The sequence below is a fragment of the Peromyscus californicus genome, unplaced genomic scaffold (genome assembly GCF_007827085.1).
Source record: "Peromyscus californicus insignis strain IS unplaced genomic scaffold, ASM782708v3 Scaffold_10__1_contigs__length_136768540, whole genome shotgun sequence".
Classification (NCBI taxonomy): Eukaryota; Metazoa; Chordata; class Mammalia; order Rodentia; family Cricetidae; genus Peromyscus; species Peromyscus californicus.
Window position 1 is genome coordinate 52,564,506 of NW_026294391.1, and position 57,364 is coordinate 52,621,869.

General features: G+C 39.2%; 1 protein-coding gene and 1 long non-coding RNA gene across 2 annotated transcripts; one reads left to right on the forward strand and one right to left on the reverse strand.

Moving 5' to 3' along the window:
* The first annotated feature begins 9,565 nt into the window (after positions 1-9,565).
* On the forward strand, positions 9,566-13,867 carry LOC128114910 (uncharacterized). Its single transcript, XR_008219937.1, has 3 exons — positions 9,566-9,625; positions 10,049-10,149; positions 12,986-13,867. It is a non-coding gene; the product is annotated as an uncharacterized LOC128114910 (long non-coding RNA).
* Positions 13,868-16,139: 2,272 nt separating this feature from the next.
* Positions 16,140-57,037, reverse strand: Vsig4 (V-set and immunoglobulin domain containing 4). Its single transcript, XM_052745359.1, has 9 exons — positions 56,832-57,037; positions 54,053-54,409; positions 45,111-45,173; positions 43,968-44,117; positions 29,470-29,532; positions 28,325-28,474; positions 19,555-19,656; positions 17,189-17,210; positions 16,140-16,867 (listed from the first exon to the last, which is right to left on the reverse strand). The coding sequence occupies exons 1-9, from the start codon at positions 56,917-56,919 to the stop codon at positions 16,633-16,635; spliced, it is 1,230 nt and encodes a 409-aa protein (XP_052601319.1). The 5' UTR covers positions 56,920-57,037; the 3' UTR covers positions 16,140-16,632.
* Between the last annotated feature and the right edge of the window lie 327 nt (positions 57,038-57,364).

Consider the following 57,364-nt stretch of genomic DNA (forward strand, 5'->3'; position numbering starts at 1 on the left):
ATTCATTATCATTTTTTCTTATGATTGTAATTATTCTATATAACATATTTCTTTTATGAGATTATTTGGTATTTGCTTCTTTTCCTCATTTAAATATGAATTCTAGAAGGCAGAATTTTGATTGTGCTTGTTGTCTTTGGTATCTATGTCACTCAGATCAGTTGACGAATCCATGGATTGGAGAGGAAGGCTCTGAAAATGTTTTAGTCAGGTCCATGTATAAGTGGGGATTCTGGTCCCAGAATAAAGAAGGGACTTTTGAAATTTCATGCCATAAGCCATGACATAGGTGAGCCTAGAACTCAGGCCTTCTGATACTCTATACACAGTTGTTCTTAATGAAAAGGCCAAGATGGTATGAAAAGAGCTATCTAATGACTTACTGTTTAGAGGAGGAGCCGTTCAAATTCTTTAGTTCAGCTACTTCCCTGAGCCTTAGAGAAAGGGGGGGGGGGCTCTCCCACTATGTTTCAGGCTCCATGAGTGCAAGAATGGTGTCTGTTAAACTCAGCTTCCATTTGCAGTGTTAATTTCTTTTCCTTAACTGATTTTAGGAGTTCTTTGTTAAAGAGATGTTCTCATTGTATGGAATACACACAAACATTTCCATCACCTTGTCATTTCCCTTTTGCCTTTACCTCTAATTTTATACTTCTGTAAAAAATATAATATCAAGGGTGATGATTTTTAGTCTGTTTTTAAGATTATTTTCTTTTTAATTATGTGTATATATGCATATCTGTGTGTGGGTATGTGCATGTGAGTGGAATTTTCTGAGGCTAGAGGTATAGGGTCCTCTGGAGCTTGAATGACAGGAGCTTGTGAGCCACCTGACATGGGTGCAGAGAATCAGCCTTGGATCCTCTGGAAGAGCAGCAAGAGCAGCAAGAGTTCTTAAGACTGAACCATCTCTGCAACCCCAGTGACTTTTAACTTATTAACAACAGTATGCCTTGTGCCTCCTACTGCTTTCCCTATGTTAGATGCTCAGTTAATATTTATTGGTGAAAAAGATTTTATTCAATTTCTTTGAAATCCCATTATGTTAGTTTGCTTTCTTTTGTTGTGATAAACAACATAACCAAAAGCAACTTGGTGAGGAAAGAGTTTATTTTATCTTACACTTCCACATCACAGTTCATTACTGAGGTAAGTCAGGGTAGGAACTCAAGGTAGGAACCCGGAGACAGGAACTGAAGCAGAGACTGTGGTGGAAAGATGCTTACTGGCTTGCTACCCATGGCTTTCTGAGCCTGTTTTCTTACATGATTCAGGAACACCTACCTAGGGATGGCATTGTCACAGAGAGCTGTCCTCTTCCATATCAATAATTAATCAAGAAAATGCCTCACAGGCTTATTGTTATTATTACAGGAGAATTGCTGTGACAAACCTGACGAGTATTTTGGAAAGGATTATGGAAGGCTTTCAGAGTTTAGATTACAAAAGCTGTTGAGTGATCAGAGTCCAGTGGGCTGCTCTGGGTGAGCTTAGAAGATAAGCATGCTGTGAGCAGTGCAGATGATGGAGACTTTGCTTGTGAAGTTCCAGAGGCAATGTCTGAGAGTCCCTTAAAGACTGTGTTGGGGCTATTGAATTATGAACTAATAAAGTAAAACCTCTGCTTTACTGAGACAATTGACATTGGTCAACTGAGGCTGAAGAATCAAGGAGAGACCAGCATAATTGAGGTAAAGCCTTCTGGGAAGTGTTACCTCAGAGTTAGCACACAGAAACTGTATTCCAGAGGTGGCCAAGGCTGTACATCATTCTGGCAGTTGAACTTGGTAGTGTAAGATTCACCCAGGTTGTACTGTTTTTCTAAGCATGATGAGGTCATGAGGAACAGCTGAAGTTTGGCACTGTGTGTCAGGGTTGGAATCCATGAAGAGAGCCCAAGAGAAACCATTGGTGAAAATGTAGCCTTGGTTGCAGCAAAAGGCCCAGGATGGAAAATGTCATGGAGAGAAGCTGAGGCTTAGCATCATGTGGCAGGATTAGAGTCCATTAAGAAAGCTTAGGAGAGGCTACTGGTGAAGGTATAGCCCCGATGAATTGGAGACCCTAGCATTGTGGAACTAAGAGTACCATAAGATGACCTTCAAAGACAGCAACAGCTGTAGAGTAGAGTTGATCTGAGCCTAGGAGACAAGCTGAGCATACTGTGATGGCTGTCTGTCCAAGCCCCTTGGAGGAGCCCAGAAGATCATAAGTGAATCCCAGACCTTGATCACTGAGTTATTTACACTGGTGGAGTTTGGTTTTCCTTTGTTCAGATTGTGATTGTGTCCTGGTTCTCTTTGGAATAATAAAGTTTTGAAATTATTTTGATTTTACAAGAACCCATAGTTGAGAGATTTTTGAGTTTTCAAGACTTTGGATATTTTAGAAAGGCTTGGAATTAGAAAAAGACTTTGGATGATTAAAGATATAGAACTATTTTCTTTTGGCAGGAAACTAGTTTAATTAATTATGACATATACAGATAAGGAATACAAGACAGCCATTTAAACCATGAGGTAGATTGACATGGATATACTGAAATGAATGGTATTCAACAAAATACATTGATAACCTAGGTGTGAGATGCACATCCATGATCCCAACACTTAAGAGGTAGATGCAAGAGGGTTAGGAACTCAAAGTTATCCTCATCTATACAACAAGTTTGAGGCTAGTCTGGGCCATGGGAGACTATCTAAAAAACAAACCACACCAAAACAAAGAAGAAAAAGCATTAATTGAATTTTTAAAAAAACATCTTGGGCTTGAGATTAAACTTTTAAAGTGTTTGAATTTGTAAAGACTATGGGACTTCAAAATATTAGAATGTTTTAAACTGTGTTATTAATACTAAATATGAAATTTTGGGGATGAGCAAGAATGTAAAGGTTATGGTTCAACAGTAACGTGTTTGTGTGTTATATCAATTGTAGCTAGTTTTTATGGAAATGTAACACAAGCTGAATTTATTTTGTAAGAGGGAACCTCAATAGAGAAAATGCCTTTTTCAGACTGGTCTGTGGGCAAACCTGTGGTACATTTTCTTGACCGTTGGTTGATGTGGGAGGAACCAGATCACTATGGGCAGTGGTACCCCTGGTCTGGTGATCCTGAGTGTAGAAGAAAATAGCCTGAGCAAGCCAGAAGTTAGCCAGCAAGTAGCAGTTCTCCATGACCTCTGCGTCAGCTCTTACCCTGTTTGAGTTCCTGCCCTGACTTCCCTCAGCCATGGAGTGTGACCTCAGGATGTGCAAGCTGAAATAAGCCCACTTTGCAAGTTGTTAATGGTCATGGTGTTTTGTTACAGCAATAGAAACTCTAAGACAGAGGTGTTTTACTCTGTTGAGGTTTTCTCTTTGCGGATGACCCTCGCTTGTATCTAATTGCAAAAAGTAACTGATACACTACTTATTTGGAATGGATTGCTTCCTAAATCAGTGTCAAACTGAGTTCTAGCAAATGGTTAGTTCCAGTCAAAACCCAAGGATGTGTTCTATATTTTCCTTCTGTTTCCTTAAAGGCACTGCTTTTCCCTTCTTTCACCAAGAGGGAACACAAGAGAGATAAGATAGTTTGTATCAACTCAGTGATATGAGGAGCACTAACCCTCATCTGAATTAGTAAATACACATACATCTATGTGAGCTTTTATTGTAAATTCATAATTTTATGGATTTTGAGGATAAAGTAGTGTTATGATTTATGAAAAATCTGTAGAGTAATTGAATCATATTAATTCCCGTGTTTATTACCCCAAATACTTACATTTGACTATGTGATTTGACATTTGATCTTTGTAATTTTGAAATATGCAATATACTACATTTAAGTACATTTACACTCATTCCTTTGAGACTTTGCATATTTTGAATATTTTCTTCTGAACCCACATCCCCAGATTCTGTAAGTATCATTCTACTCTATGCTTCTGAATTCTACAGCTCTAGATTCTACTGGTAAGTAAGAATATAAAGTAGTTATCTTTTTGTGCCTGGCACATTTCACTTGGCATAATTTTTTACATTATGTGTTGGAAATAATGGATTTTTTTTATTTTTAAGGCTGAGTAGTAGCAGTATACATTTTAAAGTAATGCAATTTTCAAAGAGAAGAGAGACCCAAGAATTCTCACTCCTACAGGTGAGAATAGGTAAGGAGCTATTGACTGTTGATGGATGCTGGGAGAGGGAGAGTCAGGTTTTTTTTTTAAGATCTTAGCCCCAGTTAGGTCTACTATGCTGTGGTGGATGCCCCTAGATCTATGAGACTGTGGGCAGCAGAAAATGGAATCTTTGGAGGGGTGACAGAGAGGGAGAGAAAAAGAGAAAGAGAGAGAGGAAGAGAGAGAGAGAGAGAGAGAGAGAGAGAGAGAGAGAGAGAGAGAGAGAGAGAGAGAGTGGGTGGGGTAGAGCTGGGGGGATCTGGGGGAGGAGTGGATAGTAAATATGGTCAAAGTCCATTGTATGCATGCATGAAATTCCCAAAGAATTCACTGAAAACACTATATTAAGAAATAAATGCAATTTCCCCCTTCAAATATTTGTAATAGGTCATTGCATGTTGGTTTCTCCTTCCTTCCCTGATAAAGACCCTTTGGTGGGCCGCTGTAAGACACAGATAAGACTATTTGGCTAGGACTCTGACCAAGAGCACAGTATGGGGCGAGAAGAGTGTAGTTAATTTGGCTTTCTGTTTTTAAACTGCTCTCTGGACCCCTTTTCTTTACCGTGCTGAGCATTGAACTCAGGGTTTTGCACATACTAGGCAAGTGCTCTAACGTTGAATTGTAACTACAGATCTTGAAATCCCATTTGATTTGCTTCATTTGTTTTGTCCTTTTAAGAATTAGGAAAATTAAGCTCTAGCAAAGCTCCTAGACCAACAATCAGAAATTGAAAATTAGTGAGGTTCTCAGTATATGACTGCTCTTGTAAGATAAAAGGATAACTAAAACTTAACGTTTCTCAGCTAGAGTTAATATTTTATATATTATCTATCTATCTATTTTATTTACATTGTTGTAAGATTCAATTCATTCATGGATTTCCACAAGCCACTGAAATCCTGCCTCTTCCATTTTCTAGTTGTGACATTACCTACATCATCTATTAAATAAGAATAGGGAGGTGGAGGTGGATCTGAAAGGAGTTACAGGAAGGGAGTGAATATGATCAAAATACATTGTATGTAATTCTCAACCAAATAATGTATTTTAAAAGGATGATTACCATATCCTTTTCATTAGGCTATGGTAGGGATAGCATTAGACTAATATCTACACACACAGTTGAAACAGTGCCTCACAGTGAGCTCACAGAAATTGTTTGTTATTGTGATTATAGTTCAAAACAATTTTTTTGGCAGATCCAATGACTTACCTCATTATTCTAACACGTTTAGAGGTATCAATAGCTCTATGTCCTTTTTCATCACTGCACCTTTTCCCTTTTGGTGCTTTGGCTGGAACCAAGAGTATTGGGTGTGTTAGATAAGCACTGAACTATGACCTTCAACCCTAACATGTATATTAAAAACAGTGTGTGATGGGGGTGTATGCCCTTACATTGCACAGCCTTAATCCCAGCACTTGGGAGTCAGAAGCAGGCAGATATCTGAGTTCAAGGCCAGCCTGGTCTATAGAGCGAGTTCCAGGGAAGCCAGGGGTACACAGTGAAACCCTGTCCAGAAAGAGAAGTGTGGTTATTAACATGTTGTGGCCACATTATATTTCTAGTAAATTATTGCCTATTTTTTACTGGTATATATTTATTTTTCCCTTGGTACCAAATGCAGAGCTTTGCATGCAGTAAATGTTTGACACAACTTTACTGAATAAATTTCAGCTGTTGATGAGTTAAATGCTGAAATTTATTTTATTGATAACACTGACTGTGTCTGGACCCTCAGTGAAACCTCTGTCCCCAGATTCAGGTGTAAAAGAAGTTCTTGAGTTCCGATCTCAGTGTGCCTTACACATTGCATCAGCCTGTAGGTTTCCTCTCACAGGAAGCCCAGTGCAATCCTGTGCAGAGCAATCATCAAGGTTGGGGTGGAATGTGTGGACATCAGCCATCTCTTGCACAGGAAGTGGCCATAGGTTTGCAATTGTCTTTGTGCTCTTTCTCTTTAAGGTTTCCCGAAAGAGGTGGAGGTGAATGACCAAGGAAATGAACTCAAAGTAAAAAGGTGCTTCCCTGGTTCCCACTTAAAGGTAAATAAGCTAAGGATCTTGGAGAGTAAAGGCCAGGAGGTCTTCTTATCCATTTTGTCATTCATTTACTCACCTGATAGTCCTGGGGAAAACATTTAACCCCTTGCCTCGAGAAGACAGTGAAGGCTTAGAAATAGTCCTGACTTTGGGTTTCTAATAAAAATGGGTACATGAGGACAGTAGGCTAACTACTGATTTTGCTTGAGGTTTTTAAAGAAGACTTTCTAGTAACAGACAGCATCATTTTTATCTCTCCATCTTTTAAGACATACCTAAAGCCTTACTCTTCTGAGAATCTTTCTAACCTGTCAACTCTTCATCCCTCATCCTGGTAAAACTGTATATATTAATCTATACTTCTGATGATACTTTATAGCTTTATCAAATATTTGCCGCATTCTATAGAGTAGCACAGTTTCTTTCATACATTTCTGTTTTCTCCTTTCCTGTAGCCTGAGCATCCTTGAATCAGATATGATGATTGAGGTTCAGCTAGTACACGATTATTTAAGGTCATATAGTTAATGAATCACAGAGCTGAGTCGAAGGACTCTGTCTCAGTGTTCTTTCTCATCTAGTACTGAGTACATGAACATATATACAGAATGGGTCCCCATCGCTGCCTGCAATTTCTCCTTCTTACTCTTTTCTTTTTTTCCGCATCTTCCTTTCTTCCCAAACACTGCTGTGGAAGACAGCGCCTCAAATAGGAAGTCTGTTTGACTTTCTGTTGCTCTGAAAAACAGCGTGGACAACAGGCATAGCAAAAGAGGCCCCCTTTACTGGATGTGGTGACACATAACACGGAATCCTAGCACTTGTATGGCTGAGGCAGGGGGATTGCTTCAGTTTGAGTTTGGGGCTGGTCTGAGAAAGGTCCTGAAAATTTGGGACTTAAAGGGAGACTTTGTCTCAAAAATAAAAATAAAATGAACAGCCCCTTTGTGCTGTTGTTACCAACTTGTTGTGAGCTTGTGGGATAAAGAGGAACTCTCAGGCCTTCAGTACCCTTTGTCCTACTTTATATTCTCTTTACAGATGGTCTTTAAAAAAAACCTAGCTGATCCCTAATAGTCTCTTTCATGGACCTTCTGTGTTGATGAAAATGGACACCATTAATTATTCCTTTAGTAAAGTCATTGTCTCCAGAAGTATCTTGTTTAGAAGCTAGTGGAGATGGCTGGGAATGTAGCTTCAAACCGTTTGAGCACCTGTCTAGCATATGAGAAGCCATGATCTTAATCCCCCAAATCACACACATAAAAGAAAACAAAATAACCAGTAAAATACCTTAACTGAGGGCACACAAAAGGAATGACTTGCTGAACGTAAGTTTTCCAGAGTTAGTTGAGAGAACATAGTCCCTTCCTAGAAAAAGGCTTACTGCCTTGCTTCCCAGAAACTTAAAAGAAACACGAGTCAAATATGTCTAGAAGCCAAATCTGGAGACACTGTTCTCAGGGTCTAAGCTAATAAATTATTCTGGTGGAAGGAAGTTATTTGCAAGCTAGTGTTAATGTGAGTGGATCCCTACTGTAGGCTATCCTCAGAGCCTTAGGCCCTGTAATCACATGAAAACACACAATAAATAAAGAGGATCAGGGATCGAGTCATTCATAAAGGAACATGGAATGTTTGAGTCAGAGAGGCTGAAAACAACAATGATTCCCAACTATGCCGTTTAGAGAAGGAACAGAGTTGAAACTAGGTCCTCACACTCCTAATTCTCAGGATATTTGCTTGAGTTTGAATGTTAAAAAAAACAACTTTATATGGCATGAATAGATTATTTACAGGAGCTTGAATCTTGCCCAGAGCCTTATTTCCACTAGTTGAGGCTGAGGCGCTGTAACCATTGAAGCTTGTTTTAGGTAGATCTTGAAAACATGACAGGCTCTGTCCCCATCCTTTGTCCTCTGTGTCATTAGAATGTAAGGTGGAAGGTCCGAAATGAGTATCCGTCATCTTTCTGGTTGTGAATAATGACTTCCCAGGGCTTGAGCATACAACTCACTGTCTTCCCAAACTCTTTCGTTCCCCCTTTTTATCCTGAAGGTCACGTTGAACTTAAAGATGTAACATTATCTTTTATTTTATTTTAGCTACTTTTTCCTTCTTTGTGGTTAATACAATACATTTTAAAACATCCTAACATCTGGGGCAAATTCTGCCTTCGCCATTATTTCCTAGTGTTGTTTACTTAGACACACTGTTTTTTTTAGTGTGTGGCAGCATATTCACTGCAATAGCTTGGTCAGAATATGGCTTGTCTCACTTGCTGTATCTCTGGTGAGAATGCAGACTCTCTGAGACTCACAGGGAGGGAGCAATATACTAGCCACACTCCTGAACACCTCAAGCCATGCCTGAAGTTCAGATCAAGCTGAACACTGGGAAGGTATTCCAGGTAGTGGTGAGGTTCAGCCCTGATTTGAGCTCACTTACTTTCACAGCAGAGAAATACTGAATTGCATGATTTGCAAGACGGCCCAGTGGGTGCTGCCTTCTCAGGAGAACAGCCCTTTGTGTTGTACTCACAGACCCCCAGGCCCCATGCAGCTGAGGCCTGGTAAAGCAGCCACCTCTACTTCCACAAAAGTGATGCTCTGAAGATGGAGCAAGTAGGTGCTGCTGTTCCTGGAGGCAAGGAGCCAGAAGTTTCTACATTCTCTATTTCTTAATCTTTTTTAAACTGTTCTATAATTTGGGATCTAGACTCATGGGAAGAACAGTCATGTCCAAAAGAGAACTAGCTTGTCTTTAAAAGGGGGTGGGGGTGACTCTGTCACTTATTTTGTGCTAGTCCTTGTAAATTGTGTAGCTGGTTCTGTCTGTTTACTTCAGGAAAGAAGTAAAGTGGTATTCCAGGGCTAGAAGGTCTTCTCACAGAATAAGATTGACATTATTTCAATGGAAGTGGTGTGGTGTCATATTTCAGATTTGACACAAATTTGGTTCAAATTTTAAATTTTGACAATAGATTTCCATTACATAATATCATAGCTCTGATATTTGAGGATTCCCTCAGTTGCTCTGAGGAAACCTCCTAGCCTCATGGGCAGAGCACAAAGGCAGCTTGTTAACTTCCTGCTTTCCCACTCGGTAGCATGGGAAGTCAGCGAGTGTCTTTGGAGGTTGGTTGAGAATGGGTGGAGACAGAGCAGTAGGGCGATTGCTGCTTTAGCAACCCCTTTCACAACAGCTCTCTTTTGTCATTTTGCACCCAGATTTCCGTTGGTTAGCCTCAACTTTATCTTCCTCATTTCTGTTTCCTCTTCATGACACAGAGTCCTTCCGAACATGTGACCTTCCTGCTCACAACATAAAGCGCAGCTTTCCCTGATCTCTATAGTTCGGTTCATCACCTGTATCCCACGCCAATGACCACTTCAGGCACCACTTCAATGACAGGTATAGTATCCATTTTTTCACTTTGATTTCCATGCTGAGACAGTGCCTATAACAACTAACAGTAATTTGGATATGCCTAACTGATTCTCAGATCATAGTTAGGGATGCAGGTCAAAGATGAGACAGGCGAAGTTTTCTATTGGCTGTCTATCCTAGAGCTTATGATTACTGAGAGGAGGAACATGATAATTCCTAACAAATGATGGTGTTTAGAAGACAGTGGTGCAGAAGTTAAATGTTCTTCAGAGTCAGAAGTTAGGAGTTCTGAAGATCATGTTTTGTTTTGTCCTTTGTCTATCACTTTTCTTTCAGTGAGTCGTTTCTGCATTCTAGCACTCAGTGTTGGAGTCTCTTTTTCAAAGAAGAGGAAGACAAAGATGGAGTGCTGTCTATGTCTTAGTCTCCATATCTCTTATTTTGAAGGTTATCAGCCCTCAGCTGGGAGCAGCAATGAGACTGAAGCTCGAATGTGTACCTCTAAGCAGTGCTGAACACATCCTGGAAAGTTGGTGTTGATATGAACGGTATGACTGAGGGATGAAAGTTCCTTTTCTAGTCTTCTACTTCATTACTCAAATTTGAGAATTTAAAAGTCACATAGAAGGAAGTTTGGAGTAGAAAGAGAACAAATGTGTAAGTGAGGAACAGAGGTCTAGAGAGAAAGAAGGTATTGCCCAAGGCCACACAGAACCTACCACAGCTCAGTCTAACCACAGGCCAGTGCTCTTTTGTCCTGCTGTAGGAGACTGAGATACCAAAAAGTAAGAGGTGCCCTGCAACTGAGGCAGGTGGATCTCCTTATATTGGAAGAAATCTGGATATTCGGGCATGTCCTGAGTACTTCTTTTTAACTAATCTATTTCCTGATAGGTGACTTATTCTGCACACTTAGATCTTTTGGTAAGACCTCATACCTCTTTTACCAAGCTTATGCCCTCCAATTTCTTTCATGAAGACTGATCTATTCTTGGTCTCATTGAGAGCAGCCTTCTGGAGCTATCCAGTGGAGGATTTTGCACTCTCATGGGGAAAATGATGCTATTTCGGATAATGACAAACAGAAGAGTTCAAGAATTCTTCAATTAGCACCCCATGTAGTCATCTCTCTCTTCATTCTACGGGTCTGACTAACCTTTTTCAAATGAACTTGCTTTTCTTCTATGTACTCCTTTGAACAGGTGTGAACTAGAACATCAAGAGTGAAAATGAAACTGGCCTACATCCAGCTTAATGACTGACTCCTTCCATCAATACTGGGAAACAGTATTTATAATAATCTTTTAATTCAGTGTACTGACTCTTTAACCCCTCTCATACCTCTTTTTCAGGCTTCCTGGGGTGAATGGGGTCAGATAGGGCATTCAGGAGGCTATGGATACCTCTGGAGTGTCCAACTCTTCTTATAGCAGGTGACAGGCAGTGGAGATGATGACAGGAAATAACACCACCACCACCAGTCCATTACTCTTTTCTCTGCCCTTGTAAACTCAAACTCTCCTTGGATTTTACTAGCTCCAGAGTCCGAAGCAAGGTCTCTTTAAGCACCTTTAGAAGAAGCTATAGAAATCTCATCAGACAATTTTCAACTACCTTGACATGTAAGACTTCTGTCTCCGTCTCTAGAGAAGACAAGTTGAAGCCTAAGAAAGACTTATCCCAGCTATGACTGGCTAGGATCAGTATCTAATTTTGTCTGATTCTTTCCTCTGTACCACATGTGGCATGACAGCTGCTTTGCCAGAAAGCCACACTTCTGGGAGATGTAGGCTGGATTGGGAGACAGTGAGAAAAGTTAAGGCGTAGAAAAGACAGTTTGATCTTTAGCTTTTAAGTCATCAAATTGGAGTGATTGTTAACCTCTTCCATTAAGCTAAGACTAGAAAAAACAGCATATTCTTACTGAAATACCATACAGGGAAGCTCTCCTTTCCTAGTAATCTTGGGATATGTTTGCCACTTTTTGTGCCAGTGCTTAATACAGACCATCCATTTTTTTTTCAAACCTACATTTAGATCTGGACAGGACAAAATTCGACACTGGCAAGCTGGCATTGTGAGTAACAGGATGCATGTGATGCAAAAGACAATCTCAAACAAGTTCCAGGAGAGGCTCTCCTGGCAGCTTCCCTACTGCCCCAGTGGCTGTGAGTTCAAAGAGCCTAACGCTGCCCTGCAAAATCCACCGCCCTCCTTTGCTCTTTGTTGCTCTTTTGCAGGGGGTATAAGAAAAAGACAGGAAAACGTGACAGTGAGGAAACCTGAGGGACACAACTTATTGTATGACCTATAGCAAGTCTTTCCCCAAACTTCATTTTCTCATTGATAATCTTGAGTTGGTAAAACCAGATGACTTATAAGGGAATTTTAATAGGATTTGTTCTTTGCTATTTATGAGAAAGCTGGCTAAGGCCACAAGAAATTACTGTTTCAATTCTGTTAAACAAATTGTCAATCATTTAGTTCATGTTAATATTTATTTCATTTATTTATTTTAATTTTAAAAACCCATTTTAGTCACTTTCTTTCTGTGCAGGGGATCGAATACAGAGTTTTGTACATGTTAGTCAAATGCTCTGCCAATGAGTTTTATCCCTAGGCCTTTTGTTTGTTTGTTTGAGATAGGGTCATATTACATAGTCCAGGTTGGCCTCAAACCTGAAGTTTTCCTACCTCTGTCTATGAATGCTGATATTCAGGCATGTACTATCATAACTGGCTATAACCACAGTTCATGAGCATTTGCTACATAACAAGTACTAAGTTAATGGCTTTCAATGCTTTATCACATATTGTCACAATGACTTTATGCACATTCTTGTGGCTATAAAAAAAGCTAGGTGTCAGGGACATAAAATCATTTCTCTAAGCTGTCCGGCTGGTTAATGGCAGAGCTAGAATTCAAGCCCATTTTTATTTTTATTTTTTTGGTTTTTCGAGACAGGGTTTCTCTGTGTAGCTTTGCGCCTTTCCTGGAACTCACTTGGTAGTCCAGGCTGGCCTCGAACTCACAGTCAAGCCCATTTTTAAAAGTCAAAGTCTAGGTGCATAACTGGGATGCTGAAAACACAGCATGAAGGGAAGTCGATAGAAGGAAGGAATAAGGATATTGTCTTTGAGGCCTTTCAAATCAGGGAGGAAGGATGGTGACCAAACCATCCTGTTTTAGCTGAATAGATGAGTTGACTGTGGCTTGGGCCACTGGAGTCTCCAGACAAACACTCAGGATCCCAGTTTTGGGATGGAGCCTTCAGCCTATTTTGTTCACTTCCCTCTTTTGGTGTTTCAGCTGGACATGTCAGCCTCTGCCATTTGCCTGGGGCTCAGGGGATAACTTAATGACCACATTCCTTCTCCTTCCAGGTGCACATCTTCCAGGATGCCCAGTGGAAGTTCCTGATCTGGCCTTCTGCAGTGTCACGCTCCGTGTATTTGACAAGCTGAGTTGGACACTCTGTGTGGTAGAGTGTCAGTTTGTCAAATACCCCAAGTGTGGCTCATGCCTGTCAGCTCCAGGCCCAGGACAGAAGAATAGCCAGCCTGCTGACTATATATGAATGTTTATGAAACACCAAGCTCTCTCACGTTACTCTATGGTTTTTGAGGGAACTATAACATTTTGTCAGGGGACATAGGGGTAAGAATGATGCAGCTCTGGGGCCCAAAAATCTGGGATATATCTATCTACTTACCTTGTGGGAATGCCATGGAATGCACAATGGTATTGAAAATACATAAGTGATACCAGGAAGAAGTGCTATTTGATTTATTATTAATGTCTTCTTTTACATTGCTCTTCTTGCAGCCTGAACACCAGAATTTTCATACAAGTATCATGACTTTTATAAGAAAGTAGGACATAGAAATCCACGTTCTTGCCCTTGGAGCACATCTTGACCTTACCTACGTTTTATCTTTTTCTCTTTGCTTTTCTCCTTCTTAAACCACTCCTCCTGCTTCTCTTTGCACACCCAATTCTTCCATGTACTTTCAGACCATGCCAAATTCCAATCGCTCTGGGCAGTTTTGAAAGTCCACCTAGACTTTTCCTTTACTCCTTGACTAGATACATTTCCTGCCACCCAACATATTCTCCTAAATTGTCAGTGAATTGTTCCAGGGTATATTCTTGAATTCCCCATTACGTTGTAAGAGTCTAGAGTGTATTATATTTACTTGATTGCTGTCTTTCCTACCATTGTCCAACATTTTAATTTATTTAATAAAAGCTAACCAATTAATTGATGTCCTACTTGTCCATTGCCTTTGGGTATGTGGGTCAAATATCACCCAGGGTTTTGTGAAAAAAAATCAAGCTGTGGGTATTCAAATGCTATAGTGTATACAAGTAGTAACCAAATGGGATTTTTTTCTGAGAAATAGGACTTAGGGCTGGAGAAGTAGGAAAGGGGAAAATAGGCTCAGAGGGCAAATAAATTTTGGACTTATTTGTTTACATGGAACTTTTTAACAGAATTTTCTGAGCCTTTACTAATCTAATGCTGCACTGAGTGAACTTCTGATACAGAACTATAGAAAAGGGTTTCTAACATCTATCTCCAGAGTCTAACATTTCATTATTTTATATACATATACATATATATATATATATTTACATTTCATGATATATTGGCAAGCTTCTCTAGAGAAATCCCATACTTTCCCTCTGTTCTGGAGATACCTACCTTCACTCTAACTTTCCACTCACCATCCAGCCACCTAAATGACAAGACCTGTCTTGTCACCCCATTTTTGCTTAGAAGAGCCTAAAGGCTGCCATTCTATATAGGAATGACTCACTGGTTTATCCCACATGGAAAAACATGTTACTTTAGGGGCAAAGAGCATCTTCAGAAGACATCTGAAACAATGTATGCACACTGGTAAAAAATCTATAGGTCTCAATTTCAGTCTCTGTCCTGCCCTTGGCTTGATGTATGTCACTCTGGACAAGTCATCGTTTCTCACTGGCTCTCATTTCCCAATTTGTGATATGTGAATGCTCAGATCAGTAATCTTTAAGCTTTTTCAGATGAAAGACTAGGAGACATCCCTGGTGGTTCCTGTGTAGGGGCTTCCCTGAATTTGTGATTAATTTTACTAGGGCAATTTCAATAAAAATTCTCTCTTCAAGCCCAGTGGTTTTTTTTTCCATCAGAATAAGATAAATGAGTGTTTTCAAAGGCTTGGGGGTCTGGACTCAGAGCTGTTTCATGAAGGAAGCTGAGGTTTCTACTGGGTGGGGCCCCTGTTGTGGAGGCTTGTAAGTGAAATGGAGAAGAAGAAGTTGTCCTTCTCACCAATTATGTGTAGCTAGCATTCAGCAAAGAGGAAAATGCTGAGGTTTTAATCATTGACTTGGTGGCATCAGTGGGGGTGAAATGGGGAGGGCTCTTACTTGTTCTTTTTGTGTACTATTTTGACTTTTGTAATCATCTTAAAGTGGGAGCAGCTCTTGTTGAAACCTGACCTGATCCCGTGCTTATGCAGAAAACATAGGCAACGTAGTAATTCTCATGAATAGTAAGGAAGTTGACTTGGCATGAAATACATGGTGGGAAGGAAACAGTGCAAACTTGGCCCCAAACAATTTCTTTACAAGAGAGTTTGATTCAAAGGTACATAAATATATAGTACTTCCCTTCCCTCCTCTTTGCCTCCCCTTCCCTTCACCTTCCTCTTCCCTCTCTTCCCCCTCCCCTCCTCTCCCTTCCCTTCTCTTTCCTAAAAAAAAAAAAAAAAGAATCTGTTACTCTTAACCCTTTCCACATTGTAAGAAGAGTTCAGGAGTTAGAGAAGATGACCAATGAATATTGTAACTAACTCAAAGATTTTACTGGTACTACACACATACTTTGAAAAGAAGGGAACTACTTCATATCTACATTCATAGTTCTGCAAGAAAGAAGTAGGGCTTCTGGCCAAACTTCCTGTTGCCCTGAAAAGAGTCACCAAGCAGAGCTGAAAGAAAGATGGAGTTGGGGATGGATGTTATGTAGAATACTATTTAAAAAAAGATTGATTTGCTTTAGATAGGACTATCCATGGTGTGGGAAGGGAAATGGCATGAGTTCAGAGGTGAAAGACCAGGTAACCAAGAAACAACTGACAGCAACAAAAGGTAAAGGTAAAGCTCAGCAGCCCTCTAATCCCAGCTATGTGGAAGGCTAAGGCAACTGGCAAGCTCAAAGCCTAGAGAGGGAAATAAAGGCAACTCTGGGCAAGTTAATGAGAGCTCAGAAAAATAAAAAGTAAAAAGAGTACAAGAATATAGCTCAGTAGTAGAGAACTTGGTTAACTCAGGTTAAATTTCTTGTAAAACACACACACACACACACACACACACACACACACACACACACACACACGCACGCACACACTTTCTTGTAAAACACACACACACACACACAGAGCAGAAAAGTGTGTGATCTATATTTCTAGGGGTGCTTACCATCTTATTTAGTCTCATTTTAGGTAGATTTTATTGTGTCTTGAGAGAAGACAAACACAACTGAAGTTGCTGTCATGATTAAACATTTATTAACACCAAAAAGAATACAAGGGCATTAGATTCTCAGTGTAGGAACAGATCTGTACCTTGGCCTGTGATTTGGCAATATTAATCAAAAGTCCTCTGGCTCTAGAGAAAGGGATTTAATCATGGACACAGATGGTTGCCTGAGTTGGTAGGACTGAACCTCGTCTGATTTTCTGGTGATGCCTTGAGGCATAAAGAAGAACCTCTAGTGCTGTGGGAATTTTTCTGGTGTTTGCAGAGGAGTTGTAGAGGCCCCAGGCAGAACATAGAAGGGTCCAGGGCCAAATCCAGAAGCTAGCTTTCTTGAGGTGCATATGGTAAATTCTTAGCCAAACCAAGATTTCCTTCCCAGTGGCCCCGACATTGGCAGAGTTGATACTTTAGGTTGTGTAGGAAGAAAGGAAGCAAGTAAGAAAGCTATGCTAAGGGCAAGAACTGAGTAAGTCAGTAGACCTTGACTTAGAGGGGCATTTTAGCAGGTGTTGTCTTCAGTAGCAAGAACTTCATAGTTTCTGGGAGCTGTGTGAAACAGGCATGAATAATCATTGTTGATCTGGGTGATTATTTGGTACTCTTGGCCCAGGCAAGGCTCATCAGAATAGTCATTGATCAGAGCATGAGAATCTGGTTCATCACTGAAGTGTCCACTTGAGAAGGTAGTCACCCTTGTGGTTTCTTCAGAGTTGCTTGTCTCCCTGGCACACACCCTATGGACCAAGACCCGATTACTCAAGAGAAAGATTTTGGGCTTAGATCCTGCTTTCTAGCATCCTGCCTCCCAAGTTCTTATCCACTGGCTCCTAGGATCATGTCAGATAGGGATTGTGAGGACAGAAAGTTGGTATACCTAAATCATCTTGTGCATTCATGGATACAGGATACAACATGAGAACATTCATCTGAGGGGATAAAATATTTTCTGAGCCTGAAGAACTCTGTTAGGACTAGACTCCAGGTTTTCTGCCAATGATCAACAGAATTTAGGGCACGGAATGGTTAATAAGTTAGAAAAGGAGAGGGTATCTTACCTGGTCACTTCATAGACGTGCTCTAGAAAGCAAGGAAGAATCAGGTTAGAAATTTATATGTAGAGTAGACAAGGGCCAATGAAACCTCAGTACCAGTCCAAAAACGGGGGAAGGAAACAGAAGAGAATTCAAGGTACCAGCTTTCTAATATTGAGAGATATTGTCACGAGTTGATATCCAGGGATATAGATTTGTCAGAGAAGTGGAAGGTACACATGCTTGATCTCCTTCCCCTTTGCTATTTCTGACTTAGAACATCAGGCTGAAGATATTGCTCAGCGTGGTTAAAGGGAGAACACGCCAGACTGTTCTTCACCCAGGATTCTCATCAAAGAGTCTCAGAAAATTCTGTGGGGAACTTGATTGCCCCGCTAAAGCCCAGGAAAAATGCACTGAATTTGGTTCCATGTCAGAGACCATAACCCAGTCCATTTTCAAGTGTGCTGATGCTGATATTACTCAAGAAAGGGCTCAGTTGTTACATAACCTCTTTTACCATATATGTGTGTGTGTGTGTGTGTGTGTGTGTGTGTGTGTGATTTATATCATATATTGGAAAAGTTGGTATTTTATTTAATTAATGAAATATATAATTACTTAAAACCCTAAAACTAAAAGGGACCCAACTAGATAATCATTGCCTCCTAGTGTCTGTGGAGGAGAACTGTTCTCTATTGCAGAGGATTAAATTGGCACAAAGATGGGTATTTATTTCTTGATACAGCCCTCTTCCCTCTAGGTGCTTATGCTAGTTCAGGGTAGCAACTGGAATTATAAGAAAGATAACAATGCAAATTATGGGAGTTTTATTTTGTAGAGACCCACATTTCCATGCTTTATTTCCCCCGATTGGACTGGGCTGGGAGCTTCTGTACTTCCAAGTCCGTTTTTTTTTTTTTTTTTTTTTTTTGTCTTTATATACTCAGTATCTGGAATACAAACTATGCTCAGTAGCTACAGACTAAATTGAATTACTACTCTGAAGCTGTCTCTCTTAAAGAGAAACAGAAAGCAGGAATTCTGGGAAGGCAAACTAAGAAGGGTAAAAAAATAAAACACAAAGACACATTGTGTAAGCTTTAGTTGCTTGTTTGAATTCAGTGACTAGAAATAAGAATAAGTTAAAGTGACTACTGGATGGGAGGAAAATAGGGCTAGACCCACATCATAGAGGGTCTTATTCCCTTGAGCTACGAGGAACTATGAAATATTTGGGGATATTTTAAGAGGCAAATAATCAGTAGTTACTCTCTTAACCTTAATAAGACTATGGTGAATGGTTTCTTTCAAATGGAGCTAGTATTTGTAGCCATTTGAGGAATTTCCACTCCCAAGATCATCCTGATGGATCACAGTCATGGTAACTGGCCAACATCATAGGTTCTACTTGAGACCCTGGGGAAGGAGATAGACAAGGCTCACTTCTATTTGATTAAAGTGATCTACAGCCAAAAAGGTGTTTATGAGTGGAAGATGCTACAGAAAAGTAGACAAGATAATTCTAGGCAAAATGACTAGTGCAGGGGTACTGAATTATAACTTTTTCTTAGAAACAAACAATTCAATGCCCCTCAACTTTGGGTTTTTCCATACTCATTAAATAGCTCTGACAATGCTGTCTTCATCATACTATTTCCCTGATCAAAACAACTGGGTTAATCTTAGGGCCATGGCAAGGCCTAGTAAAGAAATTCTTTAGGCTGGAATTCAAAACCTGTTATGATTAAAAGGAACCTTCATTCTCCCCTGTATTTCACTATCACTTAACTAAATGAATTTCCCTTTGTGATAATCCACATGCATTTGAAGTTTTGTGATAATCCACATGCATTTGAAGTTTAGGCCTTTATACTTCTGCTCACTTGTTTTCACGTTCCTGGAATACTGTCCCTTCAAATATTGTCTTCATTCAGTATGATCTAGTTCCAGTTATACCTTTTGAAATGCTTTGTTTATTATTCCAGCTCTGACTCTCCTCTCCACTATTTGTTCAATATCATCTTCTCTACATTTTGAATCATTAATCTGTCTGCAATGTATGCTATTGACAAATTCTATGCTTCAACTTTGAAATCCTCACATAAATTGCAAGCAACTTGAGGGCAGCTTCTCTTCCATTCTTATAAGATGATTCATTACAAAGATAGCTGTCCTTGGCGGGGTACCCTAGATTTTTATATTATGTGTCACGAGTCTTACATCATTATTTGCAAAGACAGTGAATATCTGTCTCTTTTCATTTCTACCATTACTCTAAAACTAGTCTTCAAGATCGTTGGAATGTTAGGCCTCATATAGAATGTAGCTAAATATACCATCAGAAAGAATGAATGAACAGAAGTCAACTGTCCCTACTTATCACTCACCTTGTTGGAATTTCCTGTGGTAGAACATGATATAAGCTATGATGATAACCACTACGCAGCCAAGTGAGATGATAAAGATGATGGCAATTGGCAGGCCCCTTCCTAAAAGACAAAATAAGACTAAGTGGTATTTGGTTAAAGATGAGGTCAGTCAAAGGCCTTACCCACTGTTGGACCTTGTGCATAACAAAACATATCAGGCAAGATGTGCCCATGGTGTGATAGCAGCAAGACTAGTGTAGGATAACTAAGAGGTTTCTGATTGGAACTGAGGACTGCTCTACAGGAAGGAATATCATGCCTGGCACTATAATCCTGGTCAAAAGTCCACATCTGGGGTGGGGGGAGGTGTATCATGGGCTCTAGAGTGGAACTTGCTTTTTTAATTTTTGTAAATATTCCATCTGCTACCTGAACATTACACCCATAAACTTAGGCTTCTCTCAGTATTGGACTAAGAAGCTTATTTTGCATTTGATAGCAATCCATGTGGAGATGCATAACTGGTGAAAGTGCCGAGAAGAGACTAAGTGCTCATTTCTAGTTTTATTTTATGTGCATTGGTGTTTTGCCTGCACGCATATCTGTGTGATGGTGTCAGATCCCCTGGAACTGGAGTAACAGACAGTTGTGAGCTGCCATGTGGGTGCTGGGAATTGAATCTGGTTCCTGTGGAAGAGCAGCCAGTGCTCTTTAACACTGAGCCATCATATGGGGGTGTGCTCAAAGAACATCATGAAAGAGATTAAGAGCCAGACAATGAGGAAAAGTGCTGGGAAATGTTGTTTTCTGAGCATGACAGGGTTATTGCATTCATGAAATTATAGTAGTATAGTAGCTAGGGTTTTCTGCTAAGACTGATGTAAGATCAAGCCAAAAGTCCTGCATAGATAGTACACGTGTTCTTCAGGCCCTACTCCTTACTGAAGATAGCTTCTGGAGGAGGAGATTCATTCTTTTTTCAGTATGTTCCCACCGAGGGCTTTCCCATACTCCAGTGGATGGACCCAAACTCATGCACATCTAGGTGGTACTGATCAGATTTAGTGGGTTATCTAAAGTGAAGACATGAAGTTAGCAGGGGTCAGTTTGCAGAGTATATGGTTGGAGCTGGAAGAGAGAAATGAGAGATGGGTATGATCGTATTTCATTTTATACATGTATAAAATTCTCCAGAATCAAGAAGTTATAATAAAAGTATTGAATGTTTATATAACATTCCTTTAAAAAGACAAGATTGGGTGGGAATGGTGGTGTGTACTTTTAATCCTGGCATTTGGGAGGCAGAGGCAGGCAGATCTTTGTGAGTCTGGGGTCGGCCTATTATACATACCTGGTTCCTGGATGGCCAGGGTTACATTTGTCAATAATGCAATATTGCTTATCCAAGAATTATTAGTAATGATCCAAATGGGAAGTTTTTTAGCTAACATTCAAGAATAAAATAAATAATCCCAGCACTCGGGAGGCAGAGCCAGGCGGATCTCTGTGAGTTCAAGGCCAGCCTGGGCTACCAAGTGAGTTCCAGGAAAAGGCGCAAAGCTACACAGAGAAACCCTGTCTCGAAAAACAAAAACAAAAACAAAAACAAAAAAAAAAGAATAAAATAAATAAATTCATTGTTAAACACACACACACATATACACATATATACATACTAACCAATTATCTAGCAATGGAAATATATTTGTATATAGCATACATATATATATTCATATAAAACCACCACTGACTCTGATAAACATACTGAGTAAAAGAAACCAGCAACAAAAATACATTATTTTATTCCTTTATAAGAGTACAAAATAGCTTAAAATAATACATGGCAATAGTGATTAGGAAAATAAATCATTTGGTGGGGATTAGACAACAGGTAATGTGGTTGTGAAGCATGCCCTTTTTTAGATTTTTAAAATATTAATTTACCTATACATTATTCATATACTATGCTTCAGTAAAAAGTTTGCTAAATTTTTAAAAAGCAGGCAAATAAACAAAAATCAGCCTTGGGAAAAAAGATCAAATCAGAAACTCTAAGTATCAGCCTAGAGCATCTTGCCATTCTGATCTAGCCAGAGAGACAAACAAAATCCCACATTCTTCAGAAAATCTTGATAAACGTCAGAGATACAATGTCAAAACCAATTCTCTAAGTCCCACTGGTTGATTGCTTTTTTGGCCACAGCCAGATTTCCATGGGACCAAGACAAGAGGCTTTCATTTTGCCTTAAGAAAAAGAAAGTGGTGTTGTGACTCATCAGCTTTTCAGAAATGCTATATTCATGAGATTCTGGCAAGTTATGTTAATCCATAAAGACTCTCTTCACTGTAGTACTCTTTGCTCAAGTTCCCTGCTTCTTCTTTTCTCAAAAACTATTTCCACTCAGACATCTAGGGTACGTTGAGAGTTAATACTGTCAACCTGAAAAGACCTAGATGTTTCTAGGAGACAAGCCTCTGGGCATTGCCTTAGCTGTGGGCATCATTCATCTATGGGTTGGCATCATGGACAGAATAAACAAGAGCATTCTCTGCTTTCTGGTTGTAGATCTGGTGTGATTATCAGGCATGACTTCCTTGCCATGCTAGACCATCCCCTTGAGCTGTGAGCCTGAATAAAGCCTTCCTTTCTTAAGATGCCTTTGTCAGGTGTTTCACTGCAGAAATGAGGTAAGTAACTAATACAGGCACTAATACGGTTGAAGGAATATACTGTACAAAGTTTCCAGTCTGAAGTCTTATTTACTTATTGTGTGGCCATATAGGCCATAATGGGCCTTCCTCCAAAGATGTTTGCATTCAGATTCCTAGAATTATATGTAATCCAAAGAAGAATAAATGTTAAAGGCATAATTAAGGCTGATAGTTATCTGCGGCTAAAATAGGGAAATTATCATTAATGTTACTGATGGGCTCAATATAATACTAAGTACTGATTTAATGGTGAAGGTAGGAGATATGAGAGAAGGTAAGAGTCAGAGAGAGATCTGAACATATTACATTACCAATTTATAGATGAAATAGATGAAAGAAGTCACGAGCTAAGGATTGTAGTAGCTTCTACAGAGAGGAAAGTATCAGGGAATGGATTCTCTTACAAAGCTTCCAGAAGGACTGTAAGTAACACTACTGGCACCTGATTTTAGTACGCTAACAATTATGTCAGACTTTTGATAAACGTAAGTATGAGGTAACATATTTATGTCATTTTAATATAGAAAATTTGAGGCACATTTTTATATCAGTCACAGAAAAGTTAATATGGTGAAGCTAGTCCAATCATTAACTGTTGCTGGACTTTAGTTTCCTCATAACTTCAATGACACATCTGAGTGATATTCAATGCCCTTCTTTTGTTTACTTTCATTTATGACGATCAGCATTCAGAATAACATATTCATCATACTTTGTTTTGATTGATTTTTCTCTCCACCACTGCATCCTGCCTTCTTGCCACTTGTAGCCTGTCCCAGTGGTTACCATTTCATGTCACATGTGTTGTACTTCCCTCCTCACCTCCTTCCTTAAAACTAGTTCTGTTTGTTTGTTTGTTTGTTTGTTTGTTTTGGAGGGATGGTTAGGCAGATGGGTCAGTGGTTAACATATTTTGTGTGTAAGCAAAACCAGAGTTCACATCCCATTACCCACATAAAAATCAGACATAGTCACGAGAATCTGTGACCACAGTGTTCAGGGACAGAGACAAGTGAATTCTCTGTTCTAGTTGGCCAGCTAGTCTAGACAAGATAGTGAGCTCTAGGCCAGTGAGAGACTCTGTCTCAAAATAAATAAGGGGGTGAGCTAGAGAGATGGCTCAGCAGTTAAGAGCACTGGCTGCTCTTCCAGAGGACCTGGTTCAATTCCCAGCCCCCACATGGCAGCTCACAACTGTCTGTAACTCCTGTTCCAGAGGATCTGACACCTTCACACAGACATACATGTGAGCAAAACATCTAGATACATAAAATACAAATAAATAAATTATAAAAAAATAAGGTAGAGAACAATAGAAGAAGCATCTAAAGAAGAGCTCTGGTCTCCACATGAGCAGACACAGGCAAGCATGTGCACACACATGAACGTTATACCAAACACACACACACACACACACACACACACACACACACACACACACACACACACACGCACACACTACTGCGTTTTCCTTCTCATCAGCTTCTTTTTAGTTTCATGGCTTATACCTCACTCATTCTTATAAAAATACACATGCATAAAAACTAGGAGCTCAAATTGACATATAGGAAAAAACATTTAACATTTATGTTATTGAACCTAGGTTACCCCAGTTAACATATATTCCAGTTCCATACATTTTCTTGACATTTCATGTTTTTCTTTATGATTGAATAAAATTCCTTTGCAATATATAATGTGTTTTCCTTGTCCGTTCATCTGTGGTGGCTATTTAGGCTGATTTTATTTCCTGTTGTGAACAGAACAGCAGTAAACATGGATGTGCAAATATGTCCATGGTAGGATATAAAGTCTTAGTATATGCCCAGAAGTGTGAATGGGATATTTTTTCTCATTTTGTGTTCAGCAAGTTCATTGTGGTATATGTGAAAATATTGATTTTATATGGTCATTATGTATCCTGAAACTTTATTATGAACACTGTATTTAATAAAACTGAAGGTGATACACACCTTTATCTCATTTCATATTTTAGAATGCTCTAAGTTTTTCAACTTAGTATAGTGTTGGCTTCAGACTTTTCATACGTAGCATTTAATTTTGTTGAGGTATGTCCCTTATATTCCTACTTACTTCTGAACTTTTATTAAGAAGCTGTGTTGAACTTTATAAAATGCCTTCTCTGTGTCTATAGAGATAATCAGGTTAAGTTGATAATCATACCTGGCAGGTGCTGCTGTCCACATGGAACTGACTTTGGAGGAATGAAGGATGCAAACGTTAGTGGGTCCTGAATTTTTCCCCCGTGGTTTCATATAGCCACTAAGGTCAGCCAAAGTGTGGCAAGGAAGTTCATCCATGAAGGTTCTGAGAGTTCAAGTGGCCCTGAACGGCCACTGTAGAAAGGAAGTGGAAAGAGCCTGACAGGGAATGGTGTTGTGGGCAGCAAAATCAGAGGGGTAGAGCCATATAAGCCCTATGACATCAGACATGGAGCTATGGAGCTTTAGGATTTTGGAATTTGTCCTTCTGGGCTTCATTCTTCCTTCGGTCTAGTATTTCCTGACTATGCCCAATTTCTTACTTTTATAATGGTAATGCATATAATGTGCTATTGTATGTTAGATATAATTACTTTTTTTTAAAAGTGTATTACAACTAAGAAATTTCCTTGATTGTAATGCTTCTGATGGGCTCAATGTAATCATAAGGATCAATTTAATCTGAGGAGACTTTGGATTTTAAATATTATTCTGACTGTGCAAGACTATGGGGACTCTGGAAGTTGAACTAAATGAATTTTGCTTTATGATGTGGGCATTAAGGCTAGGGAGTAGAATGTGGTAGATTGAGTGAGGTGTTCCCCATGAGTCTTGGGATTTAGAATACTTGGTCCCCAGTTGGTTGCTGTTTGAGGAGTATTAGGAGGGTGGAGGAAGTATCTTAGTGGGGGTGCGCTTTGAGGTTTCAAAAGCCATGTGCTACCCCCAGTTTGTTCTCTTGGCTTCTTGTTTGTGGTTGGACTTATGTGCTTTCAACTGCCTGATGCCTGCCACCTGCTTTCAAGGACTGTAGCCCTTTAAATCTGTAATCTCAGTATACCCTTCCTTCTGTAAGTTACCTTGGTCATGGTGTTTCATCATAGAATAGAAAAGTAGCTAATACACACTTCAAGGCTCTAAGGAGAAAAGACGTCAATCTCAAACCCAGTACATAACAAGACATAATAAAGATTAGGGATTGAAATAAATAAAACACATATTGAAAGAGTAATACACGATATTAACCAAATAGTTGGTTATTTAAGTGGATCAAGATGAACAAACTTCATAGCTAAAATAATCAAAAGAAAGAGAAAGAAGTCTCAAATTAGTGAAATTAAAGATTAAAAGGGCTTTGTTAGACTTCAATGAAATTAGGATTATTAGAAAACACTTTAAAATTATAAAGAACTTGGAAAACTGTAAGAAATAGATTAGTCTCTAAACACATATGCCTTATTGTAGTAGTTCCTTTTCTGCTGCTGTGAGAAAACACCATGACCAAAGGCAGCTTAAAGGACAAGGAATTTATGGTTCCAGATGAATAAGCGTCTGTCATGGCAGGGAAGCACGGTAGCAAGCATGGGCTTGGCAACAGAAGCAGGAAGCTGAGAGCTCAATGACATTCTTCAACATCAAACAGAATGCAGAGAAAGGAATCTGGAACTGGGGTGAGGCTATAAACTCTCAAAGGGCAGCCCCAGTGATGTACTTTCTTCACAAAGACCATGCCATGCTACATAGTTCCACCACATGGGGACCAAATACTCAAAGAGCCTATAGGGGACATTGACATTCAAGCCATTGCATTCCACTCTTTGACCCTGAGAGGTTTATGATCACATCACAATACAAAATGCACTTAGTCAAACTTTAAAAGTCCTCACAATCTGTGACAGTCTCAAAACTATTTAAAAGTCCAATGTCTCTTCTGAGACCCAAATAAATGTCTTATCTATAGCCTCCTGTAACATCAAAAAGCAGATCACATACTTCCAACATAAAAATGGCACAAATACACATTACCATTCCAAAAGGCAGAAATGGGGGGATAGTAAGGAAATAATGGAGTGAAGAGAGACTAAAATCTAGCAGGGCAGACATCAAATCATGTAGCCTCATTTCTGGTGACACAGGGGTTATAGGACTCTGCCACTCCTGCCTTGCTGCCTGCAACAGGCATTTCGTTCTTGGGCTGCTACCACTTCCTATCTGCAGTTCTCCATGGCAGATGTTTCATGACTCTAGCATCATCAACATCTTGGGATATCCAACACAATTCAGGCTTCATTTTCACAGCATAACACAATGTGCTCTAGGGCATCTTGCCCTCTCGGCTGTTCATATAGGGACTGCCCTGTCACCCATTTCCGGGTTTCAGTGGCTCCTATTCTCAATCAATTCTAAGATATACATTTGCTGATGATACCAATCTCAGTTGACATTGATACTTTCAGAGCTTGAAATATGTCATTCTCTGTTTTCCTGGATTTTAGTGTTGCTGATGAGAGATCTGATGTTAAGAGGAAATTCATGCTTCTGCCTCTGAGTTGGCATTTTCCCTGTACAACTTTTAGTTAGTACTTTATTTGGATGTATATTTCTTTCTCTAGGTTTGGAAGATTCTTGGCTATAATTTCATTGAATATATTGTCTAAGCATTTTGACTTGATCTCTGCTCCTTCTTCTGCATATGGACTATTAGGTTTGGTCTCACAAATGTATCCATGACTTCTCAAATATTTTAGTTGTGTTCATTAATGTTTTCTTTATGTATTTTCTTATGTATTATTTTCTTTACCTTGTCACTCATCCTTGAAATTCATTCTTCTGCCTGATCTTATCTGTACATGATGATTTCTGCTGTGCTTTTCATTTTATTTCTTAGTAGAGCATTTATCTAGCATGTTTGAGACCACTGGTTCAATTCCCAGTATCATATGCCTTCAATGATACAACGCCAGAGTGTGACACAATGAGTAATAGTTATCAAACTATTTCACACTGAATAATCAAAACAGATACTTGATGGGTACCTGGAGTCATACAAGTTCTGTGGTTTATCTGGAATTAGCAACTGCTTGCACGACCATGAAATAATCTGTAGAGTTCTGACGGATGGTCTACAGCAGCACAAGTGAAAATGGGAATCTCATTGTTTAAGAGTAGCTGGATCAGGCCCTCTGAATGGGTGAGATAGTCAATTGACTTGATCTGTTTGGGAGGCATCCAGGCAGTGGGACCGGTCCTGTGCTCATTGTATGAGTTGGCTGTTTGAAACCTGGGCTTATACAGGGTTGCTTGCCTCGCCCTGGGAGGAGGGGACTGGACCTGCCTGGAGATAGTCTACCAGGTTGATCTCAGTCCTCAGGGGAGGCTTTGCCCTGGAGGAGGTGGGAATGGGGGTAGGCTGGGGGCAAGGGAAGGGGGACGGGAGGGGGGAGAACAAGGGAATCCATGGCTGATATGTACAACTGAATTGTATTGTAAAATAAAATAAAACAAAATTAAAAAAAGAGTAGCAGCTAAACATTAATGTCAAAAAAGTTCATTATTTTAAGAATCAATTTAGGCATATTAGTGCGTATTAGCTGACTAGAAGCTTGTGATGAAATAATACAGAGTATTTTTTCTTTGAGATTTTAATCCTTGAGATCCTGATTTGGGGATCTGTGAGACTTTTGGGGAATAAAAATTAGCTGTGAGCTATTACAAAAGCCCTTTGTCAAGAATTAAAGTAGTGGAGGACTGCATTGATTTTTAGCTATTCCATCTCCTGTCTCCTTAGGATAGAAGGATGAGTTCATGGTCTTAATCCTACTTTTTTTTCAGTGTTTGAGAAGTATATTGCTATAGCAATAGAAAACAAACTAAGAACACGTTTATCACTTTCTCTAACCACAATCTGACTTTTTTATTTTTGTATCTTTCTCTTTCCCTTTCTATCTTACCTACCCAGTTTAGCTTCTGAACTCTTCCTTAATTGTGGTGTTTAATTCTGCATTAAAATCTTTCAAGGAGTCACAAAGTTCAGAGTCAAGCAAGAATGATAGAATTCCTAATGTTACTCTTACCTGAGTCAGCAATGGTCTTCTCATGGTTTTTATTCTCTGGGCCAGCAGTGGTCCCATCATGTTTTCCATTCACTGGGCCAGCAATGGACTCTTTAAGTTTTCCATTCCCCTTAGTGGTCCAGTCAAAGTTTGAATTCACTGTAGTTGTTGCTGTGAGAAGAGAGAATCCAGGTCAGAGATCTCTCTTTCACTGAAGAGATGTGAGGATCAGGGATGACAGAAAAGGCTTGATGTCTTTGCTGGAGATCTCTTCTGGGCTTTCAGGGTGTCCAGTCATTGTTGTTTTTCTGTTGGCTTAGTGGCTACACCTGATATTTTAACTACTTTTTGCAGCTCTGCTGCCACATAGTCAGCACTCCTCTGCTCAGGCCATGCGTGGCTTGATGGGATTTCTGGTCCTGCCAGGATTGGCTCTGTTGCTGCTACCAAATACAGTTTTTAACTAAGTGTCTATTGTTCTATCTACCAATAAAGATTTGGGAGTCAGATGTTGGGGTGAAAACCTGTTAGCTCAGAGGGCTGAGAAACAACCAGCTGACCTTTCTTTTGGGTGGAGACCCAGCAATGAACATCTCTCCATTTGTCCCTAACTAAAAAGACCATGAATCTCTAAGTCCCTCCCTACTCCTTCCTGCGCATATCTCTACCTGTCTTCCTGGGTCCTCTGTACTCTCTATGGCTAATTCTTGTCAACTAGTCACTGGTTTTGCTCCCTGATTCATGGTTGATTTTATTAACAAAGTCTAGGGGTTTCACAGTGCAACCAAATATCCTGCAACAAGCCATATCATTAGTCTATATTGTACTATGAGGTGAAATATCTGTTTTTTTTTTTCTCTAAGGGGTTACCAGGAGAAACAAGACACAAAAAGAAGAAGTAGTCTCAAAGTCACATAGTAAATCAGGTTAGGAAAAATGTAACATAATGCATTCTTCTTGCTTGTTTTCACAAAGAAAATTGTATATTCATGATTCAACTTCTCCACTACCCTTTGCTGCGATTCTTTTGCATTCATTCATTTACTACCATGACATCTCTGAGTAATACAGTGATCTCTTTGCCCAAAGTTAATGGAATTGCATATCCTTGGTTTCCAAACATTTTTTTTTTAAGAATTCTGTAACAAAGCCCTAGTAATACTTACCTTCCAAAGAGGACTGCATGGTTGTAGGTGATTCAGTATTGATTATACGTGGATTAGAGGAGTCTGCAAGGAATGAAAGGAGCCTGGTTTAGGAATATGATACCCTTAGATAAACAATTGAAGATACTAGTAAAATTAGGAATTAGCTTGAACCTCTTAATCCTCCCCTCATGATGCTGGCAACTTCTATTGCCTGTTTATTATTCCTCACACACCATTCTAAGGTAAAGTTCATAAGTCAAGGTTCAAAGACTTTCAGTGAATCTGTATCTAGAGTTTAGGGGTTCTGAAAACTTGGTTGAGGAAATGTAATTTAATAATCACTAACTTTTAGCTGAAATATAATGATTTATTCCTGAGAGAGATTTCAGAAGTATAACAAAGGTGTTAGTCGGTGACTTCAATGAAAATGGTCAAGTAATGGCTACTAAAAATTTACCACCCCCTCACAGAAATAAAGGCATAGCTGAAATATTCTGATATTGTCATTTTCCCCAGAATTTTGGAAATTGGTTCATAGGAACTTACCCTGTTTATGGAAGAAAAACAGTCCAGTTTTAGTAATAACATGAAGCTTTGTGGCATTTCAACTTAACTCAGAGGTAATAAAAATTAATACCCTATTCCAGGTGCAAGAGAAATCAGTTCATTCCAGAAATATTACCTTTATTTGACCTATCTAATGATTTCTTGAAAAATGTGACTTCAAATGCTTGTTTTATTTAGCATCTGTACTAAAAGTCTCTCTCCACGGCTAGGAGGAAATTTGTCACACAGTTTGGGGAAAGAAGAGAGTAACCAATAATTTAAAAGGAAATGCTCACAAAATAGATATCTCCAGGAAGTGTGAAAAGTTTGGCAATTTCCCAGAGTCAAGGATGTGATATCTTTTCTTAAAGTCTTGTGTATATTCAGAAAAAATATAAGTTCACACATATGGTTAGCCTTTGAAGGTTCACATTAACATAAAATAAATAATGTGCTATAATTGCAAACTCAATGCATATTGATATCATTGCTCTGGTAAATAATACATGATTCATTTCCACCGACAGTTAAGAAGATCTCTACCCAGTTATTAGCTGACTTCTAAGCTAATGAAATAGTGAATTCAGTGGCTATCTCATGCCAATGAATACACAAGACTATACAAAATTAGTTTTTAAAAATCACCAACAAAAGTCCTGAGCAAACAAACAATCAAATAAATAAAAAACAAATAAGAAGAGTCAGCATGTGCTTGTAGTCCCAACTACAAGTATAAATTTAGTTTGGGCACCATAGAGAACTCCCATCTAAAACATAAACAACCCCCAAATGAAAGGGAAGGAGAAACCAAGACATTTTCCAGATAAATAATGATTGTGAGGTTCTCCAGTGGATAGGACCCATAAGAAATGTCCAAAGGCACTCTTTAAGCTAAAATAAAGGGACAGTGGATCATATCCAAAACTAATATTAAGAAATAAAAAAACACCCATAGAGGTAACTATATAGGTGAATATCGAGTATAAACATGCTTTTCCAACCTGACTTAAAAACAAAACACTTTACAAAACAATACTATTTTTGGTTGTGAGCCTAGCCTTTAACAGCTGAGCCATCTCTTTAGCCCTGCAAAACAATAATTCTAAATCAATGCTCATATCATTATAATATACTAAGATGTAATCTGCAGTAATGACAGAATTAAATGATAAGAAATTGAGCTGTACACAAACAGCTTTTTGTATACTATGAAATTAAATTGGAATAAATCCAATAAATTAGGAATTGATGATATCCTACAGACAGAAATAATGAAAACACTTAGTAAATGCCTTAGTTAAGATTCTATGGTTGTGATAAAACACCATGACCCCAAGCAACTTGAGAAAAAAAGAATTTATTTCAGCTTACAAACCTCAGGTCATGCTCTGTCACTTAGAGAAGTCATGGCAGGGACTCATGGTAGGAACCTAGAAGCAGGAACTTCAGAAGCAGAAGCCATGGAGGCATGTTGCTTATTGGATTTCTTCCCATGGCTTACTCAGCCCGCTTTCTTATATCACACAGGACCACCAACCCAGTACTGCCTGTGGTGAATTGGGCCCTCTCACATCAATCATTGGCCAAGAAAATATACCACAGGCTTGCTCAAAGGCCAGTCTAGTGGGGACATTTTCTCAGTTGAGGCTTTCTCATGCAAAATGACTCTAGCTTCTATGAAATCGACATAAAACTAGCCAACACAGTAAACTAAACAATAATTGAAGTATATAATGCACTAGAAATGATCTAGTAAGCATCAAAGGTAGAAGCATTGGATGAACATAGAAAGAAGTATAAAGGATAAAGACTACAAATAGAAAATTGGGTATAAATCTTTTATCAATAATTAGATTAAATATAAGTAGAAAAGTTTAGATTGAAAGGCAGAGAGCCTCAGAGTATCACATCTAACTATATGATATGCTTGCTTATTCAAAGGAAAAAAGGTTTTAAAGTAAAAGAATGTCAAAAGATGTACTATGAAGACATTAGCCAAGATATAGGTAGAATGACTATACTTTATATGACAAACTATATTTGAGAAAAATTTTTTACTAGGTACAAAGAAGAACAACTTGTAATCATAAAATTATTTTTGTGAAGGATAAAACTCATTTATAAACATATACTGATTATAATAGAGCCCCAAAAGTTCATGAAGAAAAAATTAGTAGAATTGGGGAGAGAAACGGTCAATTTACCAATAATAATTTGCATTCAATATCCCACTTTAAATGATGTATATAATAACTATAATGGAGGTAATTAAGGAGCTTCAAGGTTTGAACAACACTGTTAACCAACAGTGACATATATAACATACTTCATGTAATAATAGCAGAGTAGATAATATTATCAAGTACACATGGAGCATTATTTGAAACAGAGGATATTTTGTACATAAAATAAATCTCAGTAAATTATAAAAATATCTGATACAATACGCATCTTCTCCACTGAATAAAATAAAATTAGAAATAGTGCCTGGAGTGTTGTCTCAGTGGTTAAGAGTTCTTTTTGCTCTTGCAGAGGACCTGGGTATGGTTCCCAGCCCTGACATAGCCACTCATTACTATATAGAGCTCAAGTTCCAGGGAATCTATGTGTGCTTCTGCTCTCCACAGGCACCAGGCAAGTACTTTGTACTTACATATTATGCTAGTTTGAATGAAAATGGCCCCTATAGGTTCATATATTTGAAACTGTGGTCCCTAGTTGGTGCAAAAGTTTGGGAAGGATTAGGAGATGTTGCCTTATTGGAGGAAATGTGTCACTAGGGATCAGCTTTGAAGTTTCAAAAGATTTGAACCCTTCCCAGTTTTCTTTTGCTCAGCCTCCTGCTTTCAGATCAAGATGTGAGCTCTAACTCTTCCTGCAGTCATGCCTTTGCTCTGGTGTCACGCACTCTAACCCTTTGAAACACTCATATCCATAAAATAATAAATAAATAAATTGTAAAAAGGAAATGTTAACTTCTAAAGATGAACCGGGAAAATTCAAATTATGGAATGTAAACGAGTAAAAATTATTGGACTGCTAGTTAAACAGCTCTTAAGAAAAAAAGATCAAGCCTAAGCGGCTTCACTATTCAGTTCTACCAGATCTTAAGCAAGTTAAGGAATGCTGGGTCTAGCGGGACATGCTACAAAAACACAAGTATTAAGATAAAAAATAGGCTAGTGTAAAGGGGGTTGATTCTCTGATTTCTTTCTCAGCTCATTATCATTTGTATATAGGATGGCTACTGTGTTTTTTTTTTTTTTAGTTAATCTTGCATCTCTCCACGTTACTGAAGGTGTTTATCAGCTGTGGAAGTTCCCTGGTAGAAATTTTGGGGTCACATATGTAGACTATCATATCATCTGCAAATAGTGAAAGTTTGACTTCTGCTTTCCAAAATGTATCCCCTTGATCTCCTTTTGTTGTCTTATTGCTCTAGTTAGAACTTGGAGTACTATATTGAATAGATAAGGGGAGAGTGGACAGCCTTGTCTTGTTCCTGATTTTAGTGGAATTGCTTTGAGTTTCTCTCTATTTAATTTGATGGTGGCTGTTGGCTTGCTGCATATTGCTTTATGTTTAGGTATGTTCCTTGCATTCCTGATCTCTCCAAGACCTTTATCATGAAGGGGTGTTGGATTTCTTCAAAGGCCTTTTCTGCATCTAATGAGATGATGATATGTTTTTTTTTCTTTCAGTTTGTTTATATGGTGGATTACATTGAAATATTTTCATATGTTGAACCATCCCTGCATCTCTGGGATGAAGCCTACTTAATCATAGTGGATGATATTGTTGATGTGTTCTTGGATTCGGTTTGACAGTATTTTATTGAGTATTTTTGCATCAGTGTTCATGAGGGAGGTTGGTCTGTATTTCTCTTTCTTTGTTGTATCTCGCGTGATTTGGGTATCAGGGTAACTGTAGCCTAATAAAAAGAGTTTGACAATGTTCCTTAACAACTGCTTCTATTTCCTCAGGGGTTATAGGTCTATTTAAATTATTTATCTGGTCTTGGATTAATTCTGGTATGTGGTACCTATCCAGAAAATTGTCCATTTCTTTTAGATTTTTTAATTTTGTGGAGTACAGGGTTTTGAAGGATGACCTATCGATTCCCTGGATTTCTTTGGTGTCTGTTATGTTCCTCTTTTAGTTTCTGATTTTGTTGATTTGGATATTCTTTCTCTGCCTTTTGGTTAGTTTGGATAAGGTTTTATCTATCTTGTCGATTTTCTCAAAGAATCAAGTCCGAGTGGATCAAAGACCTCAACATAAATCCAGTTACACTGAACCTGATAGAAGAGAAAGTGGGAAGTACCACAGAAGACTACTTCCTGAATATAACACTGGTAGCACAGACACTGAGTTCAACAATTAATTGATGGGACTTCCTGAAAACTGAAAAGCTTCTGTAAGGCAAAGAACACTGTCAATAAGACAAAATGGCAGCCTACAGAATGGGAAAATATCTTCACCAATTTCACATCTGACAGAAGGCTGATATCCAAAATATATAAAGAATTCAAGAAGCTAGATATCAAAATACCAAATAATCTACTTAAAAATAGGGTACAGATTTAAACAGAGACTTCTCAACAGAAGAATTTCAAATGACTGAGATACACTTAAGGAATTGCTCAACATCCCTAATCATGAGGGAAATGCAAATCAAAATAACTCTGAGATACCATCTTAACATCTGTCAGAATGGCTAAGATCAAAGACACTAATGGCATCTTATGTTGAAGAGGATGTGGAGTAAGAGGAACACTCCCCCACTGTTGGTGGGAGTGCAAACTCATACAGTCACTTTGGAAATCAATATGGTGGTTTCGCAGAAAATTGAGAATCAATCTACCTCAAGACCCAGCTATACCAATCTTGGGCATATACCGGAAGCATGTTCAATCACACCACAAGGATGCTTGCTCAATTATGTTCATAGCAGCATTATTCATAATAGCCAGAGCCTGGAAATAACCTAGATGCCCGTCAATCAATGAATGAATAAAGAAAATGTGGTACATTTACACATGGGGTATTACACAGTGGTAAAAAACAATGACATCATGAAATTTGCAGGCAAATGGATGGAGCTAGGAAAAATCTTCCTGAGTGAGTTGACTCAGACCCTGAGAGACAAACACAGTATGTACTCACTCATAAGTGGATATTATATGTAAGGCAAAGCATAACCAGGCTACAATCCACAGCCCCAGAGAAGCTAGGTAACAAGGAGGACCTTAAGAAGGATACATAGATTGTTCTGGGAAGGGAAAATAGAACAGATCTCCTGGGTAAACTGGGGGTAAGGGGGATAAAGGGGCGGGGATTGGGGATGTGGGCATGAGGAAGTGGGATGGTTGAGTTGGGGGCAGGACAGAGAAAGGGAGTAATGAAGAAGATATCTTGATAGAGGGGGCCATTATGAGGTTAGGGAGATACCTGGTACCAGTGAAACTCTCAGGAACCCACAAGGATGACCCAAGCTAAGACTCTTAGTAATAGTGGGTAGGGTACCTGAATTGGCCTTTTGATGTAATCAGATTGGTCTGATTACATCAAATCAGATTTGATGTAATCAGACCCATGCCATAATTGAGACCCAACCCTAATTGTCATCATAGAACCTTCATCCAGTAACTGATGGAAGCAGATGCAGAGATCCACATACAAGCACTGAGTTGAGCTCCAGGAGTCCAGTGGAAGAGGGTGAGATGGGATTATATGAGCAAGGCGGGGGGGGGGGGGGTGTCAGGATCATGATGGGGAAACCCACAGAGACAGCTGACCCAAGCTCGTGGGAGCTCAAGGACTATGGAGCTTGTGTGGGACTGACCTAGACCCTCTGCATGTGGGTGACAGTTGTGTAGCTTTGTTTGTTTGTGGGGCCCCTAGCTGTGGGACCAGAATCTGTCCCTGGCACATGAGCTGGGTTTTTGGAACCTATTCCTTATGGTGTGATGCCTTGCTCAGCCTTGATCCAGGTGGGAGGAGCTTGGTGCTGCCCCAACTTGATATGCTATGCTTTGTTGACTCCCATGGGAGGCCTTATCCTTTCTGAGGAGTGGATGGGAGGTGGGTAGAAAAGAGCTTGGGGGAGGGAACAGGAGGAGAGGAAGGAGGGGAATCTGTAGTTGGTATGTAAAATAAATAAAAAACTTAATAAAAAAGATAAATAGACTAGACTTCAACAAAACTAAAAACTTTGGGGTCTTCAAGGTTACTATCATTAAAGTAAAGAGACAATATCCTAACTGTTAAGATGCCTTAACAGTTAAGAGCACTGACTGCTCTTGCAGAAGACCTGGGTTTGCTTTTCAGCACCCACATGATGACCTACTAACATCTATAACTCCAGTTCTAGAGCATCTGATCCCTCTTCTGACCTCTACAGGCACCATACATGCATATGGTGCATGGGCATACATGCAGGCAAAGCACTAGCCTATAACTACATCTCAAAAACTGTAAAAGACAACATGAAGAATGGAGGGAAATACTTGTGAATAATGTATTTCATAAGATTAACCAGCCACATAACCTTCAACCTACAGTTTCTCCTGCCTACAAGATGTTCTGGGTTAAATGAGGTGCAGAAATTGTGAGAGTGGACAAGCAATGATTGGTCCAGTCTGAGACCCATGCCATAAGAGGGAGCCCACCCCTGACACTGCCTAGATTGCCAGGGCTCTGAGGTGAATAGCCCAGAGATCTAGGATAAAACCAAACATGACTGGAAAAAAGTCAATGAAATGATTCCTAATGCTATATTGCTATACTCATAGATTGGTGCCTAGCCCAATGGTCTTCGGAGAGGCTTCTCCCAGCAACTGATGGAAACAGATGCAGAGACCCACAGACAAACATTAGGCAGAGGTCAGGCAATTCTGTGGAAGAGGGGAAGGAAGGGTTGTAGGAGTGAGGGGGGTCAAGGGCACCACAATAAAAGCCACAGGATCAACTATCCTGGGATCACAGGGGCTTACAGAGACTGAACATACAACCAGGGTGCCTGCATGGGACTGGCCTAGACCTTCTGCATATATGTGATAGTTGTGTAGCTTAGTCCTCTTGTGAGACTCCTAACAGTGGGGTTGGGGCTGTTTTCAACTCTTTTGCTGGCTTTGGGACCTATTTCTCATAAAGGATTGCCTTGCCCAGACTTAATACAAGGGGAAGTGCCTAGTCTTACTGCAACTTGATATACCATGCTTGGTTGATATCCATGGAGGCCTGCCCTTTTCTGAATAGATTTCCAACATATCAGTTTATTTCTGGGACGTCAGAAACAGAGAAGGAATGGATTGAAGGGGGCATGGTGGGGAAGTGGGGGAGAGACTGGAAGAAGACAAGGGAAGGGAAAATACAGTCAGGATGTAAATAATAATAATAATATTAATAATAATGATAATCATTTAAAAATGCTCTAATATTTCAAATAAATAAATTATACTCACAACTCAAGAATAATTAGGCAAATGTAATTTTCAAATGACTAAAGTATTTGGATACATCGTTCTCATAGAATGCTGGAGTCATTACAATATCTGATTTGGGGACATATCACTGAAGTCTAACTACCAAAACCAGATCAATATGGCTATACAAAGACACATAGGTCAGTAAAACAGAGTAGACATCCCAGAAGTAAACTGATATGTCTGAGACCAACTAATTACTTGTAAATGGACAAAATCCCATCAGAGAAACAATAGTCTTTTCAACAAATAGTGCTGGGAAAAGTGGGTATCACTAAGATGGAAACCTGACTTCCGTTAATTTCCCTGTGGAAAAATCTACTGAAGTCTATGAAAGACACCAGTGTAAGATTGGGAACTCTGAATCTATTAGAAGCCAACATTAAAAAAAAAAAACTAAAACACTTCTTGATATGAGTAGAGGCAATGATTTCCTGGTTACAACTTCTAAAACACACAGAGAAAAAAAAACATTACATTCCCATGGTATTCCATCCAACTAAAAAGTATCTGTACTGGAAAAGAAATATTCAAAGAGTGAAGAGAGAGACAACCTGTATACTGGAAGATTAGAAATGAAAATATTCAAGCTTAGTGAAATGAATAAAGTCCTCTACTCTAGGTATACAACAGCATTTAATAGTGAAGGTAGAAGATATGAGAGAAGGTAAGAGTCAGAGAGAGATCTGAACATATTACATTACCAATTTATAGATGAAATAGATGAAAGAAGTCACGAGCTAAGGATTGTAGTAGCTTCTACAGAGAGGAAAGTATCAGGGAATGGATTCTCTTACAAAGCTTCCAGAAGGACTGTAAGTAACACTACTGGCACCTGATTTTAGTACGCTAACAATTATGTCAGACTTTTGATAAACGTAAGTATGAGGTAACATATTTATGTCATTTTAATATAGAAAATTTGAGGCACATTTTTATATCAGTCACAGAAAAGTTAATATGGTGAAGCTAGTCCAATCATTAACTGTTGCTGGACTTTAGTTTCCTCATAACTTCAATGACACATCTGAGTGATATTCAATGCCCTTCTTTTGTTTACTTTCATTTATGACGATCAGCATTCAGAATAACATATTCATCATACTTTGTTTTGATTGATTTTTCTCTCCACCACTGCATCCTGCCTTCTTGCCACTTGTAGCCTGTCCCAGTGGTTACCGTTTCATGTCACATGTGTTGTACTTCCCTCCTCACCTCCTTCCTTAAAACTAGTTCTGTTTGTTTGTTTGTTTGTTTGTTTGTTTTGGAGGGATGGTTAGGCAGATGGGTCAGTGGTTAACATATTTTGTGTGTAAGCAAAACCAGAGTTCACATCCCATTACCCACATAAAAATCAGACATAGTCACGAGAATCTGTGACCACAGTGTTCAGGGACAGAGACAAGTGAATTCTCTGTTCTAGTTGGCCAGCTAGTCTAGACAAGATAGTGAGCTCTAGGCCAGTGAGAGACTCTGTCTCAAAATAAATAAGGGGGTGAGCTAGAGAGATGGCTCAGCAGTTAAGAGCACTGGCTGCTCTTCCAGAGGACCTGGTTCAATTCCCAGCCCCCACATGGCAGCTCACAACTGTCTGTAGCTCCAGTTCCAGAGGATCTGACACCTTCACACAGACATACATGTGAGCAAAACATCTAGATACATAAAATACAAATAAATAAATTATAAAAAAATAAGGTAGAGAACAATAGAAGAAGCATCTAAAGAAGAGCTCTGGTCTCCACATGAGCAGACACAGGCAAGCATGTGCACACACATGAACGTTATACCAAACACACACACACACACACACACACACACACACACACACACACACACACACACACGCACACACTACTGCGTTTTCCTTCTCATCAGCTTCTTTTTAGTTTCATGGCTTATACCTCACTCATTCTTATAAAAATACACATGCATAAAAACTAGGAGCTCAAATTGACATATAGGAAAAAACATTTAACATTTATGTTATTGAACCTAGGTTACCCCAGTTAACATATATTCCAGTTCCATACATTTTCTTGACATTTCATGTTTTTCTTTATGATTGAATAAAATTCCTTTGCAATATATAATGTGTTTTCCTTGTCCGTTCATCTGTGGTGGCTATTTAGGCTGATTTTATTTCCTGTTGTGAACAGAACAGCAGTAAACATGGATGTGCAAATATGTCCATGGTAGGATATAAAGTCTTAGTATATGCCCAGAAGTGTGAATGGGATATTTTTTCTCATTTTGTGTTCAGCAAGTTCATTGTGGTATATGTGAAAATATTGATTTTATATGGTCATTATGTATCCTGAAACTTTATTATGAACACTGTATTTAATAAAACTGAAGGTGATACACACCTTTATCTCATTTCATATTTTAGAATGCTCTAAGTTTTTCAACTTAGTATAGTGTTGGCTTCAGACTTTTCATACGTAGCATTTAATTTTGTTGAGGTATGTCCCTTATATTCCTACTTACTTCTGAACTTTTATTAAGAAGCTGTGTTGAACTTTATAAAATGCCTTCTCTGTGTCTATAGAGATAATCAGGTTAAGTTGATAATCATACCTGGCAGGTGCTGCTGTCCACATGGAACTGACTTTGGAGGAATGAAGGATGCAAACGTTAGTGGGTCCTGAATTTTTCCCCCGTGGTTTCATATAGCCACTAAGGTCAGCCAAAGTGTGGCAAGGAAGTTCATCCATGAAGGTTCTGAGAGTTCAAGTGGCCCTGAACGGCCACTGTAGAAAGGAAGTGGAAAGAGCCTGACAGGGGGAATGGTGTTGTGGGCAGCAAAATCAGAGGGGTAGAGCCATATAAGCCCTATGACATCAGACATGGAGCTATGGAGCTTTAGGATTTTGGAATTTGTCCTTCTGGGCTTCATTCTTCCTTCAGTCTAGTATTTCCTGACTATGCCCAATTTCTTACTTTTATAATGGTAATGCATATAATGTGCTATTGTATGTTAGATATAATTACTTTTTTTTAAAAGTGTATTACAACTAAGAAATTTCCTTGATTGTAATGCTTCTGATGGGCTCAATGTAATCATAAGGATCAATTTAATCTGAGGAGACTTTGGATTTTAAATATTATTCTGACTGTGCAAGACTATGGGGACTCTGGAAGTTGAACTAAATGAATTTTGCTTTATGATGTGGGCATTAAGGCTAGGGAGTAGAATGTGGTAGATTGAGTGAGGTGTTCCCCATGAGTCTTGGGATTTAGAATACTTGGTCCCCAGTTGGTTGCTGTTTGAGGAGTATTAGGAGGGTGGAGGAAGTATCTTAGTGGGGGTGCGCTTTGAGGTTTCAAAAGCCATGTGCTACCCCCAGTTTGTTCTCTTGGCTTCTTGTTTGTGGTTGGACTTATGTGCTTTCAACTGCCTGATGCCTGCCGCCTGCTTTCATCCACCATCAAGGACTGTAGCCCTTTAAATCTGTAATCTCAGTATACCCTTCCTTCTGTAAGTTACCTTGGTCATGGTGTTTCATCATAGAATAGAAAAGTAGCTAATACACACTTCAAGGCTCTAAGGAGAAAAGATGTCAATCCCAAACCCAGTACATAACAAGACATAATAAAGATTAGGGATTGAAATAAATAAAACACATATTGAAAGAGTAATACACGATATTAACCAAATAGTTGGTTATTTAAGTAGATCAAGATGAACAAACTTCATAGCTAAAATAATCAAAAGAAAGAGAAAGAAGCCTCAAATTAGTGAAATTAAAGATGAAAAGAGCTTTGTTAGACTTCAATGAAATTAGGATTATTAGAAAACACTTTAAAATTATAAAGAACTTGGAAAACTGTAAGAAATAGATTAGTCTCTAAACACATATGCCTTACTGTAGTAGTTCCTTTTCTGCTGCTGTGAGAAAACACCATGACCAAAGGCAGCTTAAAGGACAAGGAATTTATGGTTCCAGATGAATAAGCGTCTGTCATGGTAGGGAAGCATGGTAGCAAGCATGGGCTTGGCAACAGAAGCAGGAAGCTGAGAGCTCAATGACATTCTTCAACATCAAACAGAATGCAGAGAAAGGAATCTGGAACTGGGGTGAGGCTATAAACTCTCAAAGGGCAGCCCCAGTGATGTACTTTCTTCACAAAGACCATGCCATGCTACATAGTTCCACCACATGGGGACCAAATACTCAAAGAGCCTATAGGGGACATTGACATTCAAGCCATTGCATTCCACTCTTTGACCCTGAGAGGTTTATGATCACATCACAATACAAAATGCACTTAGTCAAACTTTAAAAGTCCTCACAATCTGTGACAGTCTCAAAACTATTTAAAAGTCCAATGTCTCTTCTGAGACCTAAATAAATGTCTTATCTATAGCCTCCTGTAACATCAAAAAGCAGATCACATACTTCCAACATAAAAATGGCACAAATACACATTACCATTCCAAAAGGCAGAAATGGGGGTATAGTAAGGAAATAATGGAGTGAAGAGAGACTAAAATCTAGCAGGGCAGACATCAAATCATGTAGCCTCATTTCTGGTGACACAGGGGTTATAGGACTCTGCCACTCCTGCCTTGCTGCCTGCAACAGGCATTTCGTTCTTGGGCTGCTACCACTTCCTATCTGCAGTTCTCCATGGCAGATGTTTCATGACTCTAGCATCATCAACATCTTGGGATATCCAACACATTTCAGGCTTCATTTTCACAGCATAACACAATGTGCTCTAGGGCATCTTGCCCTCTCGGCTGTTCATATAGGGACTGCCCTGTCACCCATTTCCGGGTTTCAGTGGCTCCTTTTCTCAATCAATTCTAAGATATACATTTGCTGATGATACCAATCTCAGTTGACATTGATACTTTCAGAGCTTGAAATATGTCATTCTCTGTTTTCCTGGATTTTAGTGTTGCTGATGAGAGATCTGATGTTAAGAGGAAATTCATGCTTCTGCCTCTGAGTTGGCATTTTCCCTGTACAACTTTTAGTTAGTACTTTATTTGGATGTATATTTCTTTCTCTAGGTTTGGAAGATTCTTGGCTATAATTTCATTGAATATATTGTCTAAGCATTTTGACTTGATCTCTGCTCCTTCTTCTGCATATGGACTATTAGGTTTGGTCTCACAAATGTATCCATGACTTCTCAAATATTTTAGTTGTGTTCATTAATGTTTTCTTTATGTATTTTCTTATGTATTATTTTCTTTACCTTGTCACTCATCCTTGAAATTCATTCTTCTGCCTGATCTTATCTGTACATGATGATTTCTGCTGTGCTTTTCATTTTATTTCTTAGTAGAGCATTTATCTAGCATGTTTGAGACCACTGGTTCAATTCCCAGTATCATATGCCTTCAATGATACAACGCCAGAGTGTGACACAATGAGTAATAGTTATCAAACTATTTCACACTGAATAATCAAAACAGATACTTGATGGGTACCTGGAGTCATACAAGTTCTGTGGTTTATCTGGAATTAACAACTGCTTGCACGACCATGAAATAATCTGTAGAGTTCTGACGGATGGTCTACAGCAGCACAAGTGAAAATGGGAATCTCATTGTTTAAGAGTAGCTAGATCAGGCCCTCTGAATGGGTGAGATAGTCAATTGACTTGATCTGTTTGGGAGGCATCCAGGCAGTGGGACCGCGTCCTGTGCTCATTGTATGAGTTGGCTGTTTGAAACCTGGGGCTTATACAGGGTTGCTTGCCTCGCCCTGGGAGGAGGGGACTGGACCTGCCTGGACTGAGTCTACCAGGTTGATCTCAGCCCTCAGGGGAGGCTTTGCCCTGGAGGAGGTGGGAATGGGGGTAGGCTGGGGGCAAGGGAAGGGGGACGGGAGGGGGGAGAACAAGGGAATCCGTGGCTGATATGTACAACTGAATTGTATTGTAAAATAAAATAAAACAAAATTAAAAAAAGAGTAGCAGCTAAACATTAATGTCAAAAAAGTTCATTATTTTAAGAATCCATTTAGGCATATTAGTGCATATTAGCTGACTAGAAGCTTGTGATGAAATAATACAGAGTATTTTTTCTTTGAGATTTTAATCCTTGAGATCCTGATTTGGGGATCTGTGAGACTTTTGGGGAATAAAAATTAGCTGTGAGCTATTACAAAAGCCCTTTGTCAAGAATTAAAGTAGTGGAGGACTGCATTGATTTTTAGCTATTCCATCTCCTGTCTCCTTAGGCTAGAAGGATGAGTTCATGGTCTTAATCCTACTTTTTTTTCAGTGTTTGAGAAGTATATTGCTATAGCAATAGAAAACAAACTAAGAACACGTTTATCACTTTCTCTAACCACAATCTGACTTTTTTATTTTTGTATCTTTCTCTTTCCCTTTCTATCTTACCTACCCAGTTTAGCTTCTGAACTCTTCCTTAATTGTGGTGTTTAATTCTGCATTAAAATCTTTCAAGGAGTCACAAAGTTCAGAGTCAAACAAGAATGATAGAATTCCTAATGTTACTCTTACCTGAGTCAGCAATGGTCTTCTCATGGTTTTTATTCTCTGGGCCAGCAGTGGTCCCATCATGTTTTCCATTCACTGGGCCAGCAATGGACTCTTTAAGTTTTCCATTCCCCTTAGTGGTCCAGTCAAAGTTTGAATTCACTGTAGTTGTTGCTGTGAGAAGAGAGAATCCAGGTCAGAGATCTCTCTTTCACTGAAGAGATGTGAGGATCAGGGATGACAGAAAAGGCTTGATGTCTTTGCTGGAGATCTCTTCTGGGCTTTCAGGGTGTCCAGTCATTGTTGTTTTTCTGTTGGCTTAGTGGCTACACCTGATATTTTAACTACTTTTTGCAGCTCTGCTGCCACATAGTCAGCACTCCTCTGCTCAGGCCATGCGTGGCTTGGTGGGATTTCTGGTCCTGCCAGGATTGGCTCTGTTGCTGCTACCAAATACAGTTTTTAACTAAGTGTCTATTGTGCTATCTACCAATAAAGATTTGGGAGTCAGATGTTGGGGTGAAAACCTGTTAGCTCAGAGGGCTGAGAAACAACCAGCTGACCTTTCTTTTGGGTGGAGACCCAGCAATGAACATCTCTCCATTTGTCCCTAACTAAAAAGACCATGAATCTCTAAGTCCCTCCCTACTCCTTCCTGCGCATATCTCTACCTGTCTTCCTGGGTCCTCTGTACTCTCTATGGCTAATTCTTGTCAACTAGTCACTGGTTTTGCTCCCTGATTCACGGTTGATTTTATTAACAAAGTCTAGGGGTTTCACAGTGCAACCAAATATCCTGCAACAAGCCATATCATTAGTCTATATTGTACTATGAGGTGAAATATCTGTTTTTTTTTTTTCTATAAGGGATTGCCAGGGGAAACAAGACACGCAAAGAAGAAGTAGTCTCAAAGTCACATAGTAAATCAGGTTAGGAAAAATGTAACGTAATGCTTTCTTCTTGCTTGTTTTCACAAAGAAAATTGTATATTCATGATTCAACTTCTCCACTACCCTTTGCTGCGATTCTTTTGCATTCATTCATTTACTACCATGACATCTCTGAGTAATACAGTGATCTCTTTGCCCAAAGTTAATGGAATTGCATATCCTTGGTTTCCAAACATTTTTTTAAGAATTCTGTAACAAAGCCCTAGTAAAACTTACCTTCCAAAGAGGACTTCATGGTTGTAGGTGATTCAGTATTGATTATACGTGGATTAGAGGAGTCTGCAAGGAATGAAAGGAGCCTGGTTTAGGAATATGATACCCTTAGATAAACAATTGAAGATACTTGTAAAATTAGGAATTAGCTTGGACCTCTTAATCCTCCCCTCATGATGCTGGCAACTTCTATTGCCTGTTTATTATTCCTCACACACCATTCTAAGGTAAAGTTCATAAGTCAAGGTTCAAAGACTTTCAGTGAATCTGTATCTAGAGTTTAGGAGTTCTGAAAACTTGGTTGAGGAAATGTAATTTAATAATCACTAACTTTTAGCTGAAATATAATGATTTATTCCTGAGAGAGATTTCAGAAGTATAACAAAGAAGGTGTTAGTCGGTGACTTCAATGAAAATGGTCAAGTAATGGCTACTAAAAATTTACCACCCCCTCACAGAAATAAAGGCATAGCTGAAATATTCTGATAGTGTCATTTTCCCCAGAATTTTGGAAATTGGTTCATAGGAACTTACCCTGTTTATGGAAGAAAAACAGTCCAGTTTTAGTAATAACATGAAGCTTTGTGGCATTTCAACTTAACTCAGAGGTAATAAAAATTAATACCCTATTCCAGGTGCAAGAGAAATCAGTTCATTCCAGAAATATTACCTTTATTTGACCTATCTAATGATTTCTTGAAAAATGTGACTTCAAATGCTTGTTTTATTTAGCATCTGTACTAAAAGTCTCTCTCCACGGCTAGGAGGAAATTTGTCACACAGTTTGGGGAAAGAGAGTAACCAATAATTTAAAAGGAAATGCTCACAAATTAGATATCTCCAGGAAGTGTGAAAAGTTTGGCAATTTCCCAGAGTCAAGGATGTGATATCTTTTCTTAAAGTCTTGTGTATATTCAGAAAAAATATAAGTTCACGCACATGGTTAGCCTTTGAAGTTTCACATTAACATAAAATAAATAATGTGCTATAATTTTAAACTGGATGCATATTGATATCATTGCTAAACAAGCAACATTGTTCTCTGGTAAATAATACATGATTCATTTCCCCTGTAAGTTAAGAAGATCTCTACCCAGTTATTAGCTGACTTCTAAGCTAATGAAATAGTGAATTCAGTGGCTATCTCATGCCAATGAATACACAAGACTATACAAAATTAGTTTTTAAAAATCACCAACAAAAGTCCTGAGCAAACAAACAATCAAATAAATAAAAAACAAATAAGAAGAGTCAGCATGTGCTTGTAGTCCCAACTACAAGTATAAATTTAGTTTGGGCACCATAGAGAACTCCCATCTAAAATATGAACAACCTCCAAATGAAAGGGAAGGAGAAACCAAGACATTTTCCAGATAAATAATGATTGTGAGGTTCTCCAGTGGATAGGACCCATAAGAAATGTCCAAAGGCACTCTTTAAGCTAAAATAAAGGGACAGTGGATCATATCCAAAACTAATATTAAGAAATAAAAAAGCACCCATAGAGGTAACTATATAGGTGAATATCGAGTATAAACATGCTTTTCCAACCTGACTTAAAAACAAAAAACTTTACAAAACAATACTATTTTTGGTTGTGAGCCTAGCCTTTAACAGCTGAGCCATCTCTTTAGCCCTGCAAAACAATAATTCTAAATCAATGCTCATATCATTATAATATACTAAGATGTAATCTGCAGTAATGACAGAATTAAATGATAAGAAATTGAGCTGTACACAAACAGCTTTTTGTATACTATGAAATTAAATTGGAATAAATCCAATAAATTAGGAATTGATGATATCCTACAGACAGAAATAATGAAAACACTTAGTAAATGCCTTAGTTAAGATTCTATGGTTGTGATAAAACACCATGACCCCAAGCAACTTGAGAAAAAAAGAATTTATTTCAGCTTACAAACCTCAGGTCATGCTCTGTCACTTAGAGAAGTCATGGCAGGGACTCATGGTAGGAACCTAGAAGCAGGAACTTCAGAAGCAGAAGTCATGGAGGCATGTTGCTTATTGGATTTCTTCCCATGGCTTACTCAGCCTGCTTTCTTATATCACACAGGACCACCATCCCAATACTAACTGTGGTGAATTGGGCCCTCTCACATCAATCATTGGCCAAGAAAATATACCACAGGCTTGCTCAAAGGCCAGTCTAGTGGGGACATTTTCTCAGTTGAGGTTTTCTCATGCAAAATGACTCTAGCTTCTATGAAATTGACATAAAACTAGCCAACACAGTAAACTAAACAATAATTGAAGTATATAATGCACTAGAAATGATCAATTAAGCATCAAAGGTAGAAGCAATGGACGAATATAGAAAGAAGTACAAAGGATAAAGATTATAAATAGAAAATTGGGTGTAAATCTTTTATCAATAATTAGATTAAATATAAGTAGAAGAGTTCAGATTGAAAGGCAGAGAGCCTCAGAGTATCACATCTAACTATATAAATAAATAAATTGTAAAAAGGAAAAGTTAACTTCTAAAGATGAACTGGGAAACTTCAAATTATGGAATGTAAACAAGTAAAAATTATTGGACTGTTAGTTAAACAGCTCTTAAGAAAAAAAAGATTGCCGGGTGGTGGTGGCACACGAATTTAATCCCAGCACTCGGGAGGCAGAGCCAGGCGGATCTCTGTGAGTTCGAGGCCAGACTGTGCTACCAAGTGAGTCCCAGGAAAGGCGCAAAGCTACACAGAGAAACCCTGTCTCGAAAAACCAAAAAAAAAAAAAAAAAAAAAAAAAAAGAAAGGAAAAAAAAGATCAAGCCTAAGTGGCTTCACTATTCAGTTCTACCAGACCTTAGGCAAGTTAAGAAATGCTAGGTCTAGTGGGACATGCTACAAAAACACAAGAATTAAGATAAAAAGTAGGCTAGTGTAAAGGGTGTTGTTTCTCTGATTTCTTTCTCAGCCCATTTATCATTTGTATATAGGATGGCTACTGTTGTGGTAGTATTGTGTTTCCCAAAATATTGTGCACCCTAATAAACTTATCTGGGGTCAGAGATAGAACAGCCACTAGATACAAAGGCTAGAAAATGGTGACATTCACACCTTTAATCCTAGCATTATAGAGGCAGAAATCCATCTGTTCAAGGATACAGCCAAGCATGGTGACTCACATCTTTAATCCCAGGGAGTGATGGTAGAAAGCAGAAAGGAATATAAGGCATGAGGACCAGAAACTAGAAGCATTTGGTTGGTTAAGCTTTTGGCTGGTTAAGCATTCAGGCTTTTGAGAAGCAGTTAAGCTGAGATTCATTCTGAATGAGGACTCAGAGACATCCAGTCTGAGGAATCATAATCAGCTGAGAAGTTGGCCAGGTGAGGTTAGCTGTGGCTTGTTCTGTCTCTCTAATCTTCCAGTGTTCACCTCAATACTTGGCTCTGGGTTGGTTTTTATTAATAAGAACTTTTAAGATTCATGCTACATACTGTTTTTTTTGAGTTAATCTTGCATCTCCCCACGTTACTGAAGGTGTTTATCAGCTGTGGGAGTTCCCTGGTAGAAATTTTGAGGTCACTTATGTATAATATCATATCTGCAAATAGTGAAAGTTTGACTCCTTCTTTTCCAATTTGTATTCCCTTGGTCTCCTTTTGTTGTCTTATTGCTCTAGTTAGAACTTGGAGTACTATATTGAATAGATAAGGGGAGAGTGGACAGCCTTGTCTTGTTCCTGATTTTAGTGGAATTGCTTTGAGTTTCTCTCTATTTAATTTGATGGTGGCTGTTGGCTTGCTGCATATTGCTTTATGTTTAGGTATGTTCCTTGCATTCTTGATCTATCCAAGACCTTTATCATGAAGGGGTGTTGGATTTTTTTCAAAGGCTTTTTCTGCATCTAATGAGATGATGATATGTTTTTTTTCTTTCAGTTTGTTTATATGGCAGATTACATTGAAATATTTTCATATGTTGAACCATCCCTGCATCTCTGGGATGAAGCCTACTTAATCATAGTGGATGATATTGTTGATGTGTTCTTGGATTCGGTTTGACAGTATTTTATTGAGTATTTTTGCATCAGTGTTCATGAGGGAGGTTGGTCTGTATTTCTCTTTCTTTGTTGTATCTCGCGTGATTTGGGTATCAGGGTAACTGTAGCCTAATAAAAAGAGTTTGACAATGTTCCTTAACAACTGCTTCTATTTCCTCAGGGGTTATAGGTCTATTTAAATTGTTTATCTGGTCTTGGATTAATTCTGGTATGTGGTACCTATCCAGAAAATTGTCCATTTCTTTTAGATTTTTTAATTTTGTGGAGTACAGGGTTTTGAAGGATGACCTATCGATTCCCTGGATTTCTTTGGTGTCTGTTATGTTCCTCTTTTAGTTTCTGATTTTGTTGATTTGGATATTCTTTCTCTGCCTTTTGGTTAGTTTGGATAAGGTTTTATCTATCTTGTCGATTTTCTCAAAGAATCAAGTCCGAGTGGATCAAAGACCTCAACATAAATCCAGTTACACTGAACCTGATAGAAGAGAAAGTGGGAAGTACCACAGAAGACTACTTCCTGAATATAACACTGGTAGCACAGACACTGAGTTCAACAATTAATTGATGGGACTTCCTGAAAACTGAAAAGCTTCTGTAAGGCAAAGAACACTGTCAATAAGACAAAATGGCAGCCTACAGAATGGGAAAATATCTTCACCAATTTCACATCTGACAGAAGGCTGATATCCAAAATATATAAAGAATTCAAGAAGCTAGATATCAAAATACCAAATAATCTACTTAAAAATAGGGTACAGATTTAAACAGAGACTTCTCAACAGAAGAATTTCAAATGGCTGAGATACACTTAAGGAATTGCTCAACATCCCTAATCATGAGGGAAATGCAAATCAAAATAACTCTGAGATACCATCTTAACATCTGTCAGAATGGCTAAGATCAAAGACACTAATGGCATCTTATGTTGAAGAGGATGTGGAGTAAGAGGAACACTCCCCCACTGTTGGTGGGAGTGCAAACTCATACAGTCACTTTGGAAATCAATATGGTGGTTTCGCAGAAAATTGAGAATCAATCTACCTCAAGACCCAGCTATACCAATCTTGGGCATATACCGGAAGCATGTTCAATCACACCACAAGGATGCTTGCTCAATTATGTTCATAGCAGCATTATTCATAATAGCCAGAGCCTGGAAATAACCTAGATGCCCGTCAATCAATGAATGAATAAAGAAAATGTGGTACATTTACACATGGGGTATTACACAGTGGTAAAAAACAATGACATCATGAAATTTGCAGGCAAATGGATGGAGCTAGGAAAAATCTTCCTGAGTGAGTTGACTCAGACCCTGAGAGACAAACACGGTATGTACTCACTCATAAGTGGATATTATATGTAAGGCAAAGCATAACCAGGCTACAATCCACAGCCCCAGAGAAGCTAGGTAACAAGGAGGACCTTAAGAAGGATACATAGATTGTTCTGGGAAGGGAAAATAGAAGAGATCTCCTGGGTAAACTGAGGGTTGAGGAGGATAAAGGGGCGGGGATTGGGGATGTGAGCATGAGGAAGTGGGATTGTCGAGTTGGGGGCAGGACAGAGAAGGGGAGTAATGAAGAAGATATCTTGATAGAGGGGGCCATTATGGGGTTAGGGAGAAACCCGGTACCAGTGAAACTCTCAGGAACCCACAAGGATGACCCAAGCTAAGACTCTTTTTTTTTTTTTTTTTTGGTTTTTCGAGACAGGGTTTCTCTGTGTAGCTTTGCGCCTCTCCTGGAACTCCCTTGGTAGCCCAGGCTGGCCTCGAACTCACAGAGATCCACCTGGCTCTGCCTCCCGAGTGCTGGGATTAAAGGCGTGGGCCACCACCGCCCGGCCAAGACTCTTAGTAATAGTGGGTAGGGTACCTGAATTGGCCTTTTGATGTAATCAGATTGGTGACTACCCTAATTGTCATCATAGAACCTTCATCCAGTAACTGATGGAAGCAGATGCAGAGATCCACATACAAGCACTGAGTTGAGCTCCAGGAGTCCAGTGGAAGAGCGTGAGATGGGATTATATGAGCAAGGCGGGGGGGGGGGGGGGGGTGTCAGGATCATGATGGGGAAACCCACAGAGACAGCTGACCCAAGCTCGTGGGAGCTCAAGGACTATGGAGCTTGTGTGGGACTGACCTAGACCCTCTGCATGTGGGTGACAGTTGTGTAGCTTTGTTTGTTTGTGGGGCCCCTAGCTGTGGGACCAGAATCTGTCCCTGGCACATGAGCTGGGTTTTTGGAACCTATTCCTTATGGTGTGATGCCTTGCTCAGCCTTGATCCAGGTGGGAGGAGCTTGGTGCTGCCCCAACTTGATATGCTATGCTTTGTTGACTCCCATGGGAGGCCTTATCCTTTCTGAGGAGTGGATGGGAGGTGGGTAGAAAAGAGCTTGGGGGAGGGAACAGGAGGAGAGGAAGGAGGGGAATCTGTAGTTGGTATGTAAAATAAATAAAAAACTTAATAAAAAAGATAAATAGACTAGACTTCAACAAAACTAAAAACTTTGGGGTCTTCAAGGTTACTATCATTAAAGTAAAGAGACAACATCTTAACTGTTAAGATGGCTTAACAGTTAAGAGCACTGACTGCTCTTGCAGAGGACCTGGGTTTGCTTTTCAGCACCCACATGATGACCTACTAACATCTATAACTCCAGTTCTAGAGCATCTGATCCCTCTTCTGACCTCTACAGGCACCATACATGCATATGGTGCATGGGCATACATGCAGGCAAAGCACTAGCCTATAACTACATCTCAAAAACTGTAAAAGACAACATGAAGAATGGAGGGAAATACTTGTGAATAATGTATTTCATAAGACTAACCAGCCACATAACCTTCAACCTACAGTTTCTCCTGCCTACAAGATGTTCTGGGTTAAATGAGGTGCAGAAATTGTGAGAGTGGACAAGCAATGATTGGTCCAGTCTGAGACCCATGCCATAAGAGGGAGCCCACCCCTGACACTGCCTAGATTGCCAGGGCTCTGAGGTGAATAGCCCAGAGATCTAGGATAAAACCAAACATGACTGGAAAAAAGTCAATGAAATGATTCCTAATGCTATATTGCTATACTCATAGATTGGTGCCTAGCCCAATGGTCTTCGGAGAGGCTTCTCCCAGCAACTGATGGAAACAGATGCAGAGACCCACAGACAAACATTAGGCAGAGGTCAGGCAATTCTGTGGAAGAGGGGAAGGAAGGGTTGTAGGAGTGAGGGGGGTCAAGGGCACCACAATAAAAGCCACAGGATCAACTATCCTGGGATCACAGGGGCTTACAGAGACTGAACATACAACCAGGGTGCCTGCATGGGACTGGCCTAGACCTTCTGCATATATGTGATAGTTGTGTAGCTTAGTCCTCTTGTGAGACTCCGAACAGTGGGGTTGGGGCTGTCTTCAACTCTTTTGCTGGCTTTGGGACCTATTTCTCATAAAGGATTGCCTTGCCCAGACTTAATACAAGGGGAAGTGCCTAGTCTTACTGCAACTTGATATACCATGCTTGGTTGATATCCATGGAGGCCTGCCCTTTTCTGAATAGAAACAGAGGAGGATTGGATTGAAGGGGGCATGGTGGGGAAGTGGGGGAGGGACTGGAAGAAGACAAGGGAAGGGAAAATGCAGTCAGGATGTAAATAATAATAATATTAATAATAATAATGGTAATCATTTAAAAATGCTCTAATATTTCAAATAAATAAATTATACTCACAACTCAAGAATAATTAGGCAAATGTAATTTTCAAATGACTAAAGTATTTGGATACATCGTTCTCATAGAATGCTGGAGTCATTACAATATCTGATTTGGGGACATATCACTGAAGTCTAATTACCAAAACCAGATCAATATGGCTATACAAAGACACATAGGTCAGTAAAACAGAGTAGACATCCCAGAAATAAACTGATATGTCTGAAACCAACTAATTACTTATAAATGGACAAAATCCCATCAGAGAAACAATAGCCTTTTCAATAAATAGTGCTGGGAAAAGTTGGTATCACTAAGATGGAAACCTGACTTCCGTTAATTACCCTGTGGAAAAATCTACTGAAGTGAATGAAAGACATCAATGTAAGATTGGGAACTCTGAATCTATTACAAGCCAACATTAAAAAAAAAACACTTCTTGATATGAGTAGAGGCAATGATTTTCTGGTTACAACCTCTAAAACACACAGAGAACAAAATAACATTACATTCCCTTGGTATTCCATCCAACTGAAAAGTATCTGTACTGGAAAAGAAATATTCAAAGAGTGAAGAGAGAGACAACCTGTATACTGGAAGATTAGAAATGAAAATATTCAAGCTTAGTGAAATGAATAAAGTCCTCTACTATAGGTATACAACAGCAGTAACATAAACTTGGAGAACTTTACTTAAAATAGTGAATAGAAGAACCAGCAAATAATCTAGGAAGAATCACTCTGAGAAATGGTGGAAAAGCCAAGTAAAAGTGGTTAAAAGGAGGAGGAAGCATGGCAGCAGGGTGTAGTGCTGCAGAGAATTTTATATGGTTGGATGTGAGTGGATAAAGTTTGTGCTTTTGTTATGGAGAGGACAACGCTGATTTCAGTTTGCAAAGTTTTGTGGTAAACTGTGAAGTGCAGCTAATGGGGGACTACCTCCCTCAGAAAGACTTTTGTAAATATAGGAGAGAAGGAGTGGCAGAAGGAGAGATTTTTAAAAGTAATGCATTTGTATTTCCCAACACAATTAAGTTCTCAAATGGGGTAATGTCCTTGAGGATCCTGTGATTAGCACATAGAATTAGAGAGAACCTAAGAACATATAAACCAAGGACTCTTAATTCCTCAGAGGTGTCTAGGATTACAGTACTCTATTGTGTCTTTGTTTACCAATGCATATCTATTCTTTACAGTGACTTACATTTCTGGACACGGAGCTCAATAATCTTATCTCTCGTCACTTTGTTTCCATCAGGGGTCTGCCAGGTGACCTCACATGTGTAGTGACTACTGTCATCCATGTGTAGGGCATTCAATTGGAGAGACACATCCCCTGGAACTTTGTGGCTCACTTTCAGGCGGTCTCTGTATTTTGCTTGCTGGATATGGTCGCCTGAGGAGTCACGTAGGAAGATGGTGACTGGGTCAGAGCCACTTTGTACCAGCCATTTCACCAAAACTTGACTGTAGCCGCTCGTGGGAACATAGATGCACTGAAATGTCACGTCCCCTTTCCAGGTCCCTGTCACACTGTCTGGTGCATATAGGATGGGATGGCCTAAAGACAGGGAACAAAGTAAAATGAGCAAACACAGATGACATGTTCACCTGAGTGAGGGTGTGAATGACAGGCTCAATAGCTTTGTAAGAAACCCTTTCCCTCAAGCATACTTTCATCATCCCTGGCATATTGTTAGCTTTCTCATCAATCCAAGGGAGTTTGGGGGATTAAGTCCTTAGCACTCTTTAGCTATAGTGCTTTCAGGTCCTTTTATGTCACTGTCTTGCTAGGAGGTGACTCTAAGTAAATTGAAGGACCAATGTTTTCTCCCAAGTAGTATGTGGAGATTTAGGGTAGACTAGCCTTTAGGGATTCTATGATATTTTACCCATCCACAATTCTTCTTTCACTACCTTCAAATGAGATGTAGGAAGAATAAGGGTGAATAGTTGAAACTGAAGTAGTTTATTTTGTGTAGATACATGCTTGAAACAGCCCTCTGCTCTACTATCTTTTTTTTCTCACTCAAGAGAAAAGGCTCAGTGGTTGGGACACAAATTCAAGTTCTTTTCTGGAAGATAATCAATAGGAGAATCGAAAGGTGAACCAAAAAGCCTGGATGCAGATTCCTATTTAACCAAACCATTAGGTATTAGGTTTGAAACTTGTACTTTGCAAGTAAGCCTAGCTGATTTTTTGTCCTTATTCCTCGTTTTTCTTTCTTTCCTTTTTTTATTTCTTTTAGTTATTACCAAAAATATTAGAAAATTATATCCTGATGGGGGAAAAGATTTCATCTATGCTTGGTCTGGAAAAGAAATGAACCTGAGTAATCTCTAGAGCTGGTTGAAAAAAATAGCAAATAAGCATAATTCAGTATTGCTAGATACTTGACATTATGATTGATCCAGTCTTGCCCTCTAGGAAGATGAACGAAGCAGAAGTTCAGCAAGAGTCCAGTTCCCCTGTCCTGAGTCTTACTTAGTTCTTCCTTGCACTTAGTTCCCTAAAAGGTATTTCATTTCCTTGAGTTATAAATGAGTGTGTTGTCTGGGCAAGCGTCTCTATGACGGGTAAGGTGACCTACTGACGTCCCACGCAACATAAGTCAGAAGCTCATTTTTTAGTAAAAGGGGGACCTGTAGGGTCCTGGCCCCTGTTTTGGGTAACTGTTGCCTTGCTTGCTGACCTTGGCCTTGATACCCTCCCTATGCTAATTCCCTGCTGGGTTCCACCCTCCTGAATGCTTAAGGGAAGATCCTTGTCTGTGTATCCTGCATAATGGGCGTTAACAGTTTAGATGCAAGATTGTAAAACATCGGTAGCGAACTTCTGCCTTCCGGGGTTCTCCCATTGTGCTGTAAGCCTGTATTTAAGACCTTTTCCCTCCTTCAATAAATGGCATTCAGCATTAAATAAATTTAAAAAATGTAAAAAAATAATAATAAATGAGTGTGGAGGAAGATTCAGAGAATGCTCACCTGAGCTAGCCCAGCCACTGCTGGGCCGTGTCTCTGAATTAGGTCCCCACAACAGCCCCTACAACTGGGTTACTGTGTCCAGAAAGAAGTGAGCTATCTCAGCAGCAAGTCCTTTAGTTGAAGAAGCTAGAGATGTTTAGCTTGGAGAAGAGGAGAGCTAAAGGGATACATTTTCTTCCTTTCTTCAGACATTTTAAATGCTGGCATGGAAAAATGAAGGATGTGTGTTCTGGCTTGATAGTGAGAAGCCCTTGGACAGAAACAACAGAGAAGTGGATTAGTACAACACAAGTAATATTTGGAAATGCTCCTGATCAGAGTCCAGTGGAGATCAGTAAATGTCTGTGCTCGGAAAGTGTATGAACAGCAAATGCTAAGCACTTGTAAGTAATTCTAATTGATGGCACTTGTTGCTTTTATTTATTTATCTAAAAATTGAGCCTCACCATGTAGCCTAAGACAGCCTGGAGCTTTCCATAAAGACCAACGTGTCCTTGAACTCCCAAAGATCAATCAGAGTGCCTCTGCTTTCCAAGTGCTAGGATGAAATGTGTGCCCCACCATCCCTGGCTATAGGTTACTTCGAAGGTCTCACTTACTTCTTAAACATTCAGTCATTGGGGGATGTATATTGCAGCAAGAATCAAAGATTGGAAACAAGAAGTTAGTTATTATTGTAGAATTTCAAGGGAAAAGAAGAAGAATATAGGAGGTTTGGGTGACTTTGAAGTCTTCTGACATCCCTGAAATACTGGAAAATCATGCAGATACTTTCAAAGAGAAGAACCTTTTCAATTTCTACCCAAGGCAGCTTCTGGAACTTTTACCCGATTTCAATGATTCCCTCCCTTCTGCCAAAAGTTCAGAAAGCTTGCAGAACTGCATGCAACTGTGACTGACCATTAGGAACAAGCTTTTCTCAGTAAACACTTAACATCAACACCCACATCCTCTGCCAGAGGTAGAAGTGGTAGTCAGGCATAAGTGTGCTACCTTACCGTGGGTGAGCACTCTTAGGTGGCCCAGGAGCAGCAGGGCCAACAAGATCTCCATCCTATGTGAAGATACTTCTTTTCTTTCTTCCATCCTCCTGCTGCTGAAGAGATTGGTAATTCGGGTGGCTGCCAGTTTCTGCTTTACTTCTCTATATTTTTTTCCAAAGTACTAGTCTTACTATATACACCCCCTCTTTCCGTATTTCGGAATAATCACATGGGGATCTTGCCTTTCACCCTGCCTAAGGTTGGAGATTTGAAAGAGTTCCTCATTCTGCTGGGACTGGACTTCCTCTGAGGCCAGTGCTATTCTCTGGTCTTTCATGTGCCAGCTTTTTGAGTCTGCTTATTCCAGTGCAGGGATGTTTTCCTTTCTGGTAGATCCAGGGAAAATAAATAAACTGTTCTTGCATATGTAATCTTCATCAGTTATACTATTAACCCACACTCCTCAATATAAATGAACAATGTGGGAGGTGGGACATCTGAATGCTTCACAATATGAGTTTAGTGTGTTAGGAGGCTTTCTACACAGA

Bases quoted from the DNA above. Each gene is read 5' to 3' on its own strand.
- Vsig4 (XM_052745359.1), bottom strand. From the start codon at position 56,919: ATGGAAGAAAGAAAAGAAGTATCTTCACATAGGATGGAGATCTTGTTG. The intron at 54,410-56,831 runs GTAAGGTAGCAC...CCCTGTCTTTAG, and splicing joins CCTAAGAGTGCTCACCCACG to GCCATCCCATCCTATATGCA. The intron at 17,211-19,554 runs GTGAGTGATAAG...CTTGCTTTCTAG, and splicing joins CCACAGGAAATTCCAACAAG to AGCACGTCTATGAAGTGACC.